At 36.2% G+C, this 72,089-nt stretch overlaps 1 long non-coding RNA gene across 1 annotated transcript; it reads left to right on the forward strand.

The window, feature by feature from the left end:
• Positions 1–429: 429 nt before the first annotated feature.
• Positions 430–29,360, forward strand: LOC135316653 (uncharacterized). The gene is made up of 4 exons (XR_010375901.1): positions 430–1,382; positions 22,623–22,740; positions 23,464–23,594; positions 29,051–29,360. It is a non-coding gene; the product is annotated as an uncharacterized LOC135316653 (long non-coding RNA).
• The last annotated feature ends 42,729 nt before the right edge of the window (positions 29,361–72,089 follow it).

The following is a 72,089-nucleotide window of genomic DNA, read 5'->3' on the forward strand; positions in this document are numbered from 1 at the left end:
AATGTTAGCAAGATAAACTATCAGTCCTTCATACAAAATGATAGCCATGCCACAAGGGAATAAATTTTGAATCTAGTCTTTTTTACTTCCTGTTTGGCTTCCATTTGCTCCTTTAGCTAACATTAGAAATGCAAATTTTAATGGTTGGCAGTGCTACAGGGTGATGAATGCGAGAACTAGTGGGCTGAATAAAAAGTAATGCCTAGCATCTCAGGTAGAACTGCTGATTCTCTTGGGTGGTCTCCCTAAGTCTGTGCCCAATTCATTACTGACAGAAAAGATTACTTAAATGTACTTTTTATAAATGTTATGAACTATAATAATGTCCTAGTTTCAGCTGGGATAGAGTTATTTTTCCTCCTAGTAGCTGGTATAGTGCTGTGCTTTGGATTTAGCATGAGAAAAATGTGATAACACACTGATGTTTTAGTTGCTGCTAAGCAGTGCTTACATTAAGTGCTTTTCCTTGAGCTTCCCCTACTCTGCCAGCAAGGAGGTGCACAAGAAGCTGGGAGGGATTATAGGCAGGACAGCTGACCCACACTGGACGAAGGGGTATTCCATACTATATGACATCATGCTTGTATATAAGCTGGGGAGAGTTGGCCAGGGGCCAGCAACTGCTGCTCAGGGACTGGCTGGGCATCGGTCGGTGGGTGGGGAGCTGTTGCATCTCTTTTTTTTCCTGTTTTTTTTTTCCTCACTCTCTCTTTTGTTGTTTTCCTTCATTACTATCACTAATACTATGATTATTATTATTACATTTTATTTCAATTATTAAACTGCTTTTATCTCAACCCACAGTTTTCTCACTTTTCACCTTCCAGTTCCCCCAGTCCCAATGAGGGGGGAATAAGCGAGCGGCTGTATAGTCTTTATTTGCTGGCTGGGGTTAAACCACGTCAAATAAACAAGAATGAAATATGACATAATTAATCACTTAGGCAGGATGATTACAAATTCCATCAAGTTAATTGGAAACTAAGCTATACAGTTATCAAAATAATACTGTTCAGCAGAAATATTTGTGATCAATTTGGAATTATGGTCTATATTTCCTTGTAAGGGTAAGACTTAAACTCTTGGCATTTTCTGCTGAAGGCAACATCCAGTCAGTTAGGTAGGCTTCACAGAATGGATCCTATCCTTAGGTTGTTCGTTGACCGGTTGGTGTTGCAGATCTATGCTTCACCTTTGCTCTGATATAGAAACTGACTCTGGTCAGAGTTGTACCACCTTCATGCTGTAGCTTCCAGTGGTAGTAACTTTGGTAGCTGTGAGCCCCCATCATATCCTGTCAATGCTTTCTGGGCTGGAGCTGACTTATGGGCAGCCAGGCTGGACAGCAGAGGCAGAATTAGCATGTTATGCCTGATGCGTCCGTGAGTACATGAACCTCGAGTTTCCCAGCTCTTTCACTGTGAATCTTAATTTGGTTTATAACATGGCTAGCTAAATTTGAGTTCAAGATTCCACTACTGGAAGGCATCTAAAAGTTGCAATACTAAACCTCAGTCAGCATTCATGGATCTACTGTTAAGTGTTTAGGAATTTTAAATAGTCACAAACTGATTGTCTTACTGAAGCCTTGATTTTTTTACTGACTGATAGCTATATTAAATCAAAACTTGTTCAATTCTATTGTATAATCTGCCACACATATTTTCATACCATTTTTATGTATTTTAACAACCTTGTCTTTGAAGAGCTTTTGTTCTATATAATTTTAAAATTTATATACTTTCTGAACTGGTTGCTAAGAATAAGCAGTGGATTTTTCCAATCTGGTCTGCCTCGAAGTTGTGCAGCATCAGATATCCAGGGTGACTCTGATGTGAGACTCCAACAAGTGGAACACTTTGCATGTTACCTTATTAGAAAATGTTATGGATTAATGCAAAAGGTCAGTCTTATCACAGTTTGTGCAATGCAGCATGCTACAGTGCATTAGGAAGTGAAATATAACAAGGTCTAATATTCTAATACATTTTTTTCTTTAACAGAAAGACAAGAAACTAGAAGCTTTACATAATCAGGGTTAAAGGTTTCTGTAAAAGCTTAAAACGATGCCAAAGTATTCTTTTTAAACATTTAAACCTGCAATTAGAGGTGTATCCAAGACATACAACTGTGCTTTTGAATCCCAAAGAGAAACTAGGCACGGTTTTAGATCAGAGATTTTTATAAAAGAGTTTGATTTGTCTCAGCATGTTTCTGTATGAGGAGCGGTTAGAAACAAAATGTAGGACTTGTACCAGTTCATCTTCTGGTCAGCCCTGAGGTTGAATATTTGAGTCTAATGTTTTGTCATAGATCCATTTCCAATTATAATCTCATCCAGAGAGTGGACACATGATTGTCTTTCAGTAGGTCTTTTTAACATTGAATAGGCATACGAGAATATGTAACCAATTTATTTTCAAAACTATTTTAACAGTTTAGATACATTATACAAGCTGAAATACTTTGGCACAGGGTCTTCCATTCCCAACACCTCCTGTTAATATTGTGGCTAGCACGCAGAAAGTGGTTCAGTAATATCAGAGAGTGCTGTCATGGAACTCTGGGACCCTACATATGTTAGCTTATAATTTAAATTTTTTTTCATTGTTAGGATTTACGACAGGGAGCTTATTTTCTCATTCTGACCGTACCATCCTCAGCTTTTCATGTATGACATGGGATTTAAGAAAATGGGATATATGTAATCTCTTTTTTACCACTATTAGGCTTTTTAAACAGTACAGTGTGGTGTTCTGCTGCACTGAATCTTATGACAACCAATATTATTTATAACCTTTCAAAATTGTTTTAAGAAATTGTGTACAATATGTAATGAACAAGATATACATTATACTGGAGATACTGGTTGCTGCTGCCAGTTTTAGCTTTGTAGATACTGTGAGGTCAGATACTATAAGGTCAGATAAATATCACCTGGTTTTATTAAAAGTGAAATTAATACAGGAACAGATACCTTAAGTAATCTTTTTCTCAGGAAAATCAGTTTAGTAAGTCATTATAATGCATGTCTATGTATTTCAGGAGGAAGCTGCTTCCAAAACCAATGCCAATATTGTGACTTTTTGGAATGTTGTGTACAAAAATACTAGTTGCTGCTGCCAATTTTAGCTTCATAGGTACTATGTAATAGCATCTAGTACATAGTAAGAGTTCAGAATGAGTAGATTACAAGGTTCTTTATGTGTATACTTTGCAGAGATAAAGTAACTGAAATACTAGATCACAGTTATTCCAAACTACTAAAGGTTGCCCTTAGATTAAACTCATTCAGGAGTTGAGTTCCCATGCTGAAATCGGTCTTGAGATTTTTTCTTTTCATTGATTTTTTTTTCTTTATAGACTCAAGAAGTACAATATTTATCACACACAAGACTAAAAATTGCCTCATTTCCTAAAATGAGAAATAAGTATTCCTAAAATAAAAATGTTTGTTCTGCTTTCCCCAAAACTTTGTTATGCATAATCTGCATTTCTATTTGAAGTAATCAGTATATTGTATGACAGCTGCTGCAGTACAAATATTTAGTAATGAAATAGCACCAAATAAACGATCTATAGGATAAAATAATTATTAGGCATATTTCTAGTATTGTACAGTTAGAAATTATGGTACTGAAACTTCATACTGAAACTTCTATAGTTGTTATTAAAGTTTCCTAAATATGTGAAGAACTGAAAGCAGTAAGTTTATTGTTGAATGAATATAAGGAAAAAAATAATGTTGAGCATAGACAATGATGGTTTAAAATAGGCCTAAGCAGAGCAAGATTTGTAGGAATGTGTTACGGTTTTTATTGACAAACTAAAAAGGTGAAGAAAAATTTTAAAAAATTAAATACACTGGCAGCAGTGATATTGTATTGACATACTTTCTTTCAAGGCTGCAAAACTACTTTTTAATACTTTTCTGATAATCTAGTCTGACCTTGTCTTTAGTAGCATATCTAACTTATTCTCAAACAAAATGCCTCCCACATAGGAAAGAGAACAAGCCTTGAATGATCAATACCATTGTCAATCAAATGTGTAATCTTCTTCAATAAGAATGCCTAGTGTGTTGGCAAGATTGTTTCTCCAAGATGTCATGAAGTTGACATTAATAATGCTTCTCATGTTTAATTCCAGAGGGATATGTAGACCATATCATCCTTCCTGTGATTTTGCTCAACATCCATGTCAAGTTGCCTGAGCTTGTAATTTTGCCAGTGTCTTTTCTCTGGAGCTTGTGGAGTACTCTACTCTCTCTTCTGTCAACTGTCATTGGTGTCTAAGACTGACTTGCAAGCCATTATTTTAAAACAATGAAGAGCTACTAATCTAATTTAACGTCTGTTGAAAGCGGTTGTTTTCTTAGTGTCCATGCTGATCTACTGTAAAAGAGGAAAACTTGTTATGAATTTTAAACTCTGAGTACACCCTTAAGACTGGAAATAAAAGAAAGAAATATTAATCAAATACTATTTAGCTTTTGTATAGTTTTACCGCCCTTCTTTACTAAAAAATCTGAATCAGTTTTAAAAATTCTCTTGTCCCTGATGTATACTATAAAAAATATTTATTGCCAATTTAAATGTCATTGAAATAAAAAGGCCAGTAGAGTCTAGATTTCCATATTTTATTCCAGCAGTGTGATGTTCATCTGCTGTTGCTGTTCCTTTTTTCTCTTTTCTTTGCAACATTGACCTCTTTTCCCCATTTCAACAACAAAGAAGTCATGCAATGTTACATGTTCAATAGTATTGTATATTAACACGTATTTTAAATTTAAGCCCATAAATTTGTATCCAGTGACCACTGTTATGGCATGCTTAAGAAGACAAAGAGTGTTTTTTTCTTCTTCAACGGTTTCATTTCTTTAGGGAAAGATTTTGGCAATTTATGTGTAAGACTATGTCTTCTCATCAGAGTAAGATATTTTAGCCAGAATAAGCTACTTTTTCTAGTCACATTAGTAATTATAGTCTAAGTTTATAGCGACAGGGTTTCAGAATGGCCACGAAGTTTACGGATTCAGTAGGACAATCTGTCAAGCAAAAGTTACATACTTTGCATAAGGAAACACAACGCCGGCGTGGCATTACAGAAAGGTTACCATAAGATATGAAGACATCTTAATTTATGGTAGCACATCAATTATAGAAGCAATGGGAAGTGACACATACTTGAGAATTGAATTCTAAAAACATGATTGCACATGGCCTGCTATGGCGACCAAAAACCTGTAAACCTAAAGCATGCTACAGTCCTTGGACTGAATTAAGTCAATCAGGGTGGAAATACCATTTGCTGTAGGCGAAGGTTGCCTGTGTTCAGAAAAGAAAATATCCTGTAGTCAGTTGTTGAGAATTTTAATATCTTTAGACAGAAAAATAGATGGAGGTGGTGATAGGAGCTTTTAATCTATGAAACTGGAACATAAACCAAGGTATGCTGTACTAAAGCCAGGCAGTTTCAAAACAGGACCATTCTATTCTCCCCTTTAACAATGAAGATAATGAGAAGAACAACTTACCAAGATCATAGTGCATTCTCTGTGACTGGGAATTTTGGTATGGTCTGCCTTAAAATAGGAATCAACATTTTGGTGTGTGTGCTGAGGCAAACATGAGCATCACAATCACATGCATATCATTTATAATTTCTCCACAAAAGGCTGTTACCAAGAACACAAGGTAGTACAGTTATGACAAGAAAGATTGTTACAAATGCGACTGAGAATTGCACTGGATCTGACCTATGTGTAAATACAGAAAAGGATGTCAAAATTCTACAGCAATGCCAGCATCTGAAATACAGTCAGATGGTTATAAATACCTCCCTATTTGTTTCAGCTTAAAAAACCCCACCAAAACAAACAAACACACCATACTTGAATATTCAACAGCATGGAAAAAACCCCATGAAATTACCGAGACCCTAATCATGACATATAATTTGTTAAGGATAAATTTTTTCCTGGCATAACTCTGATGTCATAAGTTTTCTTCTATTTAATTCTGAAGACTTCTATCCAATATTTTCCTTCTTTAAAGAATGGGTGCAGCTAGTTGTAGCCATTTGTTTCCTTTGAATGCTTTGGGTTTGACAGGTCTCATGCTAGATATCTTGCATTCTGTATATAAAAAGTGAATAAACTGTAAAAATTTTAAATTTTGGAAAGGTAAAAAAAAGCAGCATTTAAAAAAAGTCAATCAGTCAAATCAGGTTTCATGAGGCCTGTGAGGTTATAATCTTAATGTTTTCACTGAAATCAGGATAAAAGGTAGAAACCCTCTGTTCAGATTAGGTTTTCTGTCATTGTCTTTTTTAAATACTAGCGATAGTAATTACACTGAACTACTTAACCAAAAGATAGTAACCATTTTCTTTCTGTCTGGTTACAGGACTCAGACTTAATGAAATATTATGCGGGAAAAAAGGTCTAAGTTAGTTCAGAACTGGAAACTTACCAGACATCACTGATGTAGCAGTAACTCAATTTCCTCTTCTAAGACATAATACAAAATAAAAATATACCTACTGATATTCCATGTCAAAGTTTTCTTTTAGTGCTGACTCCCTACAGGACAACAGAAAGATGACAGATATGTTGTAAAATCCCTGTGAACGTTGCTGACTGTGTAGTATGAACCAATAAATGATGTTTTTTTGCTGCTGAGGAATTGGCATTTGCCAAATGCTGCTTTTGAACTAATTGCTGTGATAACAGATTGCTAAGCTGAATTCAAAGGTTCAGGTGTGGAACCAGCTGTGTTCAGAAGTAGTGGTAGTAAGGGAAAAATTTGTTTGAAAGGCTATCCTATCATTCAGCAAAATGTTAATTTTTGCTGTCTTTGCCTTGGGAAATGTGGACATTATTGCTAATTTTCAAGTTTTTTCTATCTTCTAACTCTATGGAGACTTCTGGGGTTTTCAGTGTTTTAGTACCTATTACACAGCTTGTGAAGTGACAAATCAGGACTGACATGGTATTTTTATCACCAAGAAGCAAGAAGCTGGAGAAACATTAAAAGAAAAGCAGCCTGAGACTAGAGGTCCCAGACAGGAGGCAGCTGAAATAGAGTAGCCTTAGGTGAAGCCACCTTAAAAGTACAAGGAGTTTTAGCATTATACTGGCACACCACTGTCCTAGAGGGAGTACTGGGCTTTGAAAGCATAATTAGGAGAGCCAGTCTGACAGTTTAAATGCAAGACAAGTTAGGGCCTGAGTCATTGGTTCTGGCCTGCTCATAACAGTGTTAAGATGCCCTAAGTTTACGTTTCTGTTCAAGGTCCAAGATTATCACTATGCATATATACTGTCTTTCTACTGATTTTAACATGAAATTGAAATAACAGTGCATTAATCCAACAGACAGGAAGACTGGGATAATTAATAGTCAAATGTATTTTTTCTTTTAGAGCAGGTATTTGTTTTGAGTCATGAAAGAGCACCTCCTAGAAGGGGATACAAAATATCATACAGCTAAAGACACAGTGGTAGGTTTTGAAGCAGCAACAAAACTAGATGATCTTTCAGGCCATTCATCAAAGTGTTTACAGTTTCTATTTCAAGACGGTTGAAAGAATAATAAATATTGAACAAAGAAAGTTAATATTTTTCTGCAGCTTTCTGTTTTACCAGAGTGACAATGTTGAATAACTTTTCCTGTCCAGAGTAACAGAGACACAAGAGTATCATGTATTGCACCTGCAGCTGCCATAAAATTGCTTTCTCCCTTGTGTGCATCCAGTCTTACAAGCAGTGTGAATGCCAGTTTAAATTTGAGAATATGAGAGTTGTGACTTGAGAAGATATGACAGTGGTGACTTAATATTGTCTCCCTGAAAATCAGACGAAACTGCCTACTTTGTTTTTTTCAATTAGAAGACAGAACACCTCATCAGTAAGAAATGAAAACCAACTCCAACCCTTCAACTTCAAAGCTGTGTTTATCACCAGGGAGGTTAAAAATTCTTTAACTACCAATTCTCATCATTTATGACATACAATGTGAACTTTATGATATAGGAGATGATGAGCTGTGATGTTCATCTGCATTAAATCCTGTAAATTCAGCTGAGACACTGACTAATGTCCACTGTGAATGCAGAACTGCTTCTCCTGGAACTGCTGGCAACTGTGCTTTAAGAAACAGTCTCTGAAAATTGTTCTGTATAGTTTCATATCTAAAATAAGACTGGCAATTTATTATGTCTTCTGTGAATCCTGTGGATCCTAGATATTCTCAGAAAGCAAAATGAGTGTGGGAAGGTAAATGAGTTACAAACTTGTGGCATATGTTAGAAAATCCAGAAAAATGCTGTGTAATCTAGACGGTACCAATAGCTAGAAATTGCTGTGAAAAATATATAGGACTTTAGAGATCAAGGACTTCATTTGGTAGCAGACAAAAATGCCAAACTTCAATATATAAATTTATCAGTGAATTACAGAAAAGGCAGCCAGTTTATTGTTTTTTCTCATAACAATGGCAGCTTTTTTATCCTTGAGTATACAAAATTTAAAAAGCCCACTGCCCTCTACTGTCACAACAGTTAAGGGTTCTGAGGATGGGAAGACTGACCTAAAAAAAAAAAGAAATTACTAAATAATCATGAATTTTGAGAAAAGTTCAGGCTTTCAGAAATAGGACTCAACTTAGTGAAACTCAAAGTTAGTCTTAATTGAGGCACAAAAGTCTTTAGTGGTACAGGATTAGTGCAGTAACCTGTTTTGGCTAATGAAAGAGGAGGAGGTGGAAGCTATAGTCTCATGCATCGGTGAAGAAAAAGGAGAGAGATCACAGTGGGACCGCAGAAAATACTTGATATCCATCTGCCTGATACTTCAGGTTTTTGCCTAAAGCCATGTCAATATCTTTGGAGAGAAGCTAAAATTGGATGTCGTTGTTGTTGTAGTACTCTCTGAGACATTTCAGCATTTATTTGTTACTTAAGCTTGCTCTTATATTCACTCAGAATTATGCAACCAGAATGTCACATTTTCTTCTTTATTTTTCCTAGAAGACTATTTTTATAGCACCCTTTCATGAATAAAATTGCAAGTAATCCCCAGGTAGAATAGTTAATATTTACCCATATTTGTGAGAAGATACGTGAATACGCTTTGTGTTTTGGTGAATTTCACCTTTTTAGGTTAGCATTTCTTTACTTGTGGATCTGATAGTAAATTTTTTAAAAATGTTAGACAGTACAGACACCAAACAATCATTGACCCCAACAGAGTCAAATATTTAAGCATGTCTTCAGCCTGAACTGTATTTTTAAGTGCTCTCCTGATATGGAATCACGATGAATCAAATATTTCTTTTTTTTTTTTTTTTAAGGACAAATGTGTCGATTTTAACCAAGTGGCTGTGGCCACAAATAAAAATCACTCAGCTTCATGATCATACATAATGCATGTTTATACAAAGTGCAAACTCAGAAGCATTTACAATCTGCCCAAAGTCTTCCTAATAAATTAGGTCAAATTAATAGTTGATGTTATGCATACTGACATCAGTGAAATTACATTAAAGATTAATTTGGCCTACTGCTTAAAATTCAGTTTTGAACCTCTAGGGTTAGACAATTTGCATTATGAAGAACTGATCCTTTATGAAGGTTACTTTTGAGTATGTATGTATGTATGTTCTGAAGTCTGATTCAAAGCTCAGATATATAAATGAATGGATTGATCAATTTTGAAAAGAAGAAATTATAATAATATTAATAGTACCCACTGTGAAACAATGTCTTATTTTCAAACTGGCTGTCATTGCTTTCTTGGATTCTGTAAAGGCACAACTTGTTACACACATGCCTATAGTGTGAAGAACATGACAAGTGAGGTTTGGTTTGAGATAGACTCTAAATTGAACTCTAAGGTGATTGTGTATGAGGGGAGAGCAGCCAATATCATCTGCCTTGACGTTAGCATGATCTGTAAAAGCTTCTTTCTATCTAAGCTGGGTTGTTATGGTCTAACTAGGTGGGCTACTAAGTAGGTGAAAAAATCAGGTGAAAAACTTATTGGATTGTTGTGGTTCAAGTGGAGTGATTAATGGTTCACCCTCTACCTGAAGGTCAGTTACAAGTGGAGTTCCTCGGGAGTGCTTGGATCTATGGTGTTTAATATCCTTATGAAGGACCTTGTGGGGTATGAAATATAGATATCCTCATCAAGTTTGCAGATGGCACTGTACTAGGAGACACAGGCAATACACTTGAGGGCAGGGCCACCATTCAAAGGGAACTCATCAAGCTGGAGGAATGGGCCAACAGAAACATTTTAAATTATTAAACTTCACTTATCTTTGTTAAGTTCTGCACCTGGGATGGACTAAACTTTTACAGTAGTTGGGATGGGGACTGACTAACTTGGGAGCAGGTTTGCTGAAAAGTGCAAACTGACCTTGAGTGAACAGTGCATTCTCTCAGCAGTGAGGGCTAACAGCACCATGGGCTGTATTAAAAGGACAGTCACCTGTATATCGAGGGAATTGATTATTCTCCTCTACTAAGCAGAGACAATATATGGAATAATGTGCCCAGTTCTGGTCTCCCCAGTACAGGAAAGATACCTACAAAATGAAGTGAGCTCAGAGGATGGCCACCAAGGCAGTGGAGGGCTGGAGCGCTTGCCTCATGAGGAAAGGCTGAGAAGCTGGGAGAGTTGGGCTTGTTCAGTCTGGAAATTACTTGGCTGACTAGATATGGAGTACATGAGTCAGAAGACCATATGTAGGTAGTTAGTACTGTTTAAGGGTAGGATATTTGAGACAACTGTGTAGCTCATATAACACAGGTTCTATAGAAAACCTATGTCCTGAGCAACAGGTAAAGGCCAGGCAGGATACTATTGGATGTCTAAGATGGATCTTAGAGCTTATGTTTGAGCAACTAGTTGCTAATCCAGTGACTAGCGGGTAGTAATAGGACCCCTAGTGACTGATTAATGGTAATAAGTGCACATAAAAGTAGCAACGATGAGATAGGGTAAGTTGGTAGGTTAGCTGAGAGACACAGTGTTAAGCTAACCAGTACTTATTACATTTTAATATGTGATGCTCAGTGCTGCCCAAAATGCATAACTGCAGCCATCTAGGAAAAATGTGAAAGGGAAATAAAAAGCGCTGGGAGGATATGTAACCTGCTAACAGTTCAGTGTACTGTTAATAGAAAATTATTATCAAGAAAATGAAATAACTGAAAAAGGACACGAACTGAGGACATGTTTACCCCGAAGAGCTTTTCTTTTGCAAAGTTACAAGCACCTGAAAAAGGAATCTAATAAGAGGGTTTCTCAGCTATAACTGTAAAGTTGTTAATTAAAAACTTAATTGTCCTTATACTACCATTAAAAAACCCCCTATAGTTCATTGTGAAGCCAGGTTTCAAATGTAACTTCTTTCATACACCTCAGATTTTCTTGCTGTGACCTTTTCTTCAATGTGCCATAAGTATCTTGGAGGAACAGTGGGCATGTGCAGAGAATTACTCAGGAGATGATGTCTAACAAGTGTGAAACAAATAGTAAACTATTGCTTTATAAATCACGTTTCCTGTGACCTAGACTTTTCCCCCACTTTTGTGTCTTTGAAATATTTGGGTACAAAATTTAATAAAAACAGTGATACTCTGAAAACAAGAACATTAATTTTTCATCTGAGAAAAAAGTATATGCAAAAAATAAATATCTGATAGTCAAACTCCTATACTAAAGTTCCAGTTGCAGTATTTGTATGTCAATAATGCATACAATCACAAAGAAAGCCAAAGGTGGTGTTGTTATAGACATTGAACAAAGACTTTGTAAGACAGACTCTAATTCTTCCAGTTTAAAGAAAAAAGTTGTGAGAGAGGAATATAGCATTGTTACACTCTTCTCAATGCAAGCACTGGTGCAGAAATTATGTGGTTTATTTAAAAGTTTTGAATTTAGCTCTCTCAAGTTCTAGTTGTATATAAAGTCTCTCACCTGTCCATAAAATCTTTCACCTCTTTTGCTGATCTTAACTGATCCAGGAGTTCTGATATAATTTCAATTCTCTTGCTTCTTGCTTGCTCTCAGATTTACCAGCTGTCACCTCTGCAATAGTAGAACTCATTAAAAAAATTGTCATTCAAGGGGAGTATTCAGGGACATGTTACCTGAACTGCCTTAATCCTGAAAACCATGCTCTTTCTCAATGACATGGTTCTAGTTAACTCTATATCTCTTAAGAAATAAATCTCATCTTCCAGAAGATTTCCCAGATTCCTGTACAAAAGTGTATTATTATTTTACCATTGGGATGGCAAAAGTTTTCGATATTAGAAAATGGGGCCATGATTTTTAGCTCATGTAAAACAGTACCATAAGCGCTAATAGAAATTCATGCAGCAGTTCCTATACGATATGTAAAATTTTTGAGTCCGATCTATATTGGAGAGCAGAATTTGGAATACAAAATATATTACTGAGCTTTGATAAATTTTGAAAAATATTTACAAATAAAAATAACTGAAGAAAAGTAGAAAAACATTTATTACGATACTTACAAACTTTAAAATTTCATTTTGATTAAGTTTAGTTAAATATCTGTTTCTTCTTGAAATAGAATACTAAAAGTCTCTAAGATATAATGAGAATTGTATTTAGTGGAATAGGGAAATAATGAGTGTGAAAAAAATAATTTTTGGAGTGATGCAGTGCAAAACCATGCTTAAACTAAACAACCTTCCTTCATCAAATAGCTTAAAAAATCAGGTTTTGCATAACACTATTAATTTTTTACTCATATAGGCCTTCTATAGGCCTATATATTTTTTACTCTCTAGGCCTTCTATAACAATTTTCAAATTGAATTCAAATTAAGATGGCTATTGGACCTTAAGTGTGTTTAACTAAGAGGAGGAGTTTGAGGACACATGAACTACAAGAGGAAAAAGATATTAATTTTCCATAGTGGGACAAAGGGATGCATAGATGGGCATACACTTATTAAACCATATTTTTGCTCATTGGTAGCCAAAACATTGGAAACCTCCTCCCTGGTCATGAGGCCAAATGAAACCCTGGGAGTGAGGAGTCCAAAGTCAAAGATGAGGAAAGACAGAAAGTGGATCTGAGAGAAGCTGTGTGTCTTGGAAGAGATCTGATGCAATTCTGTAAGATGTCTGGGTTAGTCTAACAGCCTTCTTTCAAGTATAGCAATACATTGAATCAGCTAACCTGTACGTGATTGGTTGGATCATCACAGCTTCCATCTTCCTGTCCTCTCATTCCACCTCTGACCTTGCAGTGCTACTGGGATAGGTGGTAACTATCCCAGTAAAAAGAAAGGGGTAAAGAAAGCAGGATAAAAAGCTGTGTCAGCTTCCCAAAGAGGCCCATTACAGAGTCACATGAGTGACAATGTGACTAGAAGGATGGGTTTTCAGAAAATATCTTAGGGTAAAATTACATTTTGGGTCAGTTAGATCCAGATGCAGTCACCTAATTTCCCATGTCTGCAGTATAGATTTCTACGTGTCATTCTTGTTTATCTCTCATCAAAGTCAATGAACATCTCTGGTGGTCTTCAGGGCCAGTTTAGATGGTGTGAGCTATCCCACCTTGACCTCATAACAGCTTTCAGAAAAGCACAGGTTTCCCACATATTTTATGTCTGCTAGTCCTGTTTAAGTATCTCAAATACCTATATACATCCTGAGTGGCACTACATACCTATGGGAAACCCACTAAGCTCAGACTGTAGTCAAATTATAACTGGTAGCTAGAAAACCATTAATCTGATAAAATCTAGATATTGACTCCTGGACAACAAAATATCTTTCTGTGTTCTTTTAATTAGATCTCCACTGGCTTAGACATAATGACTGCATATAGACAGCTTTTGCTATCGACTTATACATTTATATTGTGTTGCTCTTCAACTGTCTTGCTAGGAAGCTAATCTTACCCATGATGTTTTAGATGATCTAGTAGATCTTTATTGTCTGGAGGGGTTTGTCAAATTACCTACCAACCGAAAAATAAACCGAAAAAGGATGTAGATCCTTCACAGAAAACCTTTTCTTTGATTTCTAAAGTAGTCAGAAAACCATCCATCTCAAGCAGAATTATATCAGTGAACTTATATCAGCTTCATGTACTACTAGTGTTTCCTCTTAATAAACCAGAAGATCCAAAATGTAGCTAATTATGCAAGTAAAAAAAGATTAATTCTTTATATATTAGTTCGTCTAGTGCAAAACAAGTCAAAGAACTTAGCAACTGCTGCAGAAACAGTTACATACAAAATGTGTGTTTCAAGTAGCATTGCTTTCTAGTAAAGTAATGAAGTATAAGATGGTCTTTGCTTTTCCACCTAACCATGTAGTGAAACAAAACCACTCTCCTTACCACTAAAACCTATTGGTATTTACCCAAGCGAGGATTCAGTGGACTTACCATACGTGCATTCTTACTCAGAGAGTGCAATCGCTTGTTCTTTACATGGTTATTTAGAACAGATATGCTGTCATTCTCATTGCTTTATGATTATTTATACTCTACCAGGTAATTGTGTGGCAATCTAGATGCACAAACTTTAACCACACCTCATATGAGCATAAATTCACAAACCCATTACAGCACATGTTGTGGAGTCTATACTGCTTGGAGGTGAGGTGATCTTAGCATAGATCACTAAAAGGTTAGCACTTTTGGACCACTTAACCACTTTTGAATAGTTAATGCTTTCAGACCAGTACTGAAAGTTTATACTTGAGCAGCACTCAGCAGCCTTTGGAAAAGGCATTTCAAATATGGAGCTATGAAGCTGAAGTCATGGAACTGCAATAATATGGCAGCACAGGAAAGTGCGGGAGGGGACTGGAGGTTGGTGTCATCTGGATTTTTATGACTGTCAGGACAGACTAATTCTCTTAGAAAATCTTAGGTCTTCAACTTGCTCACCAGGCATCTAGCTTATTCAAATATTCTTGCTTATATAATTAGATGTGGTTTGAATTACAGTTTTAGATGAAATCTGAAAGCAATACATAGATTAAGGTGTTTTCTCAGATGGGTTAACATGAAATAGAGTGGGCAGAAGAGCAGTAGTGAGTTATGAGTATAGTCTCTTAATATGATAGTGTAGAACCAACAAGATCAATTTTGAAGACATAAAATGGATTTCTAATGTACTAATTTCTCATGAACAAAATTAGAATTTATCAAGTTTCTCTTTGCTGCTCTTAAATAAAGGGCTCTCTGGAGGCATAATGCAAATAGGTAATCTCATAAACCATTCTCAGAAGTCATATTGCTTCTGGAGGGGCACCATGTTTAGTTCTCTGGCCTATGGACCATACTACATCTTTGAGTAACTGACCAGGTTTAGCAGAAACTGCATTCAAACACAAATGTGCAAGAATTTAATCTGTTCAGTAGTACCTGATTTTATCATCCCAATTTTGCTAAAGGAATGACCTTATTCAAAGAAGTTAGGCACAAACATAAACGTCTGTGAGACAGAGGCTTTGGGGAGATTTGTAATGGAAGAACATTAAAACTGTAGTAAACACTAAGCTTAATATCAGCAAACAATTCAGAGACATAAGTAAAATGTTAATTTTGTTTTCTACTACATATACTATTTATGCCTGTGTTTGTACGTATCAAAGCAATTTCACATCTCTGAAAAAACTTTTCTGCAATCAAAACTTTTTCCTAAAGTAACACCTGTAATATTTACAGCACAAACATTTCTGTAAACTCTAGTAATGAGATTCTGAAACAGGAGAGATGAAGGATAAAGTATAATTGCTTTTTTGACTCCAGAGATTCTTGGATAAATTTTAACATCTGGCACCATACTATATCCTGAAAGACCTACAAGCTTTCATGGGAGAAGCGCTGTCATGATTCTATAAAGCCAGGACACATTTTTGATAGCTGGCTTATTTTTGATTGCTTTTATTTCTGTTAAAATGAGGTACTTCTTAAGTTGTTTGCTTTACATAAATTCCTGTGATACCCTAGAAATAGTTGTATTCAAAGGTAGATAAGCTTTTCTTGCTTTTTGTAAATATAAAATACATAACTTGCCTTGCTGGAAAGATTAATGATTAAAAATTAATTTTTCATAATGCCTAGTAATCTGTCCTCTGAACCTACCATCCTGAGAGTGGTCTATTACTTTCAGATAAGCGGTCTCTCATACTAGGTGCTTATTCTTATACAACTGTTATAGATACGTTGGCTGGTTAACTAAACCTTGGAAGATAATTCTTACTGGGACTTTGAAAGTTGTGTTATCTTTTTCTCCTTTTATGACTCAATCATCTGTTTCCAGGAGGTCATAATCTATTACATCTTCCCTTCATATTAAAGGGTATCATACTAATATGTTAATACATGAAATGTGTTATCTCTCTACAATTATGAGATTAATTTATTTTTGTTTGGTTTTACTGTCATTTGCCTATGATCTCACAGTTACGCTCTGGTAATGTATTAACTTAGCATAAACCTCTGATTAATCTAAATTTCAGACAACTGCAGAATTTAACCTGTGATAAAAACGAGGTTTCTCTGAGTCATGCAGAACTAAATGGTCCTTCATTAGGGGATGGATTTATTTTTGCAGCAGAACAAAATAAGTATTTTAGTACTAATATTTCTGGATAGGAAAATCTGCTGTGCACAGCCTCTTCCTTTTTGGCTCCTGTGACTTTCCAAAGAAAATTTTCATCTTGTTTCTTTTTTTTTTTTTTTTCCTTTTTCACTCTGTTCTCACACTCCTATTCCCTGAACCCTTCTACCAATATGAGGGCTCCTTGGTGACTGTTATGAGTTAATGCGTTGGAAAATGTAATACTAATGGACATATCTCAAGATCGCAGATCTTGTCTGCTGAACATAACTTTTGTTATGAGAAAAAAATGATTTTTTTTAAAGAACATTTAAAAAAATGTAAAATAAAAAAGAAGTCCTATCTTTCATATGCACAAGGGACACCCCGGCCCCCCCGCCCCCAAGATCAAATCCTGTCATTCCTGGATGAAAAGAGAATGTGGAGGCTGGTGTCATTTAAATATTTTATTCCTTACATGTACGTCCTGTTTCTTGTGAACTGTGAGTGGGAAGTGTGTAGGGACTACAATACTCCTTGGATAATGTTACGATAGCTATGAAACTATTTTTTTCAGGATTTGAATCTATTTAATTCCTTGGAATGGGTTATAGGATAAAAAGTCCTGTAGAATTACGTGTACCTCTAGGCATCCTACATAATGAATAAATAAATAAATAAAAATAAATGTAGTACTAATCACTTAAAAAATAAACCCAAACAGTGGAGGTCTACATGAATATCTGCAATAATATAATTGAACATTTCTTTCTGATTCTGAACCAAATAAGGATTACCATAAGAGTGACGAGGACTGTATGGAGATTTCTAATAGTAAGATAGAAAAGATTATATCACAGGCTAAAGAATAAGTTCAGATATCTAGCAGTGAAGTTTTAAAGGACTTTCTCTAATTTTGCTTTTTTTTTAAAAACAAGATTTATTTATTGTTATGTCTAGTATGGTTCATTATAATTTTGAAATTAATTGTTATTTTTACAGTTTATAATTTCTCAGCTTTCCAGTAAGAACAGGTATAGTTTTATCATTTTAGAGTTACTGAAGAGTATTAGATGGTGGTAACTACTGCATTTGCTACTATTATTCCAGTCCAGCATTCATTAATAAAAAAAACCAATAATGTAAGCATTTAATGGTGTTTGTTATCAAATACAAAGGAAGCAGACATTAATAATAGATCTCAAAATCTCAAGTCCTGCTTTCAATTAAACAATGGAATTTTCCATATGTTAATTCAAACGGCATGAGACTCATTTTCTTCCTGATTAAAAATATATATTGTGGGCAATTTCAGCCTCATTCAGAGCCAACCAAAGAAAATTGAAAGAACTGCTAAGTACTAGCCTCTTGATTGGCTCATCAATGAAGGTTCAGCTCTACATGATGTTATTCATATTTCCTGGTGAAGACAGATTACTGTGATAAAATATCAATTTCTGACGGCATATTTTGAGATAGTGTAGGCTTACATGTGACATTATATTGTGACCTGTTTTCTATTGAAATAGTAGAACTGAAGCCTTTCTTTTTTCTGTCTAGCCTTTAAAATTGGTGCCTTTAAAATTAGCTAAGTAGGTGTTCACATTTCTAAATGAATAATGTTAAAAAAAAAATCAGTGCAAAGCTTTGTATATACAATCCAAAATATTAATTTCTAAGGGCTTACATATTAAATAGAGACTTTATATGATGTTTGAAAGAATATTCCAGTTTTGTTCTCGACTGGAGTTCTTAAAAACAAGCAAGCAAACAAATCTAACTCCATCCAGTTTAATAAATCTTACCAGGAAGGTCTATCTCCAAAACAAAGACTTCAAATATTAATTTTTCTATCTCTGACAAAGATAGTAATTTTTTTTTTTTTTTGTTTGGTAACATGTCTCACAGGATCCCCTATCATTAGCAACTGGGTGTTGCTAAAAAATGCGCATTAACAAAAAAGGACTAGCTAAGTGATACTACAGTTATTGAAAATGTAATGCTAGAAGTTTAGTTCCTTTTATTAGTTTCTAGCCCTTGAGTCAGACAAACAGATTTATATTTTTTCTAAGATTAATCACTACAGTTCAGATATAGAGTATGAACTAATTATATATTCACAACCCATTTTATTTCCTTAGATCAGGCAATTTCAGCTATTGAAGTATGTCACATACCCATGTTGAGCCAGCAGTGACACCAAAGTTTTTTTCTGAAAGTGACTAAATTGGTCTAGATGAACCACAGTTTTTTGAGAATCTGAGATTATGTCAAACCAAGATTTGAGAACATTAGCATGTGGGAATTCAGATTTCACCTCCTTTCCCCCCTACTTTCATTCATCTAAATCCTCATAATCACAGGAAATTGTGAAAGAAAAAACCATTAGGACAGAAGGAACATAAAACAAATTCTACAAATCACAAAGTGCTAAAAGTTTTCCTCTAGCCCATAAGAAATTTAAGAAATGCATTGCAAGCAACAACATCAAATACATTGCATAGAACAGGAGGGGTCAAGACCGCTGTTGATTTCCTATATCTCTACATCAACAGGAAATTAATTTATATAAATATGTGAATGATCCTGTCATAATATCATATATTATTCAGGTATGCAAGAAAACAAACCAAATCATTTATCAACACCAAATAAATAATATCTCAAGAACTATCTAAATAACCTTGTAGTTGTTCTTGGGGTAGGGAAGGGTCTTTCTTGATTTGACTTCATATTTGGGATTGGTTAGTTATCAGCAAGAGATGTTGCAAGCAAATGGAGAACCTTAGGAGAATCAGTGCACTGTTAATAACAATGCATCCTTACACTTGCCTATTAAGGCAAAAAGGACCCCAGAAATGAATCTGCAAAAAAACCCTTCTGTTTCCTATGGTAATTATTGGAATTGTTGAAACAAGAAAGTCACACAAAATGATGGAGACAAAACATATACAATCGTTAAAATAAAAATATTTATTTTGGCTACATTCAGGTTTGATATCAAAAGATGCTTATCTGAACTTTATAATTCTACGATCATCAAAATCTTCTCCATAAACTTTCATAAAATCATACAATTATAGAATGGTTTGGGTTGGAAGGGACCTTTAAATGTCATCCAGTTCAACCCCTCCTGTGATAAGCAGGGACATCTTCAACTAGATCAGGTTGCTCAGAGCCCCGTCCGACCTGACCTTGAATATTTGCAGGGATGAGGCATCTACCACCTCTCTGGGCAACCTGTTCCACCATTGTGGATGTAACAATCTTTTAAAAAAATATTCAATATTAATTTTAACATTTTTGTGTTATATGTTAATTATGTTTTGTATATGTGTATACAATATATTATATTATCGCATTTATGTTTATATAGAAATATAATTTCTTTTTTATTTATTTGATTTAACAATCAAAACATAGTATGATATGTTATTATATGTTAATAATAAGTTAAACAAAAAATTAATATTAATTATAACAGTAAAAACTGTTACATGACTGTAACGCCAGTGTTTCACCACCCTCATTGTAAAAAACTTCTTCCTTATATCTAGTCTAAATGTAGCCTCTTTTAGTTTAAAACCATTACCCTTAGTCCTATCGCAGTAGGCCCTGTTAAAGTCTGTCCCCATCTTTCTTATAAGCCCCACTGAAGTACTGAAAGGTCACAATAAGGTCTCTCCAGAGCCTTCTCTTCTCCAGGTGGAACACCCCCAACACTCTCAGCCCTTTCTCACAGGAAAGGTGTTCCGTCCCCTAATCATTATTGATCCAGGCCCTCCTCTGGACCCACTCTTGTCTTTCCTGTGCTGAGGGCTCCAGAGCTGGACGCAGCACTGCAGGTGGGGTCTCACCAGAGCGGGGTAGAGGGGCAGAATCACCCGCCTCAACCTGGTGGACACACTTCTTTTGTTGTAGCCCAGATAGTATTTTAGCAAATACTAGCCGAGAGCAATTAAACTGATTGTCCCCACAGTCCTGCATATAGGCTTATCTGAAAATTTACTTCATGATTGTAAATATTTTTTTCTTATTGTGTCTGGAAATATATTCATAATCAATTTGTAGCTGTTTGCTTTGCACAAGCATTATCTTTCAATTTAATTAGTTCTTTCTCACTTCTTCCAAAGCCCCAAACGTTTAGCTTAGCAAAATTGAATGACTCCTCATATAAACAAGTCAAGTCCTTTAACCTCTTTTCATAAGCTTGGTTTTCCATTACTGTAATTATTTTGGCATTTTGCTGAACCTGTTTCAATTTAAGTTCGTTAATGTAGGTAACCAAAACTGTGCATTACATTCTTTATGAAGTCTTCACTCTATTTTTTAGAGTGTTATGAATATAGAAGTGTTTCCCCCCGCCCCCATCTGTCTTTTCTGTTGCTTCCTAGAAGTGTGGTGCTTTTTTAAAAGGTTTGTTACACTGTTAGCTCAAAACCATCTTGTAGCATTTGAGATAGGAAAAGAAGTGGTAGTCAAACTGAAGCAAAGGACACCTAGCTTCACCTACAGGAAACCACTAATGCAACATTAGAATAAATGGTTTAGAGGAGGCTGTGGAACAAAAGAATTTCAAGAACAGCTTAGAAAAATATCTGTCAGGAATTTTTTAAGTTTAATTCATCTGCTTGCTAGTGGGAGAATAGACTACGTGACTGCTTAAAGACCCTTTCGTTGTTAAGGCTCTGTAACAAAATATATTTCTATATCGTCTCAGTAAGTGTTTATGAATCATGTGTTTTATTATTTACAGCAGCAAGTACTATTCTTAATTTTGAAGTAAATTCTATTGGAAATTACTCTTCTCAATCCTTGAGAAACCAGGGTGAAATTATCTATACTTAATCTGAAAGATATACTGTTACAAGTGCCCACAATTGTATTTTTCTGTTACAAACATGATAATCAGATTTCTGACTTTACAGGATTTTTCCGTCCATACATCTCTTTGTTAATACATAATTCTTCTAACATTTGTAGTAGATGTGATCTAATGAGGGTCGCAGTCCTTTTCCTTGTTTTATGTATGGGCTGTGCCCCATTTGTATGTTCCCAGAGCTGCCCAGTGTCCTAGTTTCAACTGGGACAGAGTTAATTTTCTTCCTAGTAGCTAGTATAGGGCTATGTTTAGGATTTGTGCTAAAAACAGTGTTGATAACGTGGAAATGTTTTAGTTGTTGCTGAGCAGTGCTTACACTAGTCAAGGACTTTTTCAGCTTCCCATGCTCTGCCAGGGGCACAAGAAGCTGGGAGGGGGCACAGCCAGGACAGCTGATCCCAACTGACCAAAGGTATATCCCACACCGTATGGCGTCATGCTCAGCATATAAAGCTGAGGGAAGAAGGAGGAAGAGGGGACGTTTGGAGTGATGGCATTTGTCTCCCCAAGCAACCATTATGTGTGATGGAGCCCTGCTTTCCTGGAGATGGCTGAGCACCTGCCTGCCCATGGGAAGTGGTGAATGAATTCCCTGTTTTGCTTTGCTTGCATGTGTGGCTTTTGCTTTACTATTAAACTGTCTTTATCTCAACCCACAAGTCTTCTCACTTTTACTCTTCCATTTCTCTCCCCCATCCCACCGAGGGGGGAGTGAGCGACCAGGTGGCTGTGTGGTGCTTAGTTGCTGACTGGGCCAAACCACGACATCTGGGCACACTGTGATAGATATTCCTATCACCACCCCAGAACCTTTTCCACAGAGCTGCTCCATTCCTCCAGCCTCGTTGGTCCATCTGAATCGCAACCCTGCCCTCAAGCATATCAACTGATCACCTCAGTTTGATGTCATCTGCAAACCTGATGGGCATGCTCTCCATTACATCTTTTAGTTTGCTGATGAAGGCTTTAAACATAAGAGGACCCAGGATAAACTCCTGTAGTATGACTTTTGTTAGAAGCATCTTGGTAGAGTACAACCCATTATCATCTGGGTCCAACCACCAAAATATATTATTACCCATCTAATTGTTCACTTAACCACTGTAATATCCTAATTTTTTCCACAGGAATCTTATGGGAGAGAGTGTCAAAAACATTGCTGAAGTCAAGGTATTGGACATGCACTCCTATCTTCTCACCTACACATCCAGTCATTTTATCATAGAAGGCAGTCAAGTTGGTCAGGTACAATATAACTTTGATAAACCCATGTTGACTGTTCCCAGTCACCTTCTCCTTCCTGGGCTTCAAGGATACTCACTCATGTACAATGAGTTTTTCAGGAATGAAATTGGGACTGTCTGGCCTGTAGTTGCCCAGATTGACCTTCTGGCCTTCTGAAGTTGACTGTGAACATTTGCTTTGTTCTATTTGTAAGAAATATCTTCCAATCTTCATAGATTTTCAGAGATAATGGAGGGTGGTCTTGTGAGGACATTGGGCATATCTGCCTTAGGTGCGGTCTGTCAGGTTCCTTGGACTTTCAGTTAATTCATGACTTGATCTCATACACTGTTATTGTCTTTCTTCCTTGAACTCTGCCTCCAGGCACAGATTTCACATAATTGTTCCAATTTTGTTAACTCTAAAATAATTTTTTTTTAATAAAATATTTGCAGTCATGAAATGTACTCATTAACAAAATACTTAATCCAGCACAGGACTCCTAGCCTGGACGTTCCCCAGACATTTAATTTTAGTTCACCAAAGCATGCTTTGTGGTATGTTCTGAAGGGTCATCATCACAAGATTAGAAGTTTTTTCTTGCTCATGAAGCCCTCTGCTTCAGGAGGAAGATTTTCACTTGCAGCATTTCATGTTCATTCCATTATATTCTTACAGCCTTAGCGAAGTACCTGGGACCCCTAATTTCTGTCTCCGTTTTACAAGACCCTTGTTATTTTTCAGAAAGCCATTCTGATATCAACTGAGGCTCCAAGTGAGTGATGGTGAAGCAACTCTCATTAGTTGTCTGTGTTCTCAGTGAAAGAGAGGGTTATGTGACATAAGAGGATTTAACGGCACCGAAAATCCCCAATGTAAGTTCCATAGACTCTTGGGGAGAAAGGAGGAACATAACTTAAATGAACAAGTTATCTTTTGACTGTCTGGGAAATTATGAGATTATGTTGAGTGGATTTCTTCCGGTCAAGGCAGCAAATAAAATTTCATTGACACATTTCCAGGATTAGACATGTCTTGCTACCATTGGCTGTGTTCACTTATGCCCTTGCTTTTACTTGTAATTTTTGCAGTATTGGCTCATGATATTCTTTTTGTTAGAGCTGAAGTCAAAAAGGCTTTGAACATTTAAATGTTTTCTGTCTCATTCAGTAACTTACCTCATAAAGGAACGCCTCAGCACTTCCTTTAATCTCTTTTTAACTTATACTGTGCTTAGAGAACATTTTATTCCTATTAATATTCTCTGCTAGTTTTAACTCCTTATGTTTTCTGAATTTGCACCTTATGTGCTTTTATTGTTCTTTCCTAGAGCATTTTGTTATGTTACTTTTTCCACTTTTTCTATGATTGCCTTTTGCTTTTCAGATTATTAAAGAATTTTTCATTTAACTACATTGGTTTCTGACCTCCTAATCTTACCTTTCCTTTGTATGTGGATAATTTACCTCAAAATTTTTAATATTGTCTTTTTTAGAAATATCCCTTTTCTATCCCTTTTCCTTTAGATTATTTTCTTCACAAATGAGCTCTCAGGGTTGTTCAAGCCCACTTTCCTGAGGTACACAAAATGCATTTTCTTTACTTTCTTCATCCCTTTTGCTTATTTTTCTCTCTGTCTTCAAATTGTAAATCATTATGCAGAATTAACTCTAAAAATTTTGTGAGCTGATTCTTGTACTTTTTGCAATAAAAAGTCATCCACAATGTGTTCCAAGGACTCACCTGATACTTCCAGTCCTGTGATAATATTTTTTCAACATGTACTAGATAGTTAAAGTCTTCCAAACTTGATTGCTTTTCAATCAATAGTTGGTGTTTCTCTTCTGCTAAATTTGACTTCAAAATTTTCATTTGAACTTTGAAATTTTCCAAATGAACTTCCTGGATTGTGCAAACCCAGGAAGTTAGGAAGCTTAGTTGGCATTTCTAGCACTATTTTCTCTGTAGGTCTTGCTGCATTTCCTGTTTGTATTTCCTTTACCTCCATGCTGGGCCAATTTATACTAGACTTAATATCTTGCCACAAACAGGCAAAATAACATTAAGCACAACAAAAATACATATAACAACTACAAAACATTCCTCAACTTTCCAGAAAGCATTCATTACCATGTGTAGAGTAAAACAGATTACCAGAAGACTTCAAGATGTTAATAAAAAGCACTTTGAAGGAATTTGTAGTCATGTACAATTTTGGAGTGAGTGGCTTTACAAGCACCGCCAGTTACTGGCTATTACAATCACTAAGGCTTCCATATTTTTTGCAATATTTCTCTTTAAAAATACATCACTCACATATTTCATCTTTACAAAGACTGTTATATATTCCAAATTTTTGCACTGTAGATTTACTGGTAGTGTTCCATTAAAGATGAAAGAAAACTGACTGATGTATCTAAACACATGACTCTTGTACCATTTTAAATACCTGTAGGCCATTAATTCCTTATGCTCTTCAGCTCTCATTCTAGGATAGCACAGTTATTTACTGGGATGTATTTGCCAACCCAGTAGAAATAGCTGAGATATTCTAGTGCGTCTAGAATGGCACTGGATGCCAGCTCTTAAGTGACTGAGTTACACTCATTTTTTCAGGTTATCGTACGGCTATTCTCCTTTTAGCTGACATGCATTGCTAATATATCAAGCTTCATTTAGAACTCCTTCAATTATCTTTCACATTTCTGGACAGTTGTGTTTTCTCTTAGTTTCTTTCAGTTGTTCCATTCATCAGTAAGCAGTCATTCAGGAAAAAAAAAAATTGTTTGCTAGACACTTTTGCTATGTACTGAGTTTTAACTTCAGTGTTTGCCTTTACACATGTGAACACAAGAAGTTTCCCACGGATTAGAAAGTTGCAGAAGGAGATGCTAATTCAGGAGAGCATGTAAGTCTGGCACTTTCCTTGGTCCATCTCCTTTTAACACCCCCAGCATCTACAACTGTTGGAACAGGGATTCTAAAAGGTATGACTGTGCCTAATCCCTTTATCATCTGTTCATGGACTTCTTGTTAATAAACCTGCTGATATCTCTGCAGCTTCCTGTGGCAATAAATTCTGGAAGTTCACTATCTGCTGGGAAGAAAAAACTTCTTTCTCATATTTGTTCTCAACTGTCTCTCACAAGTTTCAATACATGCAATAAGTTCTGGTATTCTGTCTTTTGATAAATTATGATTCTTCATTCTTCCTATCCATCACCTTCATGTTTTTAGAAGTCTTGATCCCTCAGCCGCCTTCTCTTCAAATTTAAGAATATCAGATATTTTTTCTCTCTTGTAAAGTAGTACTGCTATCCGCTTGTTTGCTGCTCTCCTCTTTACATTCTTTAACTCCAGTCTACTCCATTTTATCCCTCTTGAGATGCATAGAACAAACCTTTACACAGTACCAAATAAATCAGTCCAACAAGGTTTTTATAGTGAGGTCCTCTCTTTTGTTGTCTCTTCCTGTGGATGCACAACATTTTGCTACCTTTCTTTGTTAGCTTGCACACATTAAGACAATGACTTCAAAGGACCTTAGGATCTCTTACCTGAGCTGTAACTACTAGGCATAACTGACAGAGTCCTATGAAATACTTTGCAAACCATACTTTGTAGTAAGGATACATGACAGTTACGGATTGCAAGTATGAACTATGTGGAGGAAAAAAAACCTAATGATAATTTTTTAACAGAGTTTAAGTAACTGGTTTTAAACATTCTTAGAACTTGTGAACAAATATTATTACTGGAATTGTTGTTTTAGAGTTATAATTTCTGGCTCTTTCCAGAGAATACATAGGTTGACCCATTTACTTAAGCCTAATTTCAAGGGGTAGAAACATATAGACATATGTAAGTCTAATGGTAAGAGAAGATGAGCATTGGGAAATGTTTAAGTGTCTGAATACACCTTCTTTTAAGTGTGTAAGTGTGTGATGTCATATAAGGATAATTTAAGGTTACAAAGATCTGGTATTAAAACTTTAATGAAATGAGTCTGGAAAGATCATGCATCATTAAGGACATCTGTCATATGGTGAGCGTGTGAAATCCTTGCCGAGTGGCATGCTGGAAATGAAATACACTAACAATGTGTTCCAGAAAGAAAAATGGGACAAAAGCTAAGTGAAATGTGGGGTAAAGCCAGAAAAGGACCCTTCCACATTAGTATCTTCAAAACAACATGTGGAGGATTGGTACTTTGGCAAAGAAATATATACTTCACATAGATTCATTCTCTGATACTCCAATCTTTTGAGGCAGAAAGAAGTCTTTGATTTTACTGATTTCTGTGATATGGGAGAAGAGTGATCAGTTCAACTAAAAGAAAAAGCTATGGAATATTACTATATTAGGTAATATATTTTTTTCCTCAAAACAAAATAACAATAAATATAGTAAAATAGTAATGTTTAGTTTTACAGACATTCAGAAAATGTTCATGAAAATTAAATCTTTACAGAACATTTTCCACCTGGAAAACCTTTTAATAAAACTTTTGATCAACAAAAATGCTGACTACTTCTAGTATATTGGACATGAGCTGGCAATGTGTGCCTGCAACCCAGAAAGCCAGTTGTATCCTGGGCTGCATACAAAGAAACCTGGCCAGCAGGTCAAGGGAGGTGATTCTGCCCCTCTACTCCACTCTCGTGAGACCCCACCTGGAGTGCTGCATCCAGCTCTGGGTTCCCCAGAACAGGAAGAGCACAGACCTGTTAGAGTGGGTCCAGAGGAGGGTCACAAAATTGATCAGTGGGCTGGAGCACCTCTCCGCTGAGGAAAGGCTGAGAGAATTGAGGGTTTTCAGCCTGGAGAAGAAAAAGCTCTGGGGAGACACTTTATTTTGTCCTTTCGATATATGAAGGAGGCTTAAAAGAAAGAGAGATACTGAGGCCTGTAGTGACAGGACAAGGAGCAATGGTTTTAAAGTGAAAAAGGGTACATTTAGTTTGGACAAAAGGAAGGAATTTTTTTTAAAAATTAGGGTGCTGGGACACTAGAACAGGTTGCCCGGAGAAGTTGTGAAAGCCCCATTGGAAATGTTCAAAGTCAGGCTAGATGGGGCTTTGAGCAATCTGATCTAGTGAAAGATGCCTTTGCCCCCAGCATGGGGGTTGGACTAGATGATCTCTGAAGGTCCCTTCCAACCCATACCATTCTATAAGGCACAGTGTAGGGAGGGACTGAATAGGAAATCCTGAGTAAAATCTTTGGGACAACTAGTGGAACTTTAAAAATAAAACATTTCTAACTTGCTGAAGCAATGATGAATGTGAAATTGTTAAAGATAATTATCTCAAAGCAGTTCTAATGATCATATAGAACTGAAAATTATCACTCATTTTGTGGGCTACACCATTACATACCCATGTTGTAGTAATGTATAGTTCAGCAACATACAGTGCTGGCAGAGTATTGATCTTGGAAAGTCAGGAGGTCTGACGTGAAATATAGAACTACTAAAGTTTGAGGGTAAAATACAGGCTTGTGTTCAAACTTGATTAATAGATCAATTTTTTAAAATACAAAAGCAATTATTCTAATGAGCGTAGACTTAATGAATTAATATCCTTTGGCAACGTGCCAGCCGGAAATGGAGAGACAAGTAAGTTTATGCCAAATTAATTGTCCTTTCCTTCTGAGTCAGGGAAATAAAAAGTGAGGTGTCACTTTTAGTAAAATGAAAAATGAAGATCACCAAAAGTTGTTTTGGTTTTCTGTTTTATTTTGTTTTGTAAGATATTCAGACAGCTGTAGCTCTTAATTGTTGAAATAAAACCTCCTGTATTCAAAACCAGAAAAAAATCCGTTATGTCAACAGAAGGAAAACAGGTGCTGTGCAAAAATAACAACAGAACTTGAAGAACCTACACATAAATGAATTAATATATTATGGACAAACAGAACAACTGTCAAAAACAGAGCAAAAGTAAGTTGCTTGTACTTTAAAATGTTCCAATATTTTCTGCCATGGTGTGTAACAGTACAGAATAGATGGTACAGAAGATAAGTTGCTGTATGTTTTAATTAGATATAGAGCCAGAATACAAATGGAGTGCACACCCCGACCTATAACCATGAAACATTCCTTAAGTTACATCTATTTTGTAAGATAAAAAGAACAAATATTAGTTCCTGGCTCTGAAATCAAGGAGTACAGACTTGCTTACATCAACACCATGTTCCTTTATTGGTAGATATAGAATTAGCCTAGACATAGCCACTGAATTTTGATTGTTGCTAAAGTCAAAGGTCTGGGTAAGTTGCAAATTAAACTTCACCATTTTGCTTGTGCTTGTCTGTTGCTTTCTCCACACAGATTTAATTTGGAAGCACGAAACCAGTATCGTCATTGCTGTCAGACTTCCACTTGTCATGACAGATGGGAGGTGTCACGGGAGGTGAGGACATTTGGAGAACAGCTTCATGACCCAAGTATGACTCATAGTTGCTTGTTGCATACAGACAAATTGTCACATATGATAGTTTTTTAGAAGTCTTCACAAATGTGACTTCACTTACTGTCATTTTTTCACCCTCACATTCCCTATTTTCTGCTGGTGTCCAAAAAGCAATAATTAACACCAATGAAATTCAGCAGGACTGGTTAAATAGAAGTGAGAAAAGAATTTGAGTTATTTTATACTTTTTGTATTTGCAATAGAGTGGTTTAGGAAAAAAAAGTGCTATTTTCCCTTTGTTCTCTGAGCTATTTTTCATGTATAAGTCAGGACAGAAGTGGTTACTGGCAAAAAATTCCAATCTGGATTCTTATGTTCCTGATACATTTATGACTATTAGCAGTTATGTAGGAAATACTACTTCACTCTTTCAAACCTTATAGGCCTATTTTTCCCCCTCAATCAGGTTAAAATTTTTCAATACAGTTCTGGAAGGGAATTGAACTTATAATATTTACATTTACACACCTTTTCTGCTTTCATTAGCAGAAAGATATTTTACCTGTAGACCTGTATATTATATCGTCTGCCAATACATAGTTACCTGAAGTATAAAGAGGATGGGAAACTGGAAATTTACGTCTGTTCTGAGATTAATTTTCTGACCAGCTGTCTGCAAAAAATGCCAACAAACTCCACTTGATTACTTCAAAGGGAGAGAATGTGGTGAATATTATATTAACACCCAAGTGTGGCTTGTTTTGTCAACAGAAGCAATAAGGTATCTGCCACAAAGAAAAGTTAATCAATAGGGAAGAACACTCTTCCCTTACTGGAAAATAGAACTGCAGCTTTTTGATAAACTGATTAAATTAAATTGGAGAAAAATATATATCCCTTGTGCATCACTTGCCTAAAATGCATTATGCCCTAATTAATTGCTAACATCTAAGGAGGAAAACTTTTGTTTTTGAATATGCCACCAAAATCACAGAATCAGAGAATCACAGGTTGGAAGGGACCTCAGGGATCATCTAGTCCAACCTTCTAGAAAGAGCAGAGTCTAGACAAGGTGGCCCAGCACCCTGTCCAGACGACTCTTGAAGGTGTCCAATGTGGCCAAGTCAACCACTTCCCTGGGGAGATTATTCCAATGGGTGACTGTCCTCTCTGTGAAAAATTTCCCTCTTGTGTCCAATCGGAATCTCCCCAAGAGCAACTTGTGTCCATTCCCCCTTGTCCTCTCCATGTGACTCCTCGTAAAAAGGGAGTCTCCATCTTATTTGTAGTTATCCCTTAAGTACTGGCACATGGTGATGAGATCCCTTCTAAGCCTCCTTTTCTCAAGGCTGAACTATAGAAAAAGACACTTATTTTCTCTGCAATTAAGCCTACACCAATGCATCTACAGCTTCTGCTTTGCTTATCATGGTAAATTAATCTATGATCATCTTTGCTCATACATCTGAACTGTTCCCAGCCCCTAAGATGGCATACTGCTAACAGGTTTGGGTATGCTTGTGCTGCACTGAAATGCTTTTTGCAGAAGGCATTGTCCTCCATGACAGAAGAGGTCTGATCCGGACAAGAAGGTCTAAAACAGAGAGAGAATCAATTTGCAGAAACCTGAGGAGAGGAACTGTGAACAGAATTCATAGCAGGATATTTAAATGTGTGCGGTAACATGAGGACCTTGTCTCCCATCTAGTCTTCTAACTACATTTGTGAGGGTTACAACCAAGCCTTGCTGCTTTAGCCTGGATTCTGTCTGCATTTGTAAGGACTATAGCCTATATTTTCATGCCAGCAAGTCCCTGGAAGAGTGGATTAATAAAAACTGGCACACCTAGTTGTTGGTGATAGATTCTCTGAAGAAGTGGGCTGGAAGACAACCAGAGCAAGAAGCCGGTCTGAGAAGCATTGGGAAATATAATCACATCACAGGTATAAAGGAAATTTTTGAGAACTTACATAATAGCTTATTGAGAGGTCTGTAGCAACATCAGCAACCAAAGATGATCTGATGCTGGTAGTAATAGCAAGGTAATCTGTTTTGCATTACCTGTCTATACAGCTGTCCCTTTGCTTTTTATAGACATGGTATGTATCTAGCACTGGCAACTTTTTGTAGATTTTGCTGCTATAAATATGCAATAATTATACACAATGTTAGAACCATAATGGATTTAACAGTGTTAACACCAATCTGACACTTGTCATTCCCACTTTGTGCTGCACCATTCAGAAATATAGATGAACCCAATGATGAAATAATAAATTATATCAGATAAGGAAATACTAGAATGAACCCAACATAAATCTGGACAAAGACCTAAAAGCCAAGAGGAATAATGATATTGACTATGTAGATGAGGAAGAGAAGTGATAGTCAGTAAATTTACTGCCAACCTCAGTTCTTTATTTACCAACAAAAAAGGATGAGGAACAGTTGTAGGAAGAAGTAGAATGCTTATTACATAATCAATACTGGAACTGAGTTGGTGTGATGAAGAATAACGGACAGATTTATCCCATTTAATTTTAGTAATAAATTAATTTCCCAAACTATCTGTGTCTAGTGCCATTGAAGGCACCCTGCTATATGTGAGATAGCAGCATTGGAATAGTAGACATGACTTAGGAACTACCCTGCCCATCTGAGGCAGCAGCTGAAGGTCAGCAGGCAAGAGCACCAAAAGTAATATTAGATTACTTATACTTCTGCAGATGAATTGTGCATTGGGCAGCAATGGATGAGGCTCATAGACTTAGGCATTTATAATGTAGTTATCAGCATATGATTAAGTATTATATGAGCTAGGTGCCTGCAGTCCCACTGTTATTGGAGACCTAGTCAATGTAGTGATATACTAATTCAGTCCCTTTTAAATATGCACCTAACTAAAGACCTGATAGATTACATGAGGATATCTTAAAGAGAAGCACCAGTTCTTCCTTCTACACAAGTGAGTCATGCTGAGCGGAGTCTGAAGATCTATTCAGCTCGACAAATGCATCTTATACATTTCTGGGAGTATTTCCATATATGTAGATATAACCACTTTGGGCTTCAAAAATGCATGAATGATCTTTTTATATACTGAAAGGAGAAATGGAGGACAAAAATAAGGTTTTTATAGGCTTAACTGAAATCACTAGGGAGAAATATTGGAAATTTGAAAATAAGAGTAACTTGGATGAGAATAATTTTGAAATAAAAGAATTATTGATCCTTATAAAGGAAAGAAAGAAAAAGCAAACTAATGACAATGGACAATAGGTTTCTATAGATGCAAAGGAGCTCTGGGAAGCAAGATGCCATAGGAAGGAATTCTAAGGGATAAGATGTTTTAAAGAACTGGTAATTCCTTAACGAAACAATATTAGGGACACAGAAAAAATTGCTGTGAAGAAGAATGATAGGAAATGTAATGTGTTTAGATAGAGTAAAATGTAAGATCTTGCATAACCTTAGACTAAGGAAAAAAAGGTACACAGAAATTAGATAGTAGGCTAAATTACTAAAGGAATAGAGTTGCTAAATAGACATAACAAAAGGCTAAGACTTACTAATTGAACAGCAGCAAAATATTAGCAAAATCAGAAAGGCACAAACTGAGGTACTTCAAGCCAAAGACATCAGAAGAGGACTGAACTGGCATTCTTAGTGTATTAGAAGAAAAAACCAAAACAACAGGAAAAGAGATAGTTCATTACACAGTGGAGAAGGAAAGCTATTGAAGATTAAGCTGAATGGCTGAAATATTGAATGAGTTTTAGTTTTCTTGAGACTGTTCTGAGCTCTGATCATACAGCTAAAACAGTGAGGGGTCTGAACTATACATATAAGAAATGGGAAGAGAGTGCTCTGGTAAATTTAAAACACTCAAGTCATCTTAATGTGATTAATTCACCCTTGAGTACTAAGAAAACTAAATAAAATAATTACAGTTATGAGGGAGAATTCAAAGATAAAAGGAGGAATACTGAAGGATAAACCTAGTGCCTATTTTAGAAAAGATATAAAGGACAGCTAACAAGAACCCGAGTAATGTAAAACAACGTCAAACTTAATTTCTTCCTACAAAAAACACAAGAGGGTTTTCAGAAAATTAAGAAGAAAGATGTACTTTATATTTTGAGTTTCTTAGGATTCTGACTGTTTCTCATACATGATGTAAGATAAGGAATGCAGAGAAACATATTTTAAATGAAAATTCTAAAAGGGTATAAAACTGGGTAAATACTCAGGATGTTTATTGTTGAGATGTTACCCAGGTCTTCCCAATAGAAAACAATCTAGTAGTTATAGTAATCTGCAGCATTAGCAATATCATGCTGTTGTGAAGAAACAAATATTCAGCTGATATATACATATACAAATACCAATGTTATTGCAAAATTTATACTATATCAAGATTGGACTGAATACCTGAAGAATTCTGAAGGTCAAAAATTTGAAAATGTCTTCAGGAAAACAAAAAGTATGATCAATGGAATCTCAGGAAATAAAAGACCAAATGGTGACCTAATAGGTTTTAAATAAATTAAAAAGCTGTTAAAATAGGAGGAATGAATTATTTTCCATGTTCAAAGAAGATAGAAGTTGCCATTGAAATCAATCACTCCAAGAGGTACTTAGTTTTCACATTTAAGGGAAACCTCCTAATCAAAACTCTAGTTAACCAGGAAATTAGCTTGCACAGGGATGTTGTAGAGTATCCTGCAGAAGACTTATACATACATAATAAAATGGAATAGATGAATATCTCATAAGAATAGTTCAGCTATAGCTGGTAATGAATTTAGAGGCAGGGATACATCCTAGATCTCCTTCGTGCATTGTTTTCCATTCTTTTTGTCTGCAGAGTAGATATTCTTATGTGCCTCAGTTTACCTAAGTAATTGGTTGGAACAAGATTTACTTAAGCAATGTTACAGAGATGAATTGTATGTTGCTAAACTTCTTTGACACCTCAGATTAAAACTGCTGCATAAGGGCAAAATATTATGTTGTATTACTAACTTCATGTATCACAGACATTTTGGGATGAAAGTAAAACATAAACAAGGTCATTAGACTGATAATCTTGCAGACCTTTCTCCACTCTGTCAACCTTATTTAGAATTTGCTCAGTGCGTGCATTTGGAACTGCTGAGTTTCAAGAACAGTTCAAAATAGTCTTGCTGCTCCAGAGTAGGTGTTTGTTGCACTCTAATGTTTCTTAAATATTATTGAAGGACAACAGTTTGTCTATTCGAGTGTCAGATTTTCCACTGAAGATTAACAGCTTCCAATAATGGCTTAAAACAAAAAAGAAGATAAAAAATAGCATAACTGAGAATAAAAATGTGTGATTAGTTTTATTATAACTTCTAGCTGATAAAAGCTATGCAAGTATAGAAAATAATCTTTATTCACAAGAAGTTTGTTGGATAATGTAGAATCATTAATAACATTGAAACAGAAATCTTACTTGAGGATATTCTAATGGAAAACATTCTCTTCTATGTTCTTTCCACATAAACTTATAGAAAGAAAGACAATTTCAGTTATTCACTTGGAATTAGTACTTATTTACGATGCTTTTGTTTTCAAATTAAACATTCAATAGTATCCCATACAAACAGTATCAGATGGAGTAAGAAGTTGCTATGACCTCGGAGAAGAAAGTAATGAAGAAACAATGGCACTAAGATGTTTTTCATGCAATCTATCTTCATAGTTACAGATGAAGATATATGATCCTATGATCCTTTAGTAACAGCTCTGCAGATGACATTCTTTATCAGAGGACGAATGCTGCTAGTTGAGTTCTCAAAAGTAGACACTATGTTTTCTTTATATAAAAAGTATTGCTAAATCTTATCCAACTTCAAACAATTCATCAGCTATTCAGACCTCTAATGCTAATTTTCTTCTCCTTAATATGTGATTCCATGAAAGACGGTATCATCCCAAAAAGAAATTTCATTTTACATAGTAGTAAAATATTTTTACCAACATGCCTTAAGGTCTTTCTTTTTTCTTGAAGTATGAGAATGACAGTTGCTGTTCTTCACTCCTTTTAAGTGACAGAAAAAGTGATGGTGCATAACTGGATACTCTTTTAATGTCATAATTAATCTTTCCAATATTTTCATTTATAAACTTACTATCAAAATGTTAATAACAGCTGCAGTTCTAGGAATGCATCATAAACCTCTTAGGGAGGGTTGGAACTTCTTGTTCCAACTGGAACTCCTTGTGCTTTTTTTGAAAGCCTTATATGTGCAAAAAATTTAAAAACCTAATTCAAGAGTTAGATGGCAACTCACTTCTCTGGGCTTTTTTAAAATCTCTTGTTGTGGTGGGGCAGCTTCTAACTTTTATTCTTTGGTGGCTTATTTTCTGAAGTTTTTGGAAACTATGAAATAAGTCATTAAATGATCAGGGTAGTACACTAAGCTTAGTTGCTCGTATGCAGTCTTATATTATTTTGCAGAGGCTGTTTATGAGAGAGTATAAACTCAAGGTAGATGTTTAGCAACTATGACATAAAAATGCAGTTTTGTCCTCGTAAAAAACCCAACAAACCCTTGAGTTTTTTATAACTTCAGTATTACAGATTATTCCCTACTCCACCTCTGAAAACAAGGCCCATTTTCTGCCAAACAAGATCTGTTTTGATCAGAACTGAATCTCTGTCCTGTTTCCACTCTTGCCAGCACCCTTAGTGACTCTCTCTTTGATTTGTCAGACAAAGCAGCTTCCACACAGGCCATTCTGCTGAATGATGTTTTGCTCTTTGAACCTTCAAACACTACTATCAAAGACAAGGAAACAATCATGGCAGATTTTTATGTTCACTGAATTTTCTTTTTTGATGTCTTATTACAATGTTCGTGTTTTTTAGATGTACTTAGTATGAAACTTTTTTGTGATTATCTGCTTTGCTCTGATGTAGTCATCTGTAAAAGCCATTTGTTGCCTTATAAAATTTTTCATAATAAATAGTTCTTGGAATCTACGGTAACTAAGTGTAGCCTAAAGGCCAAGATTAGTATACAGGTTCTGGGTTATACTGCTGAAACTTTGTCTGTAGTATTTCTGTGTTTAAAAGTCAGACTCTTTTTAGAGAAAAATCTTGGACAGAGGACTGTGGTGTTGGGGTGATTAGTCTCTGCACGGCACATTTTATTTAGAAATTTTAAAAACTGATATTCTGGCCCCTGACACAGTGCTCAGATCACCCCTGAGATATGATTAAAATAATTATTACTCTATCATATTTACATTGCCAAAATATTACTTTCAAATTATATCAAAACTCCTTTACTAGGTTATATATATTTATATATGTTTTATATATTCATATATTTATATATGTATTTTTATATTTAGACATTTAAAATGTATTTTTAAGAATTCTGCAAACAATGTTCCTAAGTCCTAAATCATTCATCGTTTTCCATGTTTCTTCAGTCATAATGTGTGCATTATCTCATACATGAAACTGAATGCCAAGGAATCAAATTTATATAACCACTATAAATTATTTCTCTGTTGCAATTTATTTTCTTCATATCCTGGTCTTAATTGTCTTAAAAATGAAAAAAGGCTATATTGTTTCAAATCACAATCCCTTTGAATATTTTATTTGCCTTTACCACACTGTGAACTTCTAAGACATAAAGGCACATAATACAATATTTTTCACTTCTTTAATATAGTAAGATTTTGTGTTGAAGTTGCAAACCCCTGAAGCTTGCAAGTGGTGCTTTTAATAGAGCTAATTTGCATAACAACAGTACTATAAAATTTGATTTGTTTTAAAAGAGGAATTACTGAAACTTTTATTTTATTTCAGATGTGCAACATTTGACACTACTGTCAAAACCTCTGCTCATTACCATAATAATTATCAGTCTTTTTTTTTTTTTTTTTGATAGCTTTTTATGCCAGCAATGACTTGGCAAAGAATTTTTTAGAACTCTCAGGCTCTCAAGATCATATATTCTGTTGCGGTAAGTATTGTAAATAGTGTAATAGCTCTATTTACAATCATAATACTACGTAGCAATTTAAGGACAACTTGGATTTGAAAAATTTAACACAGGGTATAAGAAAATAGTTGTTGGCTTAGAGTTCTTTGCAGGTACCTTTGAATATAGTATTTAATTGCTTTGGAAGGTGTTTTGAGAACTGTTTTTTTGTTTTAAGGTTTGAGAGGATGGGTTTGTGTTAACTTGCATGAGTAAATGGAGTTGTTAACACCTATAAAACATGGAAAGCATTTCTTTAATCCATCATAGTTGTTTGTGATATGCAACCATTATGGAAGAGACAGGAAATACCATTCTCTGAAGTTAGACATAGATAAAACAGGAAGGTAACTTTTCATTTGGGAAAAACATACTTTTGAATGAGCGTCTTACCTTTCAACTATAGATACTCTGAACAGCTTATTTTTCTTAAAACAAATGCTTTGAACTGCTGGAACTACTGAGACATTAAATATCAGTCTCCAGCATTCTTTTTTATTTTTAAATGTCTGAGGGCTAATACAGTGATGTCACCAGCTGTTCCATGACACACATAGGTTAGAGTGAAAGGCGTAACAAAGATGATATGTAAGGAAAAATTGTGCAGATAGAACAGGTTGATCATTATTAAGGAGAAAATTGCTGAGAGGATTCTCAGAGAAAATGGGCTGTAGGGACATATCAGAGATAGAGGATCATTCAGTGGTAGGGGAAGGGTGACATAGACTGGGAAAAAAGGCTAAAAAGACATGAATGAGAGATGAGCAAACAGACAACAGGCAAGTGAAGGTAAATTATGAAAACCAAAAAATGTTTCAGCTACATGCTGAAACTTAAATATAGCTTACATTTAACACGTAAGATACAAAATATTTATGAAACTAGGGGTGTGGTGAGAGTAAGAAGTTTAAAATAAGTGGCTTTTGGATAAAATCAAATGGGCAGATGTGTAAAAAATACCAGTAGTCCATCATAACATCCATGCCTTAGTGAAAAGTGGAATTCTCTATCTGAATTTGTGTATTGAAGGGATTTAAACTAGATACACAAACTTGTAGGTAGAAGATTTTATGCATTAACAATTTCATAAATTTAAGCCTCCAAAATTCCTAAATTGCATAAATAATTAGATTTTGGTGGACAGTTGGCCTGACCTTATCTTGAAAAATTGTCATGCTAATGTGCAGCAGTCAAGGGTATGGCTCTTCCATTTAAAATAGCTTCTTATAATTATTACCTGTCACCTCTTTCATTTCTACACTACCTGTTATACGTATCAACAATTTTCAGGTTGTACTATAGTTTTAAATTTGACCTTTCTCTAATGTTCTTCTCTTCTCAGGTTTGAGTTCTCATTCTGTTGTCAGCACCAACGTGTTCCAGAGTATCTATAGCTTCAACCCCTTTTAGATTTAGAATTTCTACTATTACTCTAACTGCTGCTAGTATGACATATAGATATCAGAGCTACAACAGATCTTCGGCTATAATGTGATACAGAGCCTGAATAGCCCCAGACTGATCAATCAGTCCTGGGAGGATCACCATGAAGCTGTCATAAAGCCACATGCTCCAGTAGATGTATATTATAGACACTACTGTAATGCACATAACTGCTTACTTTTCTGTCTCACTAAGAGGAATTCAGGTCAATGCTAAGATAACTAAATTCAGTTGTCACATGTAAATTATGCATCTATGCTCCTACTACAGTCCAGAGACATAGGAAAAGATTCAATCTTTTCATATGTTGCAGGTGTCCCGCCTGGCCAAGGATTGCTGCTCAAAAAGGTGCCTGATGTCTGTAAGTCTTGTAGCCAGATATCTTAGATTTTTGTGCAGATGTTTTAGAAAGCCTAGAGAATTTCAAATGATGATATAAATATCAAATGGATCCCACCACTAACAAATAAAGTCAATGGAGATGAGAGGATATTTCACCTTACTCTCAAGCAAGCATGTTTGGTTCAATGCTATTGCCCAGAAAAGTGTGTCTAGAGCTGTGCCCTACAGCGCCCAGGACATCAGCACAAGTTGTCCAGGTGTGACACAAAATGGTGGGAGACATGCTCTTCCGGGGCAGCAGCTGGAGGATTGGCAGGATACCTTAGACATGTCAGATTTCTGCATTCAGACCCTATGTTTGGGCAACTGAATTGAGTGTCTAATGGCTGAATTTTGCTCTAAACTCAGTTAAGTGTATTGCTTAGGAATCCTTTGACTTTGCTAGGCACTTTGGCTTGCTCACATGTAAACATCCAAACTTAGGTGTGTTTATCTTCCACTGAATGTTTAGCCTTCTGCTAATACCTCCATTTAGTATTGCAACGGAATATATAATCTCTCACCTACAACTTAACAATGTTTTTCTGTATGTCCTTAAAAACAGCTGTTAAGAGGAGGCTACAAAGGGGACTCAACAGAAAAAAATAAAATATCTCTCCACTGTTAATTCCACTTTAAACTTTGACTTTTCAGTGTAGAAGTGAAGAGTCAGTTTCTTTACAGTCTTGCACTTTGGTTTGTCACCAGCTGATTTTGAAAATGCATGATGTGCAATGAGAAAACTTCTAAATTCTCAGGGCTCTCCCATGAACAAAGAAAAAATTTCCCCCCCCCCCCCCAGCTCTTTTAAAGTGATTAGCTGTTTATCTCATATTATAACAACTCAGTGATGGTTTTAGAAAGTGGGGGTTTTTAACCCTAAGTCCTCAATGGCAAGAATGACAGCTTCATCATCCCTCCAGAAAAGACCAGGAGCTTGTTGAAAAGCAGGTTCTAGAAGGCAGAAAGGAATATTTTTAGTCATTGGAAGCGCCCAAAGTTCTATACAAATGCATATATATTTATACATTCTCACTGAAATAAATGACCAGCAAATGCTAATGGCTGTGATCTAGTTTATTCCCTGCTCCCTCCTTTCTCTGAAGGATTGCAGGGTAGCATTACATTAAATTACTTTCCATATACTTATTCTTCTGGGACCTAATCAAACAGAGCCCGTGTCTCTAGGCTTAAACAGTGAATCTCTGCTAGCATTGTTGGAGCGTTGACTTCCCCATCAGTCAAGCTCACAGCTTTGGAAGCATAAGATGTTGCTAAACAGCACTGCTGGGATGCAGAGGACTTTGCTGCAAATTCACCTGCTGTAGCGTTAAAATGAAGAAATGAAATTTGTATGCAGCTGGTTGAACCAGATAGGAAGGTAGGCTGAGGGGCCTTGTGATTTTAAAAAAGTGTAGGAAGTTAACAAGAATAGGACCCTTCTTCCTTCTTAGAAACACAAGTAATTGACTGCTAGAACTGCTTCTGTTGCAGGTATTGATCAGTGACAGTTAGAGATGTTCTTCACAATCACTCGTCCTGTGAGGCCTAATTAACAAAGGCTGGCTTGCTGAATTAGATAAAACTCAATGTCCACTGAAATTAATGTGATGCTGTCTAAGCGTCCTTCAACTATTAAGGGAAAATCAAGTTAAAGTGGAAGAAATGAGGGAAGTCCTGTTAAGGGCTAAAACAATTGTGACTGGAAAAGTGGATTAAGACAACAGTTTTGCAAGGACAATGCAGAGACACAGAGACACTGTCTTAAAAAAAAACAAACCTGCCTCTTCATTTTCTTCTTATATTTTTAATGCTGTTTGTGCTATTTACTACCAAAGATATTTTTTTTTTTTTTCTGGGAATCACCCACCAGCAGTAGAGACTGAGAAATTAGAGCTTTTAAAAATGAAGCTATTTTCTGATGATAGTTTGTGCCCTAGCTGAACTGAGGTTCAGTATTTTGCATCTTGCTGTAAAAGTAGAATAATTGTGAAAGAAGGAACGTGACTAAAGGAGGGATGACTCTGGACCAAGAAAAATGGGTTTCATGGACACACAGTTTCCTTCATCCCTTCTGTCAGATCATAGTACAGAAGTCCTTTGCTTTACCCTTAGATGAAATCAGTGACACAGGTTTTCCTGAAGCCACCAGCGCAAGAGATTTCAGGCTCAGAGTCCTAGATTCACAGCAGAACTAGGAAACTAAGTCTGCATTTAACCTTCAGAGCCAATATGGGTTGTGAGCTCTAAAGCCTTGGTCTCCATATCATCTAACCAGGAGTTAGGTCTCGTGTTATACCCAGGTTTATAAATCATCTCTTAAAGGAATGTAACCAGACCAATTAATCCCAGCCAACAAAACATTCAACAAGACACTTAAGAAATCCACTTAATAAAAAGTAAAATAATGCTTATGTCACTGTATACTACAGGATCTTGAAAAATCTGTGCAGAAGAAAAGGGGCAAGTGCAAAATTCAGTGGGATTTGTTATGCTCATATACTTAGTTCAAAGCTGGTTCTACCTGAGCTATTCATTATCTTTAATGTGGTCTGTTCAGCAGTGTATGTTTTCTTAGATAAACTGCTTATTTTGTAGCCCATCCATTTTCACATAACTTCTTCATATGTGGACTGTTTATTTTCTCAGATAACCTTTCAATCTGTGGATGAAATCAGGGTATTTTTTTCTCAGATACACATTTGCATTCTTTCAAAACATGGGATCTTTCACATACTGTTTCAAGTGTGGTCTAAAATAGCTTCAATGTATATTTGGCTAAACATATATTATTCTGCGCTCCTAGTTTTCCCACTTCCTATTTTCCCAATTTCCTGGAAATTGATGTCACATAACAATAGTTGAAGAATATGAATGCATGTACAGTGCCTTTCTAAAAGAATATGAATGCATGTAGAGTGCCTTTCTAACTACTTCTTATTAAAATGTTAACATGTCTCAATTTATGGTACTTTTAAAGGTAGTTACTAACCTTTTTCACTTAACTGTATTTGATTTTCACCAGGGTACACTGCCTGGACTCCTGAGATTGTTAGGTTTCTTTTCTCATGGATGATGAGAGTCTTTAGAGGTAGAGTGTAGTTCTGGAAATGTCTGTTTAGAGTCATGTGCCCTGAATCCCAGCTAGTCAATTATCCTGCTGTCAGGGACAAATCCACAGATGCACTGCATAACGGGAAGGGAAGTATACACTTATATTTATATGCAAAATCAGTAAGATTATAGAAGTAACATTTAGGTTAGTGTAAATACTTGAGTCTGAAATAAAAAAGCCCTGTAAGCTAGGGATGAAGGAAGGGTTACCTCAGGAATACCCTGGCTTTAGAGCAGACTTTGATATGCAGTGACAGTGGCTGAAGTTTTTATTGTACTACAGGGAAGACTATTTGGCAGAATGACCCAAAACCTCATGTTTTCAGTAGTCAGCATTTTTGAGGCATACAATGGATAGACTCAAAGTCTACCAGCTATAAACTAGACTCTTCTTTTCCCTTTGATTTTGATGACAGTTATTGAAAACTGAAATGTCTTAAATGATACTTTATCTGCCAGTTTACAGTAATTGCTTACCATCAGAGAGAAAGTCATGAGAGAGGAAGGAAGGAATGTCTTGCCATCTTCAGGATACATTAAATCAAAATTTCAATTGGAAACTGAAATCTGTCATAATTAGCCACTATCATCACCTTTTTTTTCTGTCTGTAATCATTGTGCATTCATTTGTAAAATCTTCAAAGCTTAATTTGGTGGAAAGTATCTGCTTTTTTGATGGGATACTGAAAATCACAAAGCTGGAGTTTCAGTTGCCTCAGCCTTCCTATAACTTTATGAGAGAAAGATCTCAGCATTGGCAACAGGATAAGCTTTGAATCTAAGAGACTGCCCATGAACTACAGGACAGGAATCACATAGATCTCTGTAGCTCATAGGGTCAATGACATAAGCTATAAGGTTATGGACATCAATGCACATCATTTTGCTTAATATCCACAAGCATTCAAACAGCAGTTAGTCTTTTAAACACTATGAAAAATGACCTGCTCTGTTCTGTAAGTAGGGGAATAATATAGATGCTAGCTGTCAAATGACAGCAATTTACACAACCTCTTCCTTTTTCACTATCATTTGTCAGAATCAGTTTTTTGTTATATGTAAAGTGGTTTAGATCAATAACTAGAAATCAGCTTGTTTTGCATTGATTTGCTGAGCAGATTATGTATGAAGATGACAAGGAGTTATGGCTGACACAGACCACTCTCTAATTGCCCAATGGATTTAACACTTCTCAGTCAATTCTTTGAATACAATAGAGTATCAGAAGCATTTTAAATATTTTTTATAGTATTTCAGTGACAATAAGAATACAGTCTGGACAGCTTAATCTAGAACCATTGGCATGAGAACATAGTTTTTATCCTTTAGTCATCATTTAGTAAGGAATTTCTAGGTCAAGGATGTGCAGAAAGCAAACTTGTGACTTGGTATTCGTAAAAATGTGCTGCTAAACAACAGATATGGAAAGAAAGTCAGCAAAGAAATCAGCAGTGAAGGAGTCATATGGCAAGCATAAGTTAAATAATGGGAAAATGTGACTATGGAGCATAACTGGTACTTTATTTGCAAGATAGTATCTAAGCTCTGTTCATTCACCTCATTTTATTAACAAACTTGTAACCATTCTCAACTCACAGCAGTTGAATAAAATGCAGCATCTAAAATAAAGATTTGGTTTATTTTTCTTCTAATTCTTTTCATTGCCAAGTGTTTCTTTTTCTTCTCTCCATTTGATAGAAATATATAAAAGGAATTACTTGAGTTGAATCAACTGGAATATTCCTCATATTTTCCTGAAATATGGTATGATTTTTGTGTTTTTAAATACTGGGTTACTTTTGAATGGCCTAGCCAATATGATGTAAGAGAATAAGGGAATAGAGACTGGAATGTCTTAGATGATTCTGGTTATGTCTTTTATGCTACATCTAGAAGGACAAAATCTTCAGAAAAGGGACTGCATCTTCCATCTGTTCAGGAAAGAAAAGAAAGATGTCATAAAAAGTGATGAAAATTACTTGAAACAAAAAAAATGAATTTATATGGATCAAAATAACTCAAAAAACAAAGGCATCAATTAAGAGTAAAAATATGTGACAATTTGAGTTTAATTGGCTCTTACATTCCTTATGTTAGTGAGTATAATTAAATATTCAGATTCCACATTTTCAACCTGTTCTGCTATAGGAAGATACAAACCAAAAAGATGTGCCGTGGGGATTTTATTCACTGTAGGTAACTGAAGCCTGAAGGTGGCATTACAGAGATGTGTTATAATATTACCAGAGGCCATCAGACTTCATTAACTGGAGATAATGAACCACTGCTGTAAGAAAATTTCTTGTACCTTCTTCTTGTTATGTATGAGATTACAGTACTGGCTCATGAGGGAAAATGAGCCCAAATGACACAATCATATAGCCAGCATGCACTACTTTATTTTATAAACACATACATATATTTGTAGTTATATTTAGTCATAGCCATACGCATCTAATTGCTACAGATGTTTTGTCTTTGTAGCTATGTGAAGAAGTGAGTTTCCCTGCAGGCAAGTCAGGTGATCAGGCTTGTCCTGGTCCTGGAAGGGAAGAAGTCTGGGTTTGTGTGGATTGGTCTTGTCCCATTCTTCTGTCACAGATGTGTGTCACTGGTGGGATGAGCCATGGTACCCCTGCCTCACTCTAAGTGAATTTCATCTGGTTCCACCTGATCCAAGCAAGCTCTTATTTCATAACAAGATCAAGCATAGATCAGACAAGTAGTATTACATAGAGTTAAAAATATGTCAAACATGGAGTAAAAAACAGGTTTGCATGGGCTTATATGCTATATTCTGAATATGCAGTTTATATCCTCTTTTAGAGAGAGCTTGCTGCATTGAACCAGTGTAATGTAGGCTTGGCATTTCCTCTAAAATTAAAGATTACCCTTACAGTCCTACTAAGGCCTCACTTAGGATATAGAAAGACAGACATGTATTTTTAAGTGACATTAAACAACAATTAATTTTGTTTATTTAAGCATCCAAGTGAAAGCTGATGGAAGAATGTGGCATTGAGCTTAAATTGTAAGTCTGGATGAGAAAACAATCTGTCCTCATCACTTCTGTTTTATCTTTTGTTAGATAGCACAGGTTGACTATCTCAGTTAAGAACATATTTTAGAAATTATTTCTGATATACCTTTCTAATTTTTAACTACAACAGCAATGTTTCATAATTCTTGAAAAAGTCTCATAAATTCAGATAGTTAACTGGGACATTTGACCAAAACTAACCAAAACTTAGAATCCTCTAGAATCCAGTCAGAATTGTCTCCCCTTCATTTTTGTACATACAGCATTTTTCTTCAGAGTTGATTGGTTATTTATAAGACTCTGATAGCAAGGTCCACACATAACCTATAACTTCCCTCTAAACCAGTTTTGAAGAGTCAGGGGGATATGAGTCATAATAAACTGAGGTTTAAAAGTATTTATTTTTTATTATATGTGGTTCTCTCACTTCTGTTACAAGAATTTTTGAAACATTGGTTCAGTGAGCAACAGATTATGATGTGTGCTATGCTTTACAAATGCAAAAATATAGACAATTTCATTGGTATCTAATTTGATATCTAGCATCCTTCTACTCACAGGGAAAATTAGTGTCTGTCTGATTTTCTTTTTGGAAAAGTAACATATTGAAATATTTATCTTAAATTCTTTTTGGAAGAAATGCTGGATTATAGGATTGTACCTAGATGTTTTTTTCTGAATTTTAGCAATATGGGCTGGAAAACTAAGAGAAAGTAAAATACATGTCTGTAAATAGAAAAAATCATCTGAATATATGTTTCAAAGTTATGTTTTTGTCAAGGGCACTTGTAATAATCAATCTTCAGCATAAGAATGTTGTCTGGATCTATCTGCACATCAAAATTGTTATCTACGATATGCAAAACCCAAAATACAATCTCTGTTTGAATCTTCAAATGACAAATTTCTACAGGTTCCCATTTCCAGCTATGTTCCAAGACTTTGGCTGAGATCTTCAGTGCTATTGCACAGTAGCTCCTATGAAGAACAGTCCCCCCATACCCCACATAGCTGAGGGGAACTGTACAAGACTTTTGCCTATTTTTTTGCTCCCTGGATTTTCTGCTATAATACCTATTTTTACCTTCTGCAATAAAATAACTGAACAATATGAACTTATGTAAAAATATCTCACTAATGGTGCTCTTTGTAAGTTTTAAAATTGCACTAAGAAGAACACATTTACAATGCTGAACAGTTCTTAAGACATTGCCATGCATGAAAATTATTCATGTAGTAATACATTTTCATTGCTTGTGGACAGGCCTTTAAAATCTTACTAATGAATATCAAATAGAAACCAAGTAATGACTTGCGAAATTTGTGACCGTTAAGCATTCATTTTCTCTAATACCCTGGGGTTAATAAGTAGCTGTTAAGTACATACATGCTGTCTGTTTTCTGCAATTAAAAGAAAAAGATAAACAAATGATCATTACATAGCAAACAATTACTGATATAAGTTGAATGGCATCATTATTAAGAGTTGTACAAAATTATAGCTCGAAATTATCAATAGCTTGTAGCAACAAGTAAATATGCAGAGAAACAATGGAAAGAGGAGAGGGAGAAGGGAGAAGTACGGCAAATGAAATAACAGAATAGGATAGACTAGGAAGATAGGAGCAGAGAAAAGGAAACAAAAACCTAAAAAGGATGGATTTTTAGGGAGCACAATCTATTACAGAGTCTGTAAAGGGGATTTATTTTGGATAAAGCAGTCTTATTCAAAACTTTCCCTAACAGGTCATTACTTTTATATATATATTTATTTTCTTATATATACATTTCATTCATTGAAAACAGGTAGTTATTAAATCTCCTTGGAAGCATAATCTTTTAACACCTTTTAAAAGTACCTGGCGTAGTTTTCTTTTCTAAGGACAGGTTGGATCCTCTCCACTTCTGTGCTGCTTAGATTCTTTACACAATTTTGGAATTAATGAGTGACAACTTTAGCATCTGTAATAGGATCTTCTGACATATGCAAGATTATATCTGCTATCCAGAGCCAAAAGAACCGCGAACATGTTCCACTTTCTTCGGTGTCTGAATGATCATAGAAATCACAGGATAACTCAAGCAGGGCAGGAGCTCAGGAGGTCTCTAGTGCACCCCCCACCAAGTCAGGACCAGCTCTGGGGAACAATCAGGCTGTTCTCAACTTAATCCAGTCAGTGCCTTCTCTGATGACAGAAAAAACACAAAATCATGGGGTAACCTGCTCCACTGACTCACTAGCCTCATGAGGAAAATTTACTCCTTATACCAAGTCTGAACCCCTTTTTCTGCAACTTGTGCCTGTTGTGTCTCAACATCCCCTGCAGCACCATGAGGAGCCTGACTCTGGCTCCTCAATGACCCTTCATAAGCACAGAGGGGCTGTTAGGTGCCTCTAAAGCCACCCCTTCTCTAGGTTGAACCAACCCTGCTCCTCCAGCGTCTAGTCATGGGGCAAGTGCTCCAGCCCCAGCACCTTAGGGGTCCTCCACTGAGCTCCCTCCAGTATGTCCATGTCTTTCCTGTGCTGGGGCCCACAACTGAATGCAGCATCTAGATGTGGCCTGACAAGGGCCATATATGAAGGGATAATCCTTTCCTTCAATCTACAGGCTGTGCCCCTGTTCATACAGCTCAGGAGCTGTTGGACACCCTTGCTGCCATGGCACACCATGGGTTCTTGTTCAACTCACTGGCCACCAGCACCCCAAAGGTCTTCCTGCAGAGCTACTCCTCAGCCCCACTGTCCCCAGCCAGTGTTTTTGCAGGAGCTTTTCCCTCCCTGGGGTAATGCCTTGACATTTGCCCTTGTTGAACTTCATGGGGTTCCTGTCGGTTAATTCCTTCAGCCTCTTTGGGTTCCTTTGGATGGCAGCTCTGTGCCCTCTAACATATCAGTCAGTGCATCCCACTCCCACCCTGCAGTTTAGCGTCACCATCAGTCTGTGATGAGTGTGTTCTTCACCACTGCCTCAACATCACTGATTAAAGATGCTAAATGAGACAGGTCCCAGAACAGATTGGTGTCCGGTACAGCACTTGCCACAGGACCATGGTTCTCTGGGTCAAACTATCTGATCAGATTATTACCTGTCTGCGTGCCCACCCATCCAGAACACAATGACCTAAGTTGTACATGAAAATGCTCTAAGAGGCAGTGCCTAAAGCCTTGCTAAATTCAAGATAGAGTGGACAATGACTGATCCCCCTGTGGCCAAAAATCCAGACATTTTATTACAGAAGTTAGTCAGAACGATTTTTTAATTTGGGCTCTAAATATGTGGGCAATGTGTGGGTTTTTTTTATGATCCGCAACACATCTAGGTCAGTTAGGACAGGAGGATGGTTGGCCACAAACACTTTCAGGTTTTTTCAAGTTCTAAATCCTGTAGTAGTGGACACCTAAGTTCATTAAATTTCATAAAATATCACAGCGTACGAGAATGACAATAAAATTTTTATTGAGGTTGTGTGTTAAAAAAAAATAAATCTATGAATCAACAGTGTTACAACAGTTTTTCACAAAACTGAAATAATTATTTCTTAACATAATCAATTTATTATGTAGTCTTTCAAAGTTTGTAGGGATTTAGTTGAACATTCTGGGCGCTACATTTTTCGTCTCAGGAATTTCAGTTCATACACTCTTTTTACTTAGCTTGTGCTGACATTTTACAAACTGAAGCCTTCACTCATCTCCTATTTGCACTACGGTATTGTAGAACCATCTTCTGTATAGGATTGGGTACTCGCACAAAACTGTGAAAGTTTTGATGAAACAGGAAACAAACACATCTGATTTCATTCCAGTCCCTTTTAATTGAAGATTGTAACTTCACCACACCTAAGTGAACAGTATATACTTTGCTTTCTTCATGGACTCCTGCAGCCTTACTGTGCTGATAAAAAAATGACCATACTTGTGTTCTGTTAGTTTTCAAAAAGCATCTACCCAGCTACCCATAGGATATTTCACTCTTGTGCCTGGTAACATTGGCCGTGGAGACCATCTAGATTGCTTTACAGAACATTTTCTCAAAGGAACACATCACACCGAGAGAGGAGTTAAAGAACAAGTGCAAACAAACTCATGTATTTATACCTTCGTATGAAGATTGCTATCTCCACCAGAGCTAAGGTCAACCTACCTGCCTAAACACTATTCTTCAGGGTTTGCACTTCAATCCATCTACTCTCCCTGAACTACCACTGAGGGCAGAGCCTTGTTGCCACCTATTTGGGAAAATTTTACGTATTCAGAATGTTTTTAATCTTAGTCCCTCAGTTTTAGCACTCTATGTATGCAACTTTTACCTGATGAGTACAAATGACCTCTTCCCAAACTGTGCTCTAGCCATGACTTTCTATCCTTTTATAGTTACATTTTTTGCTTGTAACTCACTGGAAGAATACCAAGAAAGTAAACCAAAGATATGCAGTGCAAAATTAGTGCTGATACCTTCTATGCCTTTGTAGCCTTTAAGTGTGTTTAAAATAATAAAGGATGTGTGGGCACACAGTTGTCTACCAACTGTTCCTAGGAGCATGAAGAAACCCACAGGATTCTGCTTCATAAATACTAGGCCAAAACATTTTGTCTATTTATAATACAAAGTGTGGAGCTTAGAGAGAAGTTCTACATCTTTCAGACTTCTCAGGTGCACGAGAAGCATACCAGAAACTGGTCAAAATAATGTCTGATTCTCTCCTTTGCTACAGGACTATTAATAGTTACTATATTTTATGGCAGATTTAAATGGTTTTGATAGTCCCTCTGAATACCTAATTTCTCTTGTTATAATGCCTCATTCTGTCCTGAAATTTACTGCATACAGTTAGCGGAGTTCAGACAGCTCCTGTCACCAAGATAACAGCTGTTTCACCATGTATTCATCAAGCAGTTCTACATAATAAAATCATTTATTAATCTGGTACGAAGTTCTTTTTTCGGACATCATCCACCTACACAGTCTGGTTCCTGTGAAATGGTGGCTGAAAGTAGAACTAATGATAACTACAAGGATGACTGACACAAGATTTCTTTTTTTTTTTTTTTTTTTTTCTTTCTCTCTGCACTGTGTAGTACGGAACTACAGTTAAGGCGCTTAGAATTAAGTCATAAACCTAAAAATTTTCCTAGAGACAATTTCTAGTGCTATATGTTGTGTCCATGGAATCATCCTCAGTCCTAAAATATAAATTTTGTGATTTAAAAAGAGTTGAATACTAAACGCTACAGCTTAGTTCCTTAGCACAAAAATCTGTCTTTTTTTAAAGGGTGACTTTTAAATATTTGATAAATATTTCATGCTAATTCTACTTGTTCTGTAACACAGAGACAGACCAAATAAAAACAACTGAACACAGAAGACCAGAAAACTCCAAGATATAACATATTATCCAATTTAAGCATCTTTTGAAATTGGTGTCTGCTCAACAAAATCAACAAGAAGCAACCTTAGATTCTGCCAGAAATTTTAATTGCGTCCTTTAGTTCTCATCTGAGAGACAAGTGTTTTACAGAAAAAGTTCTGCTGAAGTGTAAAGTGAATCTTTGCAGTTAACGAAGTTCACGTGCTGTTGCCACTTGTTTTGTACCATAGATATTGTTCGTGTAGACAGATTGTCCTCTGTAGAAAAGACATACATGTAGTAAATAAACCCTTTGTTCTAATTGTTAACCAATTCATCATGGATAAGATCTAGATTTAGTATCAATATTTAGGAATTACTTTTCCTCTTCTAGTGCAGAGGAGATTTTGTCAGTATAACGCTTGGTCTGAGAAAGGGTGGTACAAAATGTAGGTCTTGGATAACAATCTTACTCACCAGAATGTGAGAAAGTGTTCATAAAAACCGTATCAATATGGTTTTTATAAAAGTGTTTCTTTTTTTTTAATTTCTATATGGTTTAAAAAAAAGTTTTCAAGAACATATTAGAAGAAACTTATTGGAAAAAACCCTTTTTTTTCCAGAACATTACATTGTTTCACTTTGATGGAAAATATTTTTGTTTGTTTTGCTTGTCAGTATTTCCATTTTAAATTGTTTATATTTTTTCTTCCACAAAATTGTTAGATAATTCAAATTTAGTATGGAAACTCATATTTAAATGTAAAAACATTTCTTGACAATATACTTGTATTTTATGGATGAGTATACAAAATATGCATTAAAGTCAATGAAATACAAAGATTTATGTCTGAGGAATAGAAAAACCTTTTGAATATATTGTGAGATTTCTACTTATACAGTTGAATGTCATATCAGAAGATTTTTTCAATAGCTGATAGTTGAGAGCAGCAACGTATAACTAGCTTCAGTGGGACCAAAGGACTAAAGTTAATTTATTTGTGTTATGATTTCAGCTTCTTCTAGGCTATTGCTGGTACTATTATCAATAGAATTCATTAAAAAGAAACTGATGATTTTGGATACAAATTATTAAAAAGACCCAATTAATAACTTTTTAATTCATTACTGGGAGAATCCACTCACTTCCCATCTCCTGTAACAGGGATTTTATTGGTCACTCTTTATGCCCCTTCTGACCTGTGTATTTTTACCTGTTGTCACACCATCAAATCACTGCAGAATTGTATTGCTACAACCTTAACACTTCCTTGCTCCAATTTCCAGCTTATGTCCACATCTATGATTATTATATAGTCCTCTACCATGGAATATGCCTTTTGAATTTCTTTGTGTGCTGTCTTAACTACACATTATGATTCTATAACTATTAGATATAATAATAATAATTAGAAATATAATCTTTGATCTTCTCCAAGGAATTAATAATTTTATTCTTAAGAAAAATTTCAAAAGGTAAAATGGGCAAAACTTGGTTCTTTTAAAATTCACTGTCATGTAATTTTCATGTTGGTGCACTTATTTCAGACCATTATATTTTAGGTTATAGAACTAATTTAATTTAATTAAATAGGTTTAATCCCTATACTCAAAACCAGAGTCTGCGGGTCAGTTACGGTGACTAAAAAAGGGGAATGTATAAAGCACAGTCCCATCCTCTTTGTTCTTTATTTTCTCCAGGTAAAACTGTTATGTCAGAGATAGATAATGCAACAGAACAAAAAGGCAGGAGCTAGGAAATTATTCTGTTGTAGGAGACAATTCAAGAAATTAAGGATTTCTAAGAGACTAGTATTAAGTGACCAGTTTACTCCTAGAGACAGTCATATAGATATTTTGAATGTTATAAGTGAACATCGGGTATAGAAAACCAGTTCAGTGATTAGATACTAAGTGAGGATGTGGGTACCTGATTTCAATTCCCTCATCCTACCTAGACTGCCTTTCTCTTTTCAAGAGATTCACTAATTCAGCACACCTAATTCTAGGGAACCATTCAGTAGTCCAAACGTAGGTGTGTTATGCTATTTGTGATACTTCCAGAGGCACCTGAGACATTCACAGAGGTCTGGCAGAAATGACATGGGATATCCTCGTCCTTCTGGAGGGCAGCTTAAGGCCGGAGAAGTTACCCAAAAGCCTTCAAAGCAACATCTTCATGCTTAGAGATTAAATACCTTCTTCAAGCTGGTCATGCAGGCTTCAGTTTCTCACACACCATTACCCAGTGCCACTGCAGATGCCTTGCAATCTCACTCCCTCCAAAGTCAATGCTGAGATGATTTGAGGAGGTGGTATCCACACTCCACCATAGCAGCCTACACTGAAGGGCTGAACCACTGTCTAGCAGTGCCTCTCAGTTTCCCTGGCCATGAATGCAGCCTAAATTACTAACTGAAACTGAGTGCTTAACTTCCGATGTGAATAAAGGTGCATGGGATGAATGCCATCATGCTTTCTCTTTCTTGGTGTTTCTGTTGACTATCCTACCTCACAGGGTGATATGAGAATAAATTCCCTAAAAATCCTGGAGCTCTGGCAGTGATGAGTGCAACATAAATACTGTGTGAAGCTGTGCTCCTAAGTGAGAATGGGAGACAGATGCCGCATTAAAATGCCTTTCCAAAAGAGGAAAAAGGAACACTCAGATATATGGATTTATGAAGTTTAGTGCTGAAGGTGACTGACTAAGCTAAAAATATAAAAAAAAAAGAAGAAAATTTTTGTCCTGTTATTGTTTTTCATGTATAGATTTTCCCCTGAAAAGTGGCTCGGAGGATCACTTAAATAATATAAATATGTGAAACCATTCATATTGCTCAAAGAAACTGGGTTACTTTTCTGAGCAAGTGGTGCTTGGTTATAACATTTGCATGTGCCAATGAGGGTGTGGTTGTATCTGCAGTATATGCATTCTTTCTCTATCTTTAAAAATTTGACGTACTCATTGTAACACGTCTGTTAAGCGGGCCTCAGAGGTTAACTGACCATACCAGATGCTTTTGTTTGAAATCATAATTACCCTCCTCCTAAAGTTTTATGTGTCTAAAGAAGAAAAGCACTCTAATTTTTAATTAAGGTAAAGACATTTATATTTTTTAACAGCATTAGTGGCAGAAGAGATAAGTATTGCTAATACTGAGGCAATAAATAAGCCAAAGGTGTGAACTCACTATTAAAGATATCAAAGGAAAACAAGCAGGAAGAATAAAGTGTACAAATACCCATGCAGTGGTTGAGGACTACTACATCTGACAATTTTATTAGTTGGTGAAGATGCCATCTCCTCTGTGATGTTCAGTAGCAGAAGACAGCTAGATACAAACAGTACAGGCTCAAATCAGCATTCTGTAACAACAAAAGTTGTTAGTGAAAGCACAACACATCCCTAGCATGAAATGCAGATTGGGTTAGCTACCTAGAAACTTTGGTCCACTCTGTAAATGAAGAAGTGATGATCAGACTGTCATGGGTTTCACCTCCTGTAACACTGAGTAGTACTTATAGTGTAGGTAGCAACATCTGAGCCTGTAATCAGTGATTTCACTGATAGTCTTGGGGACTACTGGGCCATTCCAGAGAGTGATTAACATCAATGTGTTGTAGTCACTAAAAGTAAGTGAGGTGAGTTGCATTTTTGAATCATTTGTTCCAGATGCCTGAAAACTTGCCTCTGACTTGGTAAGAGAAAAAATGCAAAAGGATATTGATGAAAGTGTCCTGGTAGTTAACAGTGCCTACTACAGGTATCAAACAGAAAACAGTTCTGTCTGCGTATTTCTACATTAATGTTGTCATCCAGGGAAGCTCTCTGTTGCTCTCCCTGATGATGCTTTAGCTTGTGCCACAGCATGCTCCTGGGAAATGACAGATGACTCCTTTTCAGAATAAGCTAAACCAAGAGATCTGCTCCAAGCATGTACATAAACCCCACCAACTGCTAATGTGTACAAACTCTATAGGACTAGCCTAGAGACAATCTGAAGTGAAACTGTAGAAATGCATATAGTGTATATGTCAAGTCCGGGACACCAATCATTTTGTTGTACAGGATCTGCTGCCAATATGATGCCCTAATTGTTACACTATAAACATAACCCTTAAGAACTAGGTCATATTATAATGAGTAAGACAGCTGGTGTACAGTGCTAGTGCTGTAGGTCATAGAATTAATTTTGGTTTTTATATTCATTCAAGAAATTTCTTACTTCAATTTTTCTTATATTTTTTCTGCTTTCATGTTGCAGAAAAATGATCACACACAAAAGCACATACACATGCATTTATATCTTTATTAGACTAATTTATAGATAGTTCTTTTCCATCTCAATACAAACCAATATTTTGATTCTTTACTATGAAAATATGCATTATTGAAAGGAATTCCTCTACAACTGAATCCTTGAAGCTCCACCAGGAGTTGCTCATCAGCACATTGCTGCAGCTTGAAAAGAGAATGGGTGGTGAAAAGAGAATAGTGGGAACATTAAATTAATCCTTCTTTATTGTTTCAGCTGGAACTTTTTCTCTACGTTTCCATTAATTCCAATCTCTCCCTCTATTTTCTCTCTAAATCTCTCTTCCCAGTCAAGCACCTCTTGTAATATGGTGCCTGAAGATGGATAAGCAGTGAGATACAACAGCAGAGAGGGTGAATAATTCATTGCCAACATGCAAGTACCTTTAGCATTTAACAGCAGCTGCTTCAGACAGACTTTTGAAAAGGGGATGTAGGAAAGAGGTGTTTGCTGAAGTAGGATCTTTCTCAGAACCTACACATAAAATAAAATAAAAATTTTATCAGAACTTGTGATTGTAGGTGTAGGATTTAATAACAGTTGTGAAGTAACCACTTATGGAAATAGTCCTCAGTTATTTCTGGGACAGCTGGAATTTGCTGGTTTATTCCAGTCTCCCCCATTTCAGTTTTTGGTTGTTTGGGAGGTTGCTTTGGTTTCATATTTTACCCTTTTTTTGTTTTTTTTTCCCTCCTAGTGAGGGAGTTAATTCCTTTCATGCAGCAATACAGGTGAGTTAGATTTCATGAAAGGAGTTGTTGCAAATTTAAGAGCAAAGTTAATGGGACAAAGAGAGGAACTAATAAAACTTATACAATTGGAGACAGACTGAAAGGCCTTGTTAGGAGTGTGTAATGAAGCAAAGATAGAACAATCTACAAATGCCCCAAACAGAAAAAAATAGTGGACAAGAAGAGAAAAGCTCTACTACACAAGAAATGGGGTACAAGGAGGACGGGGAGAGGAGGAACAGTAGAGATTTTTATATGGACAGGAAGCCTGAAGGAAATATTTTTACTGTGTATTTATGTCAGCAAAAATAAGGAACAGGATTTTTTTCATGTCAGTATATAAAGAAAATGGCAGAAATACTAGAAGCTATGAAAAATGTCAATACTATGTAACTATATTTTAGAAAATTGAAAGACAAAGTCCTACACAGATTAATACTGTGGAGTCCCATAGTAACAGTCTGAAAAGCAAAGACCTAAATATGCAAGAAAGGAGAACAAGAAGATGTATTAGGAAAAGATAAACTAAAGAGTAAGGAGTAAGACCCTAACTGCCTCACTCAGTAGGCTTTTCTGCATCTTTCCAAGGCTAAAAATTCTAGACTGAATGAAAGCCAAGCATTAATAATTGAGGAGGAAGAGGGAAGAAAACCCCAAACAACCCATAACTACCGAAGTAGACTACTGATTTTTTTTCTTTTTTTTAGCAAATCTGAAGAATGATAGGAGGAACTTGCCAATGCCAATGTTTTTTCCAAAAACATTTTGAAAATTTAGAGACAGAAGAAATTTCTAAAGTTGCAAATATGATAGTTTTGCGGTAAAAAAAAAATATTTACAAAATCTGTTTTGAGACTCACTTTTGAGATTAGGCAAAACAACTCAAAGGAATATCTCATGAACCTCAGTGGAAACTCCAGTATTACAGGGGACAAGATTTGTAGGAGAACATTCTTGTACTGGATATAGGCTCAGTAGACTTTTATATCTATTTTCTGTTATTTCACACAGCTTTGGGTAGTGTTAAGGTGTGGGTTTACTTTTTCCTTAAGACAAGGAAACCTGTTCCCTACTATACAGGGATATTTTTCCCCAAAAAATGACATTGGCATAGCCTCCAGCATTATTTTTCTTTTCTCTTTGTGATATATCCATTTATAAAAAATGTAATATTTCATTTCTGATTTAAGATACAAATAAGGGATAATGACAATACTTATTCTTTCCTTTCAAACCCTTAGTCTGTCAGGAGAAAGATAACATAATTAAATATGAAGTCTTTTTTTTTAATAGTAGTGATAACCATCATGACTTCAATGCCTGTGGGTCTCAAGGCGCCTAACCAAATATAACTAAAACAACTACAAGACAAATGATGACATGGTTCAGTAAATTTCAGAGCCCTTAAGAAAAAAGCACAACCACCATTCTGGAATGACACAAACTAATTATTCAGTGAGGAAAATTCTTATTTTTTAATCATTAGCAGTGTGTTATGAACAATTAACTTGTTATGCTATAAATCCTTTTAGAAACGGAAACTACACTGCATGCTTTCCCAAGATGGGGATACAATTTCATAGGTCCTTTTTGTTAACAGATGATTAAGAGGAATTCTTGTGTAACCTGCACAGTGTTGCAGATATATAACAAGGTATAGCAATTGTTATATATATAACAATTTTATTACAATGAACCAGATTGTTTCATCTTTGAGAATTTTTTAGCACATATTTTGCACCCAAGTGAATAGGTTATAAAATGTCTCTTTTTTTCCCCCTGCCTTTTTTTCTTCTTAATCACAGTATTTGTCACTGTATCTGGGGCAAATTCAACTTTTGATAACCACATTCTGCTTACAGAAATTACCAGTAGTTTTAAGTTGGATAAAGGATCATTTCTGTATTATCCTGTGTTATTTCAAGTCACACAATCTACTGTCAACCAGCTGATATGTTCCACTAAAGAACTGGCTGGAGTGCTGTGACAAATGAAATGAGCATTAACTACACGGAGGACGTTCTGTGGAGCTTGATGTTGGTCTTGTAACATGTTTCAAAAAGGGCAGGAAAAGTCAATTCATGCAATTCTAGCGTTTAAGGTATATACTTACTTAATAATTTGATAGTACTGTACAAACATTTAATTAACTGCAGAGTGTTACTTCACTAGTAAATGAACACTATTATTATTTTAGATAATAGTCTTTGATGTCAGAAAGCTGCATAATGGTGATGACAATTCCCCTCTCCCACAGCTTGTTTTCATTCTTGAACATTAATCTTGAACGTATTCCCTTCTAAACCTGAAGGTCTGCATTTCTCAAAAAGAACATACTCAAAAAAAAAAAAAAAAAAGAAGAGATTCAGTTGTAATTCACGTTATAAAAGATTAGCTTTAAAACATACTAATCCACAAAAATAATCAGTCATCAATATCAACTATACAATAGTTTTTAACCATTTCTCTGCATCAGGTGTTTGGGCTATGATGTGTTTCCTGACATGTTTGGTTTTGCATGTAAATGTTAAAGCATCTTTTAGTTCTAACTGGGATGGAGACAATTCCCATAGGAGTTGGGAATATCTTGATGCTTATTTGTTTTCCTTTCTAGAAGAACATAAATAATTCAACTAGAATCTGGATTTCTTCTGTACAGCTTAGTTCAGGATTTTTTTCCTTAAGCTTCAATTAATGACCACTTTATGCACATGATACTATTCCTAAAACATTCAAGTTTCTAATAGGTTTTCATTGCCTTTGGGTGCCCTTTCCTCCCTTTTGAATGTCTGGGAGTGTCATGCTTGCAATATCTCAGGGAATCAAGCCCAGAGTTTTTAGGAGATACAAAGAAAGCTGCTGCCTTCTGCTCTGACCTGAACACATCTTATTACAGGGCAAACCCTGAGCTCCAACTAAAACAGATATGGATGCACTGTAAATCCGCCAGAAAACTTGGCTGATTGAGCTATTTTTCCTTCTGTTTTTTTTTTTTTTTTTTTTTTACTTTCTTTTTCTTTTTCTCCCTCCCTCCCTGCCCCCCCTCCCCCCTTTTATTTTAAACGTACAATCAGCCCTTTCTAGTTTACTGACCTGTGCAGAGCAGGTTATAGTTAATAGTAACAACCTACCATTCTGAGATTAATGTTGTTATTCTTGTGACATAGGGACATCAAAAGCAGTATAAAAACATTCAGAGTGACAGGTGGCATTTGCTTTGTTACTCTGCTTTTGCACATGTCTGTGACATCTATTCATAGACACAGTAGGGCTTTGATTCCTCGGTGTTTTGCATTCATGTACTTTCCACAGTGCTGCTATGGATCTACAGTATGCTAGGAATTGCAGAAATTCAAAGCATGCATGTAAAGGGATAAATGATAAATTGTTGATGGGAAAAAAATGGCTGTGGTCAAGCATGGGAAATAATCCATGAAAGATTTGTATTCCAGAAAGAGTATAAACTCCCATGGGAACATAAATGATCACTATTGTTTGTCCTACAGTATTCAACCATTCCAGAGAGGTTTCCTACTAATACTAATCTTAAAAATAGATGGTAGTTAGCAGAGGCCACAAATGCACCCTCTCATAGCTGGGTAGTATATTTTATTCCTGTAAGTGTCATTGTGCCACTCTCTGGTTCAATGTTGGTTTCCCAGTTTAGTATTCAGAGAGCTAATTCATTTTGTTGCTGGCAGCAGTGCATTAATGATCAAGCTACGACAATGAACACTGTCTGCATAACAAATGTGTCTTTCTCAAGCTGCAGTAAATACAAAGTGATTAACATTAAATAACTGATCCAGCAAACTGCTTCCCTGCTTTTAAATAGATACTAGTGTTTTTATTTAACCCTGCATTTGTCAGTTATGTCTTGAATGGGCTTGTTTGCACGTATTTTTGGCTGTTCTAAAAGCAAGGCGGGGGCGGGGGTTGCTACCTTGGAGCTTTATTTTACAGAGTGCATTCTCTTGGAGATCTGCTGTTAGCATACTGGATGCAAATGGTTATTAATACTCTGTTCCCTGCTTCTGACATTTACTAAGGCAGAAGCATCAAATAGAACTAAATCATATCATGCTCCTTCCAGCTAGCTTAATCCTGCTAACCTAGCTAAGCTAATGAAAATAATGTCTGAGCAGGTTAATGTTGCAGTTGTTAATAACCTGTAAATCTAAAAGAGCACAAGGTGGAGTAGGTTTGCCTCCTGAGTCAGATGAGAAAGTACAAAGAGGGAAGGTGGTGGAACGCTATGAATCAAACTGAGGTTGCTCTTCCCTCACAGCTCCACCCCCAGGTTTTCTTCTTAATCCTGGCATAATGAAAGATCTGAGCAATGTCACTGTATTATGAAAAGATGGGATTATGCTATTCTTAGAAGGAGTAAGACAGAGGCAGACAGAGACAGACAGAGAGAGTTGACGTGACAGTCGATGTCCCTTATCCTTGTTGCCACTCAATCCCTCTTGGGGGAGCCCCTGCCTGAAATGCAACAGAGAAAAATGAAAAATATGGCACCCTCCACAAAACACTGAAATGGTTCTCTCATCATCCAGACAATCCTCTAAAGATGTGTTGTTCACATTCCTACTGTCATCTCACTTCATCTCATTATAATGTGCCAGTAGCGTAGGATTTCTATGCCACAACAGTCTTTTAGAGACAGAGTTTTATTGGAAGATGTTGCATAAGAGAGCTCAAGTATTTATTTTTTTTTCTGCTAAGGCATTGTTTTAAGGATTTATTGCTTGCACGTATTTTTAAAGGACTAGAAATTTTCCTCATTGAGATCATATATGAGACACTTTTACAACCAGGTTGTAGAACTTGAACAGTTATATCTGTTGTGGAAATACATCTTTCTACTGTTCTATGGAGCCCATTTAAATTTGTATCTCAGTGAAAAATAAACAGCATCATTCCAGTGTGAAACACAATCAAGAGGAAGAGAAAAAGAAAATCAGAGGAGATAAACTTGCTTTCCTCAAGGAGAATCACAAAAAGTCTTAACGATATGTTATTTTTTAAAGACATACTGACCTACTCACCATAAGTATTGAGTAGAGTTTAGAGAGGTGTAAAACAAAGAAGTATCTTCAGGCTATGTTTAAAAATCTCGAACCAGTTCCTTTTTTATTCATTAAGCACAAGTCAGGTTCATGGGAGCCTTAAATCAAAGGAAAACAATCCCCTCTATTCCTAAGAATACAAACTGTGCATGGATTATTAAGAAGAAAGAAAGATTTGGGAAACATCCTTGCTTAGAGCAGGATGTATATGGACCTGTGACTGTTATATAACCTACCAAAGACCATGAGTAGAAGAGAAGGGAACAGCTGGTGAATAGGCAAAACAAGATTCCTGAAGTATTTCCTCAACAATCAGAGCCTCAAATGCAATAACATTTAAATATGGTGAGATCAATAGAGCTGTCCCGATTCAGAGGCATAAAGATTCCCATAACTACAGCCCTCATCTTCCATTTCAGTAAGTTACGATAGTTCGAAGCAAGTGGCATCCAGATAGTGCGAGGATGAGGTGGGCCTGCTGTGCTCCACAGAGGAAGATCTGGAATACCTATGACCAGAAGGACCCACTGGCATTTAATCACAAAAGAGGTTACACCTTCTATCTCCTGTTTCTGCAGTACGTTAGGCATGCAATGAACTGGCATAACCACTTCCTCCCTGCTACTTTCCTCCCTTTTTTCTCTTGTGGTGTGGGACTATAGGCAGACTGTCCTATGCAGCAAAGCTAGGTTCAGGAAGCCCGAGAACACACACACATCTGGCTCATGGGCAAATTTTACAGGCCCTGCTAGTTTCTGTCCCTGCTCTTTTAAAATTATTACTATTAATATTTTACAAAGATACTTAAGTTGGTTAAATCAGATTCACATTAGGGTCATTTAGCTAAGTTTTTGCATGTGTGTGTTTGTTTACTTAATCTAGGGGTTATATGCCAAGCTTTAAATGACAGGCCACTAACAAAAATTCTGTAATTAATGAAAAAAATAAGCTTTTGATGAAAATTATGAAAAATAACACCACACCATGAAAGGAAAGCAAGAACACTGGCTCAAAATCACAGCTCTCAAGTCAGTTAAGCCAATTTCAATTGATTTCTCAATTAAATAAAATGACTCCCTGACAGACCGAATTAATGAATGAATGAACAACAAAAAAAGCATAAAAGAAGTTATGATTGTCATGCACTGATGGTAAAATGAAGGCATTATGCCAATATCAATTTTTAGGGAAAGTTGTTTAACTAATAATAAATTGCTGTGGGGCCAACAGTCACTCTTGCTGCTGTTCTTTATTGCAAAAGGTCCAGAAATTCCCATCAAATCAAGGCAGAGTTCTTGAACACCATGGATGAAACCATATATAAAAGAAAATCTGTATTGCTTTAAACAGTCCAGTTCAATTTTACATTGATAAGATAACCCTTATTCTTTGCCTAAACTATTTGGACAGTTAGGTATGTGATCAGAAAATCAATAGCACGTGATGTCTCTCACACTGAGAAATAACTTTAAAAGCATATGTAAACCTGCATCATATGGGTTTTTACAAGGTATCCTACACCCCTATTTATGGTAAGGTAATGAAAAAAATGACCATGATAGCTATGGGATTTTTTTAAGAGAACTTTTCTGTTACGTATCCATTTTGAATCTTCTTTTCTCTGCTCTGGCTTTTCACTGGATCAATGTTAAATCATAAAAGCTTTGTTTGTCACATGCTTTATGGCTACTTAAGCAGGAAACACAGCTGTGTACTGGAGCTGCGGTAAAGACATTTAACCATAATGAATTTTACTTTTAGATCCTGGTGTCTTTTTCTTTTCTAACTTTTCTAACTTCATTCAGGTAATTCTTTCTTTTCTCATTTTTCCTTCTTCTTCCCTTGTTCACAGACTTTCAGTGCAACGGGAAACATCAAACAGATCAGAGTTTAATAAATAGTTTTGGCCTTGTGTTGGCAGTATTAATGTACTTTCTCTAACAACTTAATCTTATACTGTTTAATGCAAACATCTTTCTAATCCATGTTCTGCCTTCTGCAAAGACCCTCCTACATTCTTTATGTCATTACTCTGTTTTTCCCAATTTTGTCCTAAAAAATACGTTATGTACTTTCTTCTTTCACATTTATTGACTGCCTGTTAGTTAACGTATTTTTTTGCATTATTTATCACGAAAAACATTTTAAGTTAAAACTTAAATTATATGCTGTATAAAATTGCAATGTGTCCTCTTAAAAAATTATGTAGACTGGATGCCAAATCGTGCTTTGCTTATACAGTCTCCTCTGGAGTTCTGTGGTGTATGGTAAGCTACATAATACTTGGGGATAACAGATTTTTGAACAGCTTTTGGCAACCACTCTGAAACATTGTTAAGAAGCATTAAGGAAGAAAAGAGGAATAAAACACCACATGGAGTTTCCATTAGCAGAGTTGTGATAGATTGGCAGTTTACTGCTTGCTCTTTTATTCATGCGCTATCACTGGGGAGCATCGGGCTGCTGAAGTAAACATCATGGATGGGAGAAACACACAGAGCACACTGCACTGTTACAAGGAGGGAATGATTTGGGAATTTAGCAGCATATTCTTAGTTATTTTGTCTTCCCTGGTGCCAGGCAACAATTTCTGCCCAAATATCGTTGCAGGTTTTTATTATCTTGCTTATGTTTCTTCAGGTTTGCTACACTAAAAATAGGGAAATCCACAATAATGCTGTGTCTTTACTAGTATGAAATTATAGTGTAAAGGATGGTTATCATACTGCATGATGTACCAGACTAGGAATATGGTTCTCTATGGATCTTGTGTGCCAAAAGGCTACTTTAAACTATTAGTTGATGGAAATTTTAAGGGACAGAAGCTCTTCAGGTGAGAATGCATTATGATGATTGTGTTCTAAATGTCCACGTTCTACCATATCGTTCTTATAAAAAGAGGTATTTATTTACTTCAGTAGCCAGACATTCAATTTATATTGAATTGTGAGCAGAAAACTGTTTACGATAGGTCTGTAAAGGAGGTCTTTGAGCAGTAAAAAAATGCTGAAATTATGTTATGGTTTTCCAGTTTTCTCCTGGATAGAGTACAAATGTGGATCATGTTACCAACGATCAGAATAAGAAAGAAAGAAAATAAAAAAATAACACTTCCCTTCCCCCAGTAAAATCTCCACTGTTTGTTTTTTGGTTTACTTTGTTGGATTTTTACTATTCCTACTTATTCACACAGAGTGGAAGGAAATGAGGCTCCTGACAACCTGTTTTGATGCCGCTTGATACTGAAGTGATGAAAAGCTGTTGGCTTCCTACTGGTTACCTCTGCAGATTAATGAAGGGTGAGACAGAAATTGCAGAGCTGCCATGCAGAATGACCTTACCTGATAAGACTGTTCTGCCTTCACTGCAGTAGGTGAGAAGGGCAGGCTGTGTGCAGCAGGCTGTTTTTTCTGTACCTTAATGAGAAAAATTGACCTGTTTATCCACCAGCTGTCTTCTTTGTTTTTGATTCAAGCCATTTTTGGAAAACCTTTTCTGTTAAACGTTGAATTCAAGCAGAATCCTCCAAAGAATGGCTTTTTGTCAGCAAAATCTAGTGGATTGCCACAAACTATGGAAAACCACCTGCCAATAGATCCCTTTGCAAGACAATAATATCCACAGACTACATCAAGACACGTAGTGTTACTGACTTAATTTATATCACATGTGAGTGAACACAGGCTCCCTTTTCCCACCTACTAAACTGTTTCCATTGTCTTCTATACATGCTTTCTATAGCTTAGCTTTGCTTTTAACTTTTCTATTGTATTTTTAGGACATCTTTTGGTGAAAAAGTAAATGATGAAAATCTCCAAATTACAGCTTTTTCTTTTCATGAGAAAATGATCACTTTGATAGCAACACTTTCTTTGGCTTTGATTTCATGCTAAAAGATAAGTATTTTCTAATACATGCAATAGTAACACGACCTGTGTATGTCAGACTGTACAAACAAAGGAAGGAACTTTTAGGGTTATTGACTCAAACATTGAAAAGGTAGGAAATGCAAAATTAAAGGTGGAATAAACAATTAAGTTAGAATTAAGGTAGAGCAAACAATTATCTGTTCCACTGCTCTTTTTCTGTTTTCTACAGTTCTTGGATCTAGTATCTTTGTGCAATTCAGATTTCTCCCCAGATGCTCATCCCAGCATCTGATTCCTCATTCAGCCATTAGACTCCTGCTGCTCCTTGATTTTCCTTACTTGTTTCCAAATCATAGTAACATAACAGCGCTTCTCTCCCACAATGTGGTGTTATAGCCTTACCGTCCCCATCATCCTGGCTGTTAATAAATATATCGGAAAATACTAACACCAGTATTCTTTCCTGAGGGACATTACTGTTAACCGTCCATCAGTAGGACTTCGCACTGCTGATCCTTTGCTCCAGATGATCCAGCCAATTTTCAGTCCACCTTTTAGCTGACTTATCTAGTTCTTATCTTAACTATTTGGCTGTTAAAATACTATGGGAGACCATATCAAATGCTTTACTAAAGTCAAGGTAAACAACACACAGGGTTCTCTTTTCGTCCACAGGACCAGTCACCTAACTGCAAAAGGTAATCAGTTTTGTCAGGCACTACCTCCTCTTGGTAAATCCATGTTGGCTGATTCCAGTCACCTCCTTGCCTTTCATAAGGCTGGCAATCACTTCCAGCATTAGTTGCTCCATCATCTTTTCAGGTACTGAGGTGAAGCTGACCAGTCTGTTTCTCCCTGGACACTCCTTCATGGTCTTCTTGAAGATGGGTGTGAGTTTTGCCTTTTTCTCATTTTTCAGGAACCTCCCTCAATCACCATGATCTTTCAGATGATAGAGAGTGGCCTCACAGTGACACTGGATGCATTCCTCAGCACCCTTGGATGCACCCATTTGAGCCCATGGACTTGTGTATGCCCAACAGTGCTCCCTCACTCCAGCCTCCGTTGCTCTGGGTAATGCTTGCTCCCACAGACTGCCACTAGGCTTTTGCCTTACCAATGAAAACTAAGGCAAAGCAAACATTGAGAACCTCTGCCTTTCCGTACCACTTTTCATGATCACCCCGTCCCACTAAGCCATGGACTCACAGTTTCTTAAACCTTCTCTTGGCTGCCAATATTTTAAAGAATAATTTCTTTTTGCCCTTCACATCTCTTATTGTTTTCAACTACAGCTAAACTTTGGCTTTCCTAACTCCTGCCTTTTTGTAGAGATTACTTAACATTATGAGGTTACTTACAGCAACATATCAGACTTTTTCCAGCACCCTACACTGTCAGACAAGTCACTTTATTAAAAATGTAATATGCAGATGGCTAATTCAGCCCTCAACATCTACAGACCAACTATCTACTATATATACTAGCAGAAAGTAGACTGAGTTAGTTGTTTTAGGCCATTTCCACAGCAAACTTAGCCTCTCTCCTACTCAAAACACAAATATTTCAGTTTGTACAAATTGTCTAAAATGTTTTTTCTCTGAATGTTTTAAGCAACTATATTTCAGGCAATAGGTTGCTTATCAATTGTGGGCTGAGGGTATTTCTTTTAGTAGTAGCTTATGATTCACCAATCTGCATGTAGCCACACATAATTCCCATCTAGTATTGTGTTTCAGACATCCTAGAGCTTGGCTGAAATCAGTCTTGACAGCTCTCTCAGACTCTGGGACTGTGTGTAGCATCAGCATTCACAAGGCAGTTATGTTCAGTTAGCAGATAGTGATGTATAGCAGTATTACCACACGTGCACAACACAAGTAGTAAGGACAGTCCAAGTCTCTTAGACTTTACTTACCACTCTGTGTTAGTTACAGTATACTTTTGCCACTTATGTAGGTGTTATTTTAAGTTGGGGTGGATCTGCAAGCACCTCCCTCCCCTAGTATTTCTGAAGTTGAGTCCACAGGGCAGCAATAAGCTTCCAACAAAAATCTGAAAACAGCACTGCCAAACACATTTGGCTAGTCTCTCAAATAAAACTCCATCGGGCAAGAGCAAGAAGGGTAGTCAAAGACAGCTTTTAATGGAAATGTTGCAAAGTGTTAGCATGTCACAAAGTTTGAACAGATAAGGATTGATGCGATACAATGAGTAGTAGGTGTAGGTGTCCAGGTGTTGGTAGCAGGGGTCTGCAGGGTGGCCTCTGTGAGTAGAGGCCAGGGGCTGTCCTGTGCAGAACACAGCTGGTTCCCACTGGCTCCAATGGACCCAAGATGGTGGTACCTCTGTAAAAATATACTTAAGAAAGAGCAAAATGCCACACAGTAGTAAGAAATGAGGGGGAAAATGTGAAACAACCCTGAAAACACCAGAGAGAAGAAGGAAGGGATGAAGTGCTCCAGGGGCTGAAGCAGAGATTCTTCTACAGCCCATGAAGAGGACTGCACCAGAGCAGATACCCATGCTGCAGCCCATGGAGAACCCCACACTGGCACAGGTGAATGTGCCCTGAAGAAACCACAGCCCATGGGAAGGACTGCAGACATAAGCATCAAGTTCCTGAGTGTCATCAGGGCTACACAGCCTTAACTGGATCTTATCTAAATCTGAAGCTGTTGGCCTTTCATTAAGAATGCCCTAGATATTTAAGTGGTAAGAACAGTACACATGCCCATCCCGGTATATCTCAGAAAACAAGACGGGCCTCTATACATGACATACACAACTTGATCTACATTATATATAGGCATGAAGCACCCAAATCTTTCTTATCACCTCCTCATTTTCTTCTTTCCACAAAAGACCACATCTTTTCCCTCCAAACTCAGTCATGTCCTAACTCATTCAGAGGCATATGCCAAAGGATCTGGTCCATTAGAGAACAGGCCTTTGTCATCCTGAAAATCAGTGGCATTGCCTCCAGCAGTTTGGAGCAGCCTTGCAGCATCTCTGAAGACAGTTAACATTATTTTTAGAGAAAGCTGTGCCCTGTATGCCAAGGGCATACAGAAAGCTGCAGTAGCTTGTTGGAGATAAGTCCCAGTGCTGGCCCTAACTTCTTGGCTAGGAAGACATTTCTGGCTATGCCAAGACATAGACTTATGACTGCAAATCTATTCTAGGACAGGAACTCCTGCTCGACTATTAATTCTGAGTGAGCCCTGTAGGGACACATTACTTTTTTGGCAGCATCACAGAGGCAATCTGGATATGTTCTGTGAGAGATGGAAAGATAGATAAGGCAGAAAAATGGAATAGTTACTGCCTTACGTTTTCAATAACATTCCTGGCCTGAACCAAAAGTCTACAGTACTAAAATTCATTGGCCTGTGGTCTGACTAAATGGAACAGTCGCTGGCACTTACAAGAGCTCAGCATCACCAATCACATCACAGCATCTTTCTCCTACATATATGTGCTAGCAGGAAGAGTGGAGTTAAGCTGAGTCGTTACACAAGGTTTTGAAACAATTCTCCTGCTCCATCCCTTTGGTTGCTGTGCAATTCCATCTTTTTTCCAAAGCCTAGGAATTTTCCTGTGATGTGGGAGCTGGAGTGGCCAGCATAGACTAATGCAGTTGTGGGAACCACGAGGACTTGTGTTCCAAAGAAGACTTAGAGCAATTGTGAGATTTCAGGTTAGAAATTGTTGGGATTACATAGAGACAAGCAGAGTGGTGGATTGTTGCTTGGAGCAGTTCCTGAACAGTCCTGTTCACTGACTTCTTACATTGACTTCTTACCAGATGTGAGAGACTACAGCATGTCTTCTCATTCCCCTCTTCTTGTCCTCTTATTTCCTTCCTCTCTAGGGTAAGTAGATTTTAAGAAAGGGGCATGTGGCTGTAATGTTAGCTACATTATTTGTAATGGCTTCATGCACAACTTTTCCCTACCTCTTCCCACGTTGCATAGATGAACTCTCTATCTCCTTCAGTTCTTCTGAAGAATTGCACATAACTTTTCTGTTTGTACTACAGTTTGTTATCAAATAGGAGGTTTTGTCTTATTTGATAGATGCTATAATAAATCGCTATCCTTTTCCTCATCTTATGGATGCAAAACCTGGGAATGTGTAGCTCATTTTTGCAGAAATTAATGTAGAGATAATGACATGTAAATTTCCTACTATCAGTCAGTTATTAGGTAGAGGTCCTTACTGAAATCAATAGGATTTTTACATAAAAAAGATGTTTTACCACATCCTTTTATTATTGAATTAGGAAAGGTTTGTTTTTTTCCTTTTCTGCTCTATCATTAGTATAAATTACAGTTCTATTTGAAGTTTTTTTCAAGACTGGAATTAGTGTTATGGAATTCCATATGAAAAGTTCTTTTGTTATCTAAGATAGTTTATGTAAGTTAAATCTTTTGTAACAGATTTGTAGGGTATTGAAATGTGGTCAGAGGTATTCACTTCCTGCAGCTTAACACAGAGAGGGTGTCAAGCTATCAGCTACTCCAATAAAAAGTACCAGACTCCATAGCTAATTTAATATTGTCCTGTGGCTTCATTAAGAAGAAGGTATGCATACAAAAGAGTTCTGCTTTTCCAGCTGGCTTTATATGCAACATTTGTAGTGCTGCTAATGAAGTAAATAAAAGGAAAACAAATCCCTGATGGATCCTAGTTTGTTCACTGATATGAAAGGTCTCATTAAAGGAATGGCTATTGTGTATGAGTATTCCACAACATTTTGGATATTAACATTAAAATAAGGAGTGTAGTTGGGAGCATATAACATTTTCTAGCCTTATCTTACTACCAGACCAGAATTACCTTGCTCTGAAATAAAATTGGAAACATTTAATTATTAAATACAAAATTAACATCTCTGGCTTTCCATAGCAGATTTGTATTTAATAATTAAAGATTTGTTTCAGGTAAACAATGCAAATATTGTTAATAACTGATCGGCAATATTGCTGGGGCATTATTTTACAAGCCATATAAATTTTTTCTCTGCAATTATGTACTCTGTGCCACTTACATGTCAGCTAAAAACTTCTGAAAACATTTTTTATATCTCAAAAACAAGAGGAATATAGATAACAGCTTCTCCTACTAAGTGTAAATATACTGCAGAAATGTCCTTGCTACTAGATGGCTAAAGTTATTACTAAAATATTTGTGGTAGATGTTTATCAGCATAGAAGGGCAGCACTCTAACTTTTACAGGTTGCTTTGTTCAAGAAACTGTATAATGGTTAGAAAGCAGTTATAATACAGTAGTCAGTGAGCATATTAGCTCTAATTTCATTTTCAGAGAGAGAGGAAAAGAGAGTTAATATTTTGTTTTTAGATAATAATAGCCATTGAGCCTACATATATAGCCTTCATCCATAAAAGAATGAAGCAGAAACTTCTAAAACAACAAGGATGTCAGATAGAAGAGAGAACCTGTGCAAGTAATTATCCCCAAGAAGCATTATAACTGCAGCAGACCACTGTCCTTCCTAAAGCTAACATTCCCTCTAGCAGTGCACTCTATAGGAGTCTGAACATTCCTGAAAAAGCAGGACTGATGAATCTCAAATAAAAACTACAGATCTATTCATATAAATGTACTAAATTCACCTCTACTGGGACAGAGGAAATGAAATAGAGAGGATCAATGAAGCTTCCGTTTGTCTTTACTATCAGCCTATAGAGCATAAAATTTTTCAGGGAATTTTTATTAGCCAGGTAGCTAAGACATACTCACATTCTTATGCAAAATGCTTTATTAGTAATAAAATTAAATACTCAATATTGTGGAAATGGTGTGCAGACACTTGTACATTCTACTACTGTGGGAAAAAAATCATGTATCTTGACCCATCAAAGAACATTTAATGTAGATTAGACTATGCAAGCAATCCCCTACTTAGGTACAAAGCTGTTAAATACTTTTTTTCTGCCTAGTTATGTTTGCTTGCTTCCATAATGTGTGTACCAGTTAATATGTGGTAATCTTTCAGTTGACATGTATGTAATATGAGACAAGGAAGATGGAGGGAAGTAAAGTTTTCTGCTAATGATGACATGTCTTTGCATTAACCTTCCAAAGGGACACAAAGACTTGTATCCATATTACAGAAAAAGTTATTTTCAAGGCTGAATGGAAATTTTGCCACATGTTTTCTTCTATATGGAGATACTTCACGGTTGGTTTTGGTGTGTGTGGTTTGTTGTTTTTTTTTTAACTAAACTATTGATGAGCAGGCTGTTTTCTAAATAAATTCATAACTAATAGAAGACAGAGCTTGAGGATGTAATTACAAAAACATGACTAGGCACAGAATTTTTTCTCAATCTCCTACTACAATTATTCTTTTAGTGGAAACCAGAGGCTTTGCAGAGGATTTTGCTAAGTTAATTATGTAGGAGAAAAAAGAAGGATAGATCTTAAAAAGTGAGAACAAATACAAAGAGTTTCTGGTGACTTTTTTTTTTTTTTTATGAATCAGTCTAGTTATGGTTGTGTTTAGAGCTAAGAAAAGTTGAAGTATGATTTTCCAAGAAATGCAGAATAAACCACCAAATCAGATATTGTGTCTGAGAAGCAGGGAATATGCACTTTCAACAAGAATTACAATACATACCTCAATATTTTAAAATCCTATGATGGTATCCATAAAACTGTAAAATCCTCTAACAGTCAAGAATTTAAGCCTCAGGCAGTGAATGAACAGTAAACATTTAACAAAAACAACTCCCATCTAATTTTTCCTCCTTTTGCTGTGTGCAGTTTCATTCATTTTATTGTTTCTTATTTCAGTTGATCTCACACTACCACTTCCCTCTCCAAAATACTAGTCAAGAGAGTGTATGGTAATTAGATAGCATGCCTCTGGCACAAGTTGTTCACTGCAGAGGAGTCAGAAGGAATTCCTTCCAGTCCGCAGTTTAGAGTTGCATTATGGGATATTTTAATTTCAAACATCTATGTCTTTTCTGTGGTGAAAAATAGCATTAAAGGAGTAAGTATGAGGCAAGGGAAAAGAAGGATTTCAAGGTTTTTTCCTTAAAACAACCAGAATTAAGTATGGCTGAAGGCACAGATGACCCAGGCTTCCTCCTGCTTTTGTTGCTGGATTTAGAGTGATCCCTCCAATTTCATTTCCACTGCATACAGATTTTTTTTCTGCCTACTTATATTCTTTCCAACTCTAGACTTTTCCCAGATGAATACATCTTTTTTCCAAGCAAACTCCCACAACTAATCTTCAGATATTCTTCCCATCAGAGTGAATGTCTGGATTTTGCCCTACGCTTCTTTCAAAATAGGCAGCAGACATAGCTCAGGAACCTTTGGGCAACTGTGCTAACGGTTCAGGACGGAGGTCTTAACAATACTTATTTTAAAGAAAGATTCTTCTAGAAGACTTCTAAACATCTTTATATAGGAAAAGGCAGCAAGAAAAAAATAGAGGGGAGTGTAAATAACAACTGTGTGTCTGTAGAAGACAATCCCTATCCAAAAAGAAAATAGAAAATGAAGTTCTATTTTACCTCCCTCAGGCTCCAAATGTCAGTATACCAACATCTTTACTTTGGCCTCACAAA

The sequence above is a fragment of the Phalacrocorax carbo genome, chromosome 1 (assembly GCF_963921805.1).
Source record: "Phalacrocorax carbo chromosome 1, bPhaCar2.1, whole genome shotgun sequence".
In the NCBI taxonomy this organism is placed as follows: domain Eukaryota; kingdom Metazoa; phylum Chordata; class Aves; order Suliformes; family Phalacrocoracidae; genus Phalacrocorax; species Phalacrocorax carbo.